This window comes from Gouania willdenowi, chromosome 6, assembly GCF_900634775.1.
Source record: "Gouania willdenowi chromosome 6, fGouWil2.1, whole genome shotgun sequence".
Taxonomy (NCBI): Eukaryota; Metazoa; Chordata; class Actinopteri; order Blenniiformes; family Gobiesocidae; genus Gouania; species Gouania willdenowi.
The window spans coordinates 29,233,941-29,306,029 of record NC_041049.1 but is presented as its reverse complement, the minus strand read 5'-3'; the positions used below and the strand labels follow the sequence as shown (position 1 = coordinate 29,306,029).

Below are 72,089 nucleotides of genomic sequence, written 5' to 3'. Positions count from 1 at the left end.
TCAGTCCTTTCAGTGTCCCACTTCTTCTTAGCGAACCTCTTCCTCTGTATTCACTCCTGCACTTCCTCATTCAACCACCAAGTCTCTTTATCCACCTTTTTACCATGACACATACTCAGCACTCTCCTACCCGTCTCCCTGATCACTTATAGAGGTGAAAGTAATGAATTACAAGCACTCACTTTACTGTAATAGAGTAGCTTTTATGGGTGTATATTTCTGAATCAGTAATTTTACTTGTACTTTAGTATGTTTTAAAATAACTAAGTAAAGTAATTTGTTTCCTTTCTACACCCAACCGTTACTGAGTAAATTTTTTTTTTTTTTAAATTGGTACCTTACACCACAGTACTGTATTGCTTTCAGGTCATCAGCTTATGAAGACACAATCATTCTTATATTTTTATTTATTTTTTATTTTTATTTATTCAGTTTATTTCCGACATGGCTACATTCACTTTTTTTTTTTTTACATTTTTTTTTTTTTTTTTTCATGCCAAAAAAGGAGACGAAAGAAGCAGTTTGCTTATCTGGGTCCCGTCCCCTGTTTTACCATCGCAAATTTACATGGGTTTACATGTCTCTCTGGTCAAACATTCTTGAGTTGTTCTGAACAGTCCTTTTTTGTGTATTCTCATCTGTAGTCAGTGTTGTCTTTTTTTTTAATTTTTATTCCTCCTCCTCTCTATCGTTGTTCGTGTTGGCCTTGTTCCCTGCCAGACGTTGTTAGCATTCCTCCAGTGCAAGAATAGTTCCTCTTTCGAAGGTGTTTGGAAGTTTTTTTCCCTTTTCGTCCATAGTGTCACCACTCGGGAATGTCTCTTTTGGACACACAAGTTTGCAGCTTGTTTTGTGTCTACATCAAGGTTAATCCAGCTGTTGTTAGTTCTATTGGCAGTGTTGTATTTTCAACTGTTAGATTTAACTTGTATAAACACATTATTATATCTTAGTTCATAAGCAAGGTAGTAATTTCATTGTACAGGAAAACGTGTTTCTAACTGCACATATGACAATAAATACTTTGAATTTAAATTTAATGTAATCCTTAAACACTCCACCACCTAGCAATTGAAATGAATAAATGACAGACCTTTTTTACTCTTGGTTTCCACATTTAATTCAGTCTCCGTAAAATAATCACAGTCTGAGTTTTGTTTCCAGTGTTTATATAGATCTGTAATGTTGTTGTTTAGGTGGATCCTTCGTATTTTCCCAAGTCTTCCATCGTTTTGATGAGGATTGGTTTTCCGTTCTCTTCTCCCAGTGATGTGATGTAAATTCTGCAGTTCCTTGTCTACGTCTTTAAATTCTTTCCTCCTTTTTTTATTTGGCGTGCCTTCCATGCGATGCTTGCATTTTTTTTTTTGTCAGGTTTTCATTAATGAAAACCTTCGTTTCCTTCAGCTTTCTTCCTTGCTTCAGTAGTTCTACTTTGAATTTCATATTCGTGAAGGTTATTTTTACAGCTCTGTTATCATTTTTCTTTGGCAGGAGATGGCAGGAGTTGATGTTGTCAGGGTTCAGGACAATGTCCTTCAACTCCAGGTAGTCAATGACCTGTTGTTCAATCGATTTTGTTTCTTCGTCACTCGCGTAACTCCTGGGTTTTATCTTTAGGCCTGTGATGATGACATCTTTCTCTCTTTCCTTTTGTTCCAGCTGTTCAACCCTGGCGTTCAACAATTTTATCTCTTCAGCATTTCTTTCATTCTTTTCTTTCAGTACCTTTGCTTCGCTTTGTAGGTTTTCCAGTGAGTTTTCCAGCAACTTTTCGAACAACTTTATCTCGGCAGATAGGTTTCGTAGACCCTCGTGTATCATCTCCTTGACCTCTTCCAAACCCGAATTGGGTTCTGAAGGGCCTCCCTGCAGTTTTTTCACCATTTTCCTTCAGTCTTGGGCCCAATTTTTCAGGCTGTTCAGCTGTAGCCAGCTGTAGCCAGCTGTAGCCAAGGTCGTGTTATCGGAGCGAATGAAAACACGTCTGCTCTCTCCAAAGACCAGAGATATATGTTCTTAGTTGTGTCATTTCTGATCAATGCCCAGTCACTTTCTTGGATTCAGGTTGTGGTTTCTACCTATTATGATGTTACCCACATGGAACATTTAACCTGGCACTGAATCAATCAATCAATCAATCTTCATTATATAGCGCAGATTACAAAAAAGGTCATGTCATAGTGCTATCAAAAGATAAAATTAATAATAAAAAGTTATGGGGTTAGTGGACAGAAGGACCAACAGAACAGGATAGAGAGATAAAACATCACAGTGTCTCAGACTAGTTGAGACGTGAACCACAGATCAGGAACTGATCATCAGCTTCACGACACCTGAAACAGAGCAGAGAGAGAACGGCGAGGAGAAGGCACTGACTGCAGAAAAACATGATACATTATTATCAAGTCAGCCTGCCTTGTCCTTGGGCCTCACTCCCAGTGGCCTAGTCAACACTTATTATAAAGGTGACAAATCTCTTCCCGTTTATTGGTAAGTTAACAGTGACTCCAAGGTCTGTAACTGCGACTGTTTACAGACGAGACCATGTCCGCTCTAGCGGTTTGGTTATGTTATGATTCAGTCAGAGTTCATAAATGTAGCTGCACTTCGAGCCTCAAAATATCTTTAAATTTTGAATTAAATTAATTGGTGTTATTTTATTTTTATACAGATGCCTTTGTGGAAAATAAATTATGTTCCAATTGTGCAAGATTTGATCTCTTCTTTTTTAAGTTTACACATGAGATGTTTACTGTACGCAAGAGAACTGTGGCAAGATTTATTACCAAAAATAAACGTGTTGGGTGAAAGTAACTAGTCACTTTTACTTTGAGTACTATTTTATTCAGCTACTTTTTACTTGTACTTGAGTATTTTATGTATGACTTACTTGTACTTGAGTACAATTTCAGTCAAGTAACAGTACTTCTACTTGAGTAGGATATATATTAGTACTCTTTACACATCTGATCACTTTAGCTGTAGTTGTCCAGTCATCTGGAAGTACTTACTCTGACTTTATCCCCTTCATCTTCCTCACCACCATAGTCATCCTACACACCACCATCCTATCCGCTGTCTGGCACTACTTTACAGTGTCTATACCAGATGTAGTCCACCTGTGCTCCTATTTCCAGTTGTACAGCTCACACTGTATTCCTACCTCTTCTGGAAGAAAGTGTTCACCGAAACCATTTACATCCTTTTTGCAAAGTCTACCATCATCTGTCCTTTTGCTCTCCTATCCCGGATACCAAATCTGCCCATCACCTCTGTTACGTGCACCAACATGTCCATTAAAATGTGCACCAATCACCAATCTCTTATCACTGGGGATACTCAGCGTCACTTCATCAAACTCACGCCAAAATTTCTAGCTCACATTGTACCTGTAGGGCATAATCACTAACAATATTAAACATCTCACCTTGAGCTTCTAGCTTCAAACTCATCACTGTTTGACACTCTTTTCACCTCCAGAACATTCCTAACAAACTCCTCCTTCAAGATAACTCCTGCTCCATTTCTCTCCCTATATCCATGCACAGCTTTAACCCTGCTCCTAGCCTTGCTATCTTTCCACCTGGTCTCCTGGACAAACAGAATATCTATACCTTTCTTTAATGCATCATGTCAACCAACTGAGTCCCTACTCTTTCTCCTAGGCTCCTGCCTTTCCTCTTCTCTCTCTGCCTATGAACACGCCTTCCTCCTCTCCTTCTTCATCCATCAGTAGTCCAATTTCCACCAGTCAACAGTACCGATTGCATCATTTGAGATATTTTCATGTTTAGTTTGGCATAAGTTTTACATCAGTTGCCCTTCCTGATACAACCTTCTGCATTTATCCAGGCTTGGGACCAGCAAAAGGAAGACACTGCCTTGGAGGCTGAATTTCAGTCAATCAGCGTTAACATATGTTGTGGTCATGTCAGGATAACTCTTACTATTTCTGTTTCCATAGAGAGTTTATAATAAAATGTAATTTCAATCTGAGGTTTAAGTGCTTAGTTAGGTATCATCCAGTTCCTTGGACTTCATGGTGTTATTCCTAAGAAAACAAGGAGCATTATGGTGGATTGATATTGACGTTGCACTTACCAGGAAAGGAGAAATGGGACTTTGAAATTGTGGTTGGGCACAGTATTTGGATGCCACTATCAGCCATCTTAGTTACAGTACTACAGATCCATGCATGCCTTCCAACTGAACAAGGAAGACACCTTAAAACAGGAAATTCTATGCTACCATAGCAACCATCAGATCATTTTAACCTCATCAAACCAGTTGGAGTTACCTGAACGAAACTGTTCCTTGAGTAATCCGGTCGCAAACATGTCGTAGATGCAAAATATCTCATTTGTGTGTTGTTGCTGAGCTTACTATTGCCATAGTGCTTGACTGTTCCTGAGCCAGTTTAAAGCCGTCTACCCCCCAACAGATCAGCTCTAGCAACCCCTGTGGCTCTGTACAGGAAAAGCAGGTACTGAAGATAAGACAAGATTGTCTTCAGCTTTGATTGAATATTAATTTTTGAACCTGATTGGTATGAATTGTTGATTTTTTTTTTTTTTTTTACCCAATCATAATCTTGAATTGGAATGTCTCAGAAGAAATATTCATTTGTTTTAGATTTTTCTATTGTTCACTTTCCTTAACTTCTTTTTTTTTACTTTACATAAAAATTATGATAGATGCAGTATATACAATTAATATTGGCAAAGCACATTTATAATGACAAAACACACTACTAGTATATGAAACAGATATGGATCATAGAAATGTCTTTATTTTGTTTTGTTCATTCATGTTTTTAATCCAGATTGCATTTAGGTATTTTACAGTTTTATCATGCAATGAACTGGGTTAGATGACACTGGGTTACCTCAGCTGTTTCCCTGAGTAAATGTTCCTCTCAGTGGGTTTCTTAAAGCAGTCATCAATGGTCCTCAGGTATGTGAACAGCTCAGAGTGTTGATCCTGTTTAATCCACTCTGATCCAGCTGCTCTGTCTGAGGCTTTCAGTCCACTTCTACTGAGAGTCATAAAGTCTCTATTTACTCACCCGTTCAAGCGAAGATCCATCCGTCCGTCCATCATTTTGGTGTGTTTTGGGAGAAAATTAGTTCATGTTTTAAACTTTTTTTCTCTTTGTGCAATTTTTTTTTTGTCATATGATTCATTTTGAAGCAAGAAAACTACAAACTTTGTAATTAAGACTTGATACATTTCATTTAGTGGTTGCAATGAAAATATATTCAGGACTAAGCACAAATGATTGGTATGACATGATTAATTTGCAGATAGTAACAGGAAATACTTAAATTCTCAATCTCACCCTTAGTTGATTTCTCAGCACAAGGATGGATATGTCTGCAAAATATTCTAAACTTCAGCAGCACAAACAGCAGTGGGTAGGAAAAAAATAGTTTCAAATAAACATATTTTAATCAATATCATACACACTTCACACAATAGTGTGTTTGTGTGTTTTTTCCAAAGAAATGTGATGCTTCCACAAAATTACTTCTCAAAAATGAAAAAAAAAAAAACAAACAAAAATCTATATTTAATAAATGAATTTCAAAAATAAGTTTTCTCATTGCACATTTTTGAAGTTCTACATCTTAGCCAGAAAAACACACACACCATGGTTTATTCTCTCATTGCACAATCTTTACTGTTTGCCATGTGCTTCTTTGCAGTAGAAGAGCTGCTGGAAGGTCAATGTTTTCAATTACAGATTGTATTACTGATAGCCACTATCAGATTTTTGAACATGACATCATTAGAGTTAGTAAAAAAGACTTAAGCTCCTGCAAACCGGAGCATTGTATTCACAAACAGAGTGGATTAGGGGATAAATGAGATGATGAACAACTTCCCCAAACTGCATCATGAGCATAATGCTTACAATCCCCATGATTTCACTCTGTAGATGAAGTGTTGTTCCATTCCTCAGGGGAAACTATCTATTATTATTATATGTTTTAAGCTTTAGACTGGTGAGCTATTTATCATGACTTTACATGTTTATTTAGAATACAGATATACCTTATTGACTGACTGGTATGCATATTTGTCTCCATGCTTCCCAGTTTTAGAATGTGCATAAGCTAAACGGAGGCTGGCTGCAGATTGTATTTACCAGCTACTTTCAAGCCAAGAAAAGCAAAGAAAAGTAATCTCAAAATGTCAAACTATTTATTGAAATCTTGACAAAATGTCTAAACAGTCAATGTTTCGATCTGCAGTAAGGTAACTCACACATTACAAACCCCACCCTTCAACTATAGCTGTGTGTGTCATGTGTAATAATTGATTTTTGTTAGATAAAGTTATTCATTACGACAGAGAGCAACCAGTTTTTTACCCTTGTTTAGCTGAGTAAATTACCGTCACAAATGAGAATCAGTGATTATGTAATGCTATGTGTCTGATCTGAGGGTAACATGATCAACATTCATGTCAACATTTGGAATAATTACAGATCTGAAAGAAAGAAACAAAGGGTTTGTGTTTTTTTTGTCTGTATTTTTCTGTTATTTGAGTCATTTTTCTATATTTTCTCTGTCCTTGTGTCTTTTTCTGTCATTTTACTTCTTTTTGGAGTCAATTATTGCATTTTTTGATAAATTTTAGGTTTTTTAAGTCATTTTTACTGTATTCTTAATGTCCTTTTGTCTAGTTTTGGGTCATTTTGTGTAATTTTGTTGTTTTGTTTATTTGTACTGTCATTTTGTACATATTTTCATTTTTTTTTTTGTTTTTGGAGTCATGTTGTGCATTTACTTTGGGGGTCCACACAAAAGTTGACTGTGTGCCTTATGTGGCCCCGGGGACACCAGTAGCCTGTGTCTGATGTTCACAGTTTTTTGCTGAGAGCAAACAACTCACAACAGCTGCAGCCATCAGATATTAACCCTCAGTTTCCCCTTTTTCAACAACAACAAGATGTCCACTTGCTGTCAGGGGCAGACACCTCTCACAGGGGAAATGATGAAGAGTGAATATCCAGCCTTCAGCGGTCAGTGCTACAAAATGTATCAGTGATTCTTCAAGTGAAAAGCAAAAACCCTGTAAGAATAATCTTAGTATGCATCTGGGGAAAGGGGTGTTTAATTTTGTTTGTGCACATTGATTTCTATATTTTATTGCCTTCAAATGACATTTTAATGGTTAACTGATCTTCCATTACCAATAATAGGGATAATGACGGACACGTTGATTATGACTAATGTAAGCTAAAGCACAGGACGGTTGAGTGATGTGTTCAGTTTTTAAAGATGTTTGGATGTCTTACAGGTTAACAGTGAACATGTGAAGATTTGCATGATTTGGTTTTTTTTTTTCCTTTGGGGTTTTTTGAGGGTAAATGTAGATTTCATCTCTGGATTTCTGTATTTTCACAGACTGTTTTCAGACCTATTTGGATTAATTCCACCACAAAGCCTTCTCTCTTTAATATGTTGCTCGACTGAATTTATTTCCTCTAAAATGTTCGTCTCTCTCTCTTTCTGTGCTCGGATTTCTTTCTGCGTGCTTTATGTTTCTTTCTCTGCCTCCCCTCCCTCTCACTGTCCTTCTTTCTCTTCTTCGGCTGCATTTTATTCTGTTTTCTTTCATTGTTTTTCCTTTCTTTCTCGCCTATAGGGACCCGGTTTTTCCCCTCCTGCTCTATTCAGGTTTTCTTTATTCTCTTTTCTGAATAGTTGTGGTACTTTAAAGGGAAGGGGAAGGTGACGGCGAGAGGAGGGAGGTTAGTTTCAGTCAAAGCTGCAGAACAAAACTTCCTCCCACACCACATGCAGTGTCTCCTGGAATGAGTTTGTCACTGACTTGAAGACAAACTCCCCCTCCTTTTTACAGTGAGCTGCTATTAGGCCATACACATGTTCTAACTGACTATTGTCCTCAGAGATATCAATAGGTCATGCTGGGAAGCGTCTCCTTGTCGTGTTGTGGTGATGCTGTGTTAGTTCTCTGCATGTGCGGTGTGGCGTCACATGATGCGGCGTTGAGGTAAACACCGAGCACATCTGTGTATTTCCAGATGAGGAGAGGCTTCATGAGAACATCTTCATCCCTGAGGGGATACGACAGGAGGCCGCCCCACGTCCAAGAGCACCAGCGGGACACAAGTCCAAGAATAAATTTAATGACCACAAACAAGGTCAGATTATCAGTATTTAAATCAGCGGGTGTGGAAAAGGAATAACAGAAATGCAGGTAATTCCCAGATATCATGAAAAAAAAATCTCTCCTACTTTATCATTTTAAAAGACTACAGCCTTCTGCACCTATGGTTTTCATCTCTCTCACACACACACACACACACACACACACACACACACACACACACAAAGAAGGCGATCTAATACTTGACTCAATGGCATTGAAAGTGTGCTGGATAAATTGGAAATGATTAAAAAAGCAGAATTGACAGGGAGAGCGATTAAAAAAAAACTTTCTCTCTATAAGTAAGAACCAAAAAGCAGCATGATGGAATGGCAGTCTTGAAGGGGAGAGAAAGGTGAAAGACAGATGAAAGTGAAGAGAGATAAAAGCTGGGAGTGAGGAGGGTGTGGGATAAAGCAGGAGGAAGGGAGGCAGAGATGAAAGCAAAATGAGAAAGATAAGAACAGACTGAGAGAGACAGAGGCAAACGGAGGAAGAGATAGATAGTGTACAGAGCAGAGAGAGAGGTAACCATGGAAACAGGAGGAAGGTACAAAAGAAGAGATAGACAAAGGGTTTGATTTAAAAGAATGAAACTTGGACGAAAGAAAAGTAATTCCGACTGAAATTTGTTAGCAGGAGCTGGAGGGATAATACAAAGGGAGCCTGCACGGTTTGTGTGTCCAGGCTGTCTGGATGTGCTCGCCCATCACCAGCACCAGCACCAGCACCAGCACACCATGCACTCCAGAGACCTCTGGTGTTAATAAGCTTCTAGGCTTTATTGTGGGCCTCACCTTGAGTAAATCTAGGGCCAATTCAGATTTCACTACAATGGTCAAAGTGTGTTCCCTTTAGGCCCCTCTGTCGCCTTCCAGCCAAGCTGCATGCTGTATTTTATCAGCATACTTTTCCATGAATCACATTGCAGGATGAGACTTCCGAGTGACTAAAATAGGATAAAGTACCTTAGTGAGATGCCTCTCCCACCTTTGTGCAATAAAGAAGTGCATTCCTGATAAGAAGATATGAGTTCTCCATGCTCCTCTGTTGTGTTTGCTGACTTATTGAATGAACTTGAGCTGGATGTTGAAGTCTGTGCCGACGATTCGTTCACACTGAATGGATGCTCACAGATTAAGATTCATATTTGTATATCTATATCGAGTTGCAGACAGATAGTGTTTTTTATTCTGTGGTTTTTGAGTCTCTGGTGGCTATTCCTCCTTCTCCCTTCCCCCTCTGTTTTTCTCTCCTGTCTTTTTCTTTCGTCCTCTGTCTCTGTTTCTCTCACTTGCCCTCCCTCCTTCCTCCTCCTCCCTCTTTCTCTTGATCTCTCTTTCCTCCTTCTCTTGCTCTCTTATGCCCCCCTCTTTCTCTCGCTTCCCTTTCTCTTTCCTTCCACAGCGCTGTGTCTCACTCCCTCGCCCCCCTCTCTGTTCCTTTTATATCCTCCTTGCTGAATGCTCTTCTCCTCTCCTCCCTCAACTCTGTCTTTTCTCCTTTATATTCAGTTTTTTTTTTTTCATTTTTTCAAGCTCTCCCCACACTCCTTTCTCCAATGTTGTCTCCAAGCAGAGCAATTTTATTGCTAATATTCTGTCTTTCCATTTCATACCTCCATTTCAAAACAGTGCAGACAATTTTCTGTGGATGGTTTGATGCTTCAGCCATCTCGGTGGCTTGTTTTGCTGTTTGGATTAAAACGATTTGTTCGGTGAATTTATGACTTGGTTTTGTTAAATTCGAGAGCAGAGAGAAGGGAAAAGAAAACAAAAGTATGTACATGAAAAACATCAATACTGCATCTGAAAGGCAGAATGTGCTGCAGATTGGTGATGAAAGTTGCATGTGAATCACCCACAGACAGTCTGAGCTCTGATTTAAAGTTGCTGTCTTTCACAGAATGAGGGATAAAAGACGGAAATCTTGCCCGTCAATATCCAGTCTCTTCTTCCTGACCTTCCACAACCAGGGTGTGGCTGCTTTTATATACTTTTTCCATTTGCATTGCTTAGATTTGAGCTGAATGATTGTCTGCTCTCTGCCTAGGAAAAAAAAGCCTTCTGTGGTTTTTTTCCCCTGTGAAAGCTTAATTACAGCAGCTAATCATGCTTGAGACTTACTATTATATCAGCATGCCGAGCTGAGGTGAGACGGATCCAGCACAGGAAACAACAGAAGGTGTGTGGGCTTTACTGTCTCTGACATTAACATCAGCCCAAAGTTAAAACCACAGACTCAACTCCTTCCCCTCTCCTCAGATCACAGAAAAACCGTCGCCTGAGCATCAAACCCGCACCATGTCCCAGTGTTCCTGACAGTAAGTGGATGCTGAATTATGGCCGTCATTCTGCACGGCATCTCTCGGTGTCAGAGCAAACCCTGTCACTGTGCTGCATGAAGAAACACCCTGACAACGAGCCGTGTGCTGCATCTACATAGACCAGACATTAGCAACTGGTGGGCCTAATTTTGTGTGGCCCCCAAAGAATGCATGAAAAATGTATCCAAAAAGAGACAGAATGAAAAACGTATACGTGACAACAAAACTCAATAATGACTCCAAACACACAAAATCACAACAAAAATACAAAGAGAAAAAATGACAAACGACAACAAAAATGCCCAAAATGACTCCAAAAACACATAAAATAACTACAAAAATACATATTAACAGAAAAATCAGATAATACAAATTATGATACAAAATAAATACACAAAATCACTCCAAAAATACACAGAAAACAACAAAAAAGCATGAAAATTAAAACAAGTCTATTGTTCTTTCCTGTATTAATGCTGAAATCGGTAATTATTCTAAATGCTGACATGAATGTTTACAATCTAACCCACAAATCAGATACAATCACATTAGTGGCCCCACTGGGAAACAATTTACCCATCTCTGACCAGATATGGACAAAGTACCGTACTCACCTTTATTGCTTGAGTGAAAGCATAGATACTCATAGTCATTGACTCCAATACAAGTAAAAGTAGCCCAGTCAAAACATTACTTAAGTGAAAGTACTAAAATATTTGCATAAAAAATTAAAAGAATTGAAGTCATAAAAATTGCACACATTATTATCATTTTAAGTGTAGTTAAGAAAACACTGATGCGCAAACTGTTACATGTTTATAGCACTGTAGTACAGCTGAATAACACATAGTGTTTCATTAACTACCAGAACAATTATGTTTGTGTTGATAAAACTAAATCAATAAACCAAATTACCAATATATACAGAATGATCAAAGGGCTGGTTGATAAGCTTAACATCGAACAAACCTTGGCAAGAAGTCTCGAACTAACTTAGCTGCATTCACTGACCAATTCAACTGATTTTTTTTATGCTATTTTATTATGACAAAAAACATATTATTATTACTTGTAGAAACATTTGAGCGTCAAAAGGTATATTTAACAAAACCTAAAGAGATAATGAAATGCAATGTTCAGAGCCTTTTTTGCTTACCTAACCAGATATTATAGCCAGCATTAAAGGGATCCTCCACTGTTTTTACAAATGTGGCCTAAAACTTTTGAAATGTCCTTTTTAGAAGATCTATGCCTAACAAAATGCATTTTTTTTGCACCATATTCACTTTATAAACTTTTAAAAATGGCACCTAGTTCACCGATTGAGACCCAGTGCGCCGCCATGTTGAAATGTCGTCATTGATGACGCCAACTGCCTCGTTACGGGCCATTGAATTCGATAGATAGGTTTCTGTTTCTCAAATTACCTATGATCCCCTGCACGTGTCGCCATCTTGTGTGTCACTGTAACCTTTACTGGTAACCCAAGTCACCAATTGTAGCCAATTTTAGCTGTGTGTCATGCCGCATACATGTGTTGTGTGGGGTTGCTCAAACAGAGCAAAGCCAGGGGAAAATAGACAAATAAAAGACAGTTTTATTACGTTCCTAAAATAACAACTAGTCAAGGAGAACAAACAGAACATCTGTCCACGGAACAGACAAACAAATGGCTAGCCATCATCAACAGGAAAGCTTTCTGACCTGACCCAGAAAAGCGACACTATAACGTCTGTAGCGATCATTTCCTCACAGGTAAGTGTATATATTATACATGCATCTCTTGTCGGCCCGCTGGCAGAGATAATAATAATAATAATAATAATAATAATGCAATGGATTTTTTATAGCACGTTATCATAGACACCTAAAGCGCTTTACAGAATTAAGGCATGATGTTATGACGTTTTCATGTATGTTTACGTTATCATTCAGGCTGCACGTCATTGGAAAGCTACGATTCTTGCGATTGAAGCCATATAAACCATTTAACGATCCAACAACCACAGCCAAAGTTAGCAATGCTTCTGTCAGATCAATCGAAAAGTACAGTAATACATCATCTTACCTTTGAAACCTCATATTGACCAGGTGAAAAACAATATTCCAGCAAATACGATCCTGTTAGCTTGTCAAAGGTCCATACACACCCGTCGCTATAGGCCTCCAAAGACTTGTATGCTTTCATTTCATCTAATGTGTAGGCACTTACACTGTTCACCAGATAGTTTACAAAACGGCTGGGAACGAATCTACGTCAGATACCCATTCTCCTTTCCCGATCTCGTACGGATCTTTGTTGTCGATTTCACTCAACTTCTGTAAATACCTCGCTTTGCAAGTTGCATTCAAACTATCTCTGTAGATTGGTTGTTCCTTTAGGCTATTTTGTATCTGGTTTTGACGTCATTTTGAAAGCTTTGGTGGACAAAAATGTATTGTGTCAACAATGAAAGGTCACACAAGATGGCGGACTACGGAACTGTGGGTGATTCATGCCGTCATTGGAAACCTATCTATAGGAGGTTCCAACTCTGCTGTTTCATAGACCGCATGAAGATGAGAAGAGCTCCATGCATGTAAATACAGGCAACCAAGATCGGCTGCTGTTCATTAATGCCGACCCAAGTTGAATCAGTCAGCTACAAAGAACCAGTGTTCTTGTCAGAAATGGTTGAAGGTATGGATTAATTGTTTAAGTCCAGATTTTTCACTATTCTTCTCTTCTTCATGCCGGTAAACAAGAGAGATTTGCTTTTATTTGGTTGGCTCTTGCATTGAAGAACTTAACTTATTATAGTAATATTCGTAGGTATTATTAATAATCTGAGCATTAACACAGGGTTTATGGTTTTTGTGTATTTTTGTTACTTTGTGTGTTTTTGGAGTATTTTTGTTGCTTTGTGTATTTTTGTTTTGTATATTTATTTTTTTGCCATTTGTGTGTTTTAGATTGAGAAATTTGGTGTATGATTTTTTTGCTTTGTTTTTTCTTGTATTTTTGTGTGTTTCCTTGGTTGGACTTATTAACGTTATGGTAGAACTGGGACAACCTGTATGAGGATCAATAGAAACGTTTTAGAATCAGATCTGAAGCAATGAAAAAGCCTGAGCTGATAGGAACAAGAGTTTACTATAGTAAAAAGTACAATATTTGTCTTTCAAATGTAGTGGAGTGAAAGTAAGAAGTATTCCTCAAAATATAATACTCAAGTAAAGTAGATACTCAAAAAAATACTACTTAAATTACTGTCCAACATCGTCTCTGACAGAGACTAGCTAACCAGCAGTGACTGTTCCGTGTTGCTGATTGCTTCATATACGTATTATTTTCATACCGACTAGTGTTGATTCCAACTGAAAACAAGCCCAGCTCATCAATGAGTCTATGACAGTTGTATATTTCATTGAGCTTTTCTTCTAGTGTCGAACAGACAGTTGATAATTGAATCTGTAGCACCTTTTCACCACCTTCTTCACAATCTCTCTATGTGACTTCCTGCTTCTTACGTGTTAGAAGAAAAAAAAATAAAGGGAAAAAGTTCTAACTTTGACCTAGATCACAAAGAGGAGATGACACGGTGCTGGCTGCTCTGCTGTCCCTCTGATAAACAGGCTGAGCCAGGCTGGCTTTGCAGGGAGACACTGCAAGGAATACAGTAATCAAACAGGCCCGAGAGTGTGTGCATGTGTGTCGTTTAAAGGAAGTGAAAGCACGTTGATGTCAGCAGTGCTCAGTGTGTACGTGGGGAGTGTGTGCGTGTGTACACTTGTCCCTGATCTCAAACATCAGATAAATGTTCATACGCAACTATAAACACACATTGGACATCCCAGTTAAGGGTTGAACACACACACACACACACACACACACACACACACACACACACACACACACACACACACACACACACACACACACACACACACACACACACACACACACACACACACACACACACACACACACACACAGGAGAAGTGAAATAGTTTTGAAGCTAATGATCACAGATCCAGCTCTTATAGAAGGTGGACAGGCTGGTGCTGAGGAGGAGTCAGGCCTGAGAGGAGTGAGAGCATCTCTTCCCCAAACTTTCTGTGTCATCTTGGTTTTCCTCATAGGCTACTTCTGTGTTGTTTTATGTACGTGTCCCTTGTTGTTTCTTCCATGTGCTTTCTTTGTCTTTCAGCCTCTTATCTCTTTGTTTCTCCCCTCACTCTCCAATGTTCTCTCTCTCTCTCTTTCTTTCTCGACTTCCTGCTATCTCTCTCCCTCACTCACCCTCACTCAATCTCTTTCTTTTTCTCTCCCTCCCTTCCCTCCCTCGCACTCACTCTCATTCCCTATCTCTACCCGCACCCCTCCCACCCCCACCCCTCGCTCCCCTTTCTCTATCTTTTTCATTCTCGCAGCACTCCCAGCTGCTGATGATTGATCAAGGTTTTCAAGGTTTGCCCTTTCCTGTTATTTGGAAGGAAATGTTTATGCACAGTCCACAGTCTTACAGTCACAATTGGCACATGTCCACACACTGTATGTTCCGTAGGAGATAGACTCTGCTGTTTGCAGGTAAAGGTAAGGTAAGCTCTGGTGGAGTTGAATACCTGTCTAATTATCAGGATCATCTTTAGCTCAGAGTGCTTGAGCAAACAACCTGTACTTAGCCCGCAGGTGCTCTGCACCACTGTTTCTCAACAGCACCTGAAAGAACTGTGGAACTTCAATAGTTAATGTCTTCCCTCGCTGTTTTTCCTTTTCCTCACTCTCTCCTTTCCTCTCTCTTTTGTGCCCACCCCCTCCTCTTTTCTCTTGCTGATGGACTCTTCTTTTTTATTTTCACACTCCACCATCCCCCTTTCTTCTTCTTCTCTCCTTTTCTCCTCCATCGCCCGCCCCACGCTCTCTCTTTTACTACATGTTCTTTCAACCCTCCCTCTATCTCTCTTCCCATCCCCTACCACCCCTACCCCTCTCTTTTATTCTCTCTTTCTTATGCCCCCACCACCACAGACACACTCCTCCAGCCCCAACCTCCACTTCTCCTTTTTCTTCTTCCTCCTTTTTGCTGCATTCTCTTCTTCCCCCCACCCATGCTCTTCCTCCTCTCCCTTTTTCTTTCTCTCTTTCAACCCCCCTCCCCATGCCAACCCCCTCCTTCTTTCCTTCCTTTACTCAGCTTCACTCGCCCTCCCTCACTTTTAACTGCTTTCTTTTGTTTTTCTTCTTCTTCTGAATTTCTCAGACAGTATCGTTCAGTCCATAGCTGATTAGTTTCTATCAAGAAATACTGGCAGTAAACTCAGACAACTTAAAAAATGTACCATTTCATACACTCTGTGTCCGTTCTCAAAACCAACAGTCGCACCTTCACCCGAAAAGTGTTATTGAATGTGTGTACGTGCCTCTTTGTGTGTTTGTACATAATTATTTATAACTCCAAACAAATGTGTGTATAATTGGTTGCATCGGAGAGGAAGTAATGGCTCAATGTCAATATTGTCTGTTTTTGAGAAGTAGCTCATAATGAAAAAAGAAACCGTAAAGTAGAAAGTGTGATCAGAAGACGATGGAGCTTGTGAGTGTGTGTGTGTGTGTTGTAAAAAGAAATGTGTGTTGAAGGGTCAGGCTGAATTGTATGTAGTGAGGAAGGAAGATAAGGTGTGTGTTGTGTGTGTGTGAAGAGAAAAAAGAAAGTGAGATGGGAAAGAGAGGGTGGGAGGAAGAGAAAGAAATGGGGTGATGCTGTGTGTGTGTGCGTGCGTGCGTGTGTGAGTGTAGTGGGGTGGTGGTGGTGGTGGGGGGCAGGCACAGTCAGTTGTGATAACAGCAACAGTAGGAGGAGGATGAGCCGTGGGACCGCCCCACTCTCCCACAGATATAAATAGGAGGTGGATTTTTTTACTCCACTCATTTCTCCTGAAGGATGAGATCCCTGAAACACCTTAAACATCACTCCAGGAACAATGTGGTGAGTTTGTAAGGAGAAGGAAAGCTGGTGGATACTTGTTTTGCAGTTTGTTTGTGTGATTTCAACAGTTTGGTCCATTGTTTTCTGCAAAGTCAGACTACTTTTGTAGTTCTGCAATGCAATGTTGTTTATATCTGCTGCATGTTCCCTGTCTGCTCCCAGTGTTTGTCCTTAGGTGTCTCTCACTGGCAACTTAAAATGTGAAAGTACAGACTCTTGCAATTACTCCCCCGTCTACTTGTCATTTGTCTTTTTCTCTTTCATTTTTGTCAGCCTTTCATTTTCCTGTGCTTTTTCTCCACAGCTCCCCCCTCCTTCTCTCTCTCACTCATTCACTCTGTCTTTCTGTCTCCCTTCAGCTTCAGCCCCCCCTCCCCTCCCCACACACCTCCTCCCTCTCCTTTTCCTTTCTCTCTTCCCTCCTTTCACATGCTCACTCAATCTCTCCTTCCCCTTCCCTTCCCTCCTTTATCTTTCAGCCCCTCCATCTCATTTCTCTCTGCCTCCCTCCCTCCCTCCCTCCCTCCACTCCTCCCCCGCCCACAGCTCTTTCTCCTTTTCTCCATACCTCCCTCCCTCCCTCTCTTTTCTTTCACTCAAACACACACACTTTCAAATACACACCCAGTCTTTTTGCCTTTCTTTCTTACAAGCACAGCCTGTCTCTGTCTGACTACTTTAAAAGCAGTAATTATAAATGACGTGGTTATCAGGGCATCTAGGTCTACTCCTTTATCCCATCTCTGTCACACACACACACACACACACACACACACACACACACACACACACACACACACACACACACACACACACACACACACACACACACACACACACACACACACACACACACACACACACACACACACACACACACACACACACACCTTCTATATCTCCCTTTTCTCTCAGCATTATGTCAGGAAAGGAAGTGGCTCTTTCTTGTATAAGGCAGAGTGAGGGCTTGAGTGCTGTCTGAAAGGAAACCAGGGTCAGAATGCTGAGAAACAACCTGAAACTAGTGCTGTGCAATTGTGACTTCTGCTTTCCCACAGAGGGCCAGTTAGTACATATTGCAAGTCCTTCCCTGTGGTTCTACAGTGCTGCTTCCAAAGACAGCGGCACGGACACTTTTGAACCAATATAATTATTATTGCAACTCGATGCATCACTCAGGAATACAAAAAAAAACTCCATCCAATTTCTGCTAGCATCCATCTTCTAGTTGAGGAAGTCCAGTATGGATGCACTATGAGTCAATGAATAAGGAGCTACGGGGCTGATAGCAAAAAGGATGAGGTGATTTTGGGTCAGCCAAGCTGTCCCAGGACCCCACAGGAAGTGTTGAGGACAGAGCACGGAAGCCAGCTTCCTGGTTGGACCAGCATTCCTTGTTATGTCTTATTCTGTGCTCTGTCAAAGGAAGGAAATGTGGAACTAACAAATAAAGAGCAGTCTGAGGGTGTCATCTGATCCAATAAAGTGAATATTTAAATTAAGTTGATTTCATGATTTTGGCCTGCAGGTTTTCCTTCTATATAAACCAGGATGTGGGAGTTTATCTTGATAATGCCTGACTAATGTTTTGTGGGTTTTCTTCAAGGAGGAAGAGAGCGGCTGCTTGGTGCGATCCTTTCCAAAGATGACTGACAGCCAAGTGGATGTGAGCACCCAGACAGAGCCGGTGGTGGTGCTGTCTCTGGCTCAGGCTGCTGTGCTTGGTCTCATCTCCCAAAATGAAATATTTGGTGCCACCATTGCTCCAAATGGCTTTTACACCGGGGAGCCCAGAGAGTGTCCCCCTCATCCACCTGAGTCAGCGGAGTACGAGTATGCGGATCAGCTTATCGGAGCTAATGGTGACTACTTGGCTGATCCGAGTGGGGAGCAGGAGCCACAGCCTCACAGCAGTGAAAGAAGACGACCTGGACCTCGTGGGAGGACAAAGAGGCCTCGGAGTGATGTGGAGTTAGAAGGTCATCCACATCCACAGCCTCAGGTCAAAGGGGAAAGATTGGAGCAGGATAGTCCTCCTTCCTGTACTCACATCAACAGTAGGATCAGCCCTGGCAAGCCAGAGGACTCAGTCCCACAACAAGCTCCTCTAAAAGAAGAGCAGCCCTGTGTAAACTGTATCTCACATGTGAAAAACACACCCAGGCCGCTAACGGATGAACAGTCAGAACAGGAACAAGAACACAGTGCTGCTAAAGAAAGTGACAGAAAAGAGGAAGAGTTAGTCGTCGCAGAAGAGGAAGAGGAGGCGCTAAACTTGAAAACCAGCAGAGCAAGCAGCAGTCCTCTGGAGAACCGATACTACGAGTCCAATGAGGTGGCCTTTGAGTCCACTGACATGGCCATTCCGTCAGAGTTTGAGGAGAATGGGCAGGCCATGCTTTGGTCAGACCCAGAGGGCCTTGCTCGGCGAATGCAGATAGACCGCCTGGATATTAATGTCCAGATCGATGAGTCCTACTGTGTAGACGTGGGAGAGGGCCTGAAACGCTGGAAGTGTCGCATGTGTGAGAAGTCATATACATCTAAATATAACCTGGTCACTCATATCTTGGGCCATAATGGAATTAAACCCCATGAATGTATACACTGCGGGAAGCTTTTTAAGCAGCCGAGCCACCTCCAGACTCACCTGCTCACCCATCAGGGAACAAGACCTCACAAGTGCACAGTGTGTGAGAAGGCCTTCACTCAGACGAGCCACCTGAAGAGGCACATGCTGCAGCATTCAGACGTAAAACCATACAGCTGTCGCTTTTGTGGCCGAGGCTTCGCCTACCCTAGTGAGCTGAGAACTCATGAGAACAAGCACGAGAATGGCCAGTGCCATGTCTGTACCCAATGCGGTCTCGAGTTCCCCACCTACTCACACCTGAAGCGCCACCTGAGTAGCCATCAGGGGCCGACCACGTACCAGTGCACGGAGTGCCACAAATCTTTTGCTTACCGCAGCCAGCTGCAGAACCATTTGATGAAGCACCAGAACGTCCGGCCTTATGTCTGCCCCGAGTGTGGCATGGAGTTTGTACAGATTCATCACCTTCGACAACACGCCCTCACGCACAAGGTACACAGCCATGAAAATCCTTCTGCTAGTTTACACATGCCACATAGAAGGTTAGCCTCAGATAAACTGAAATAGGAGATTTAAAAGTAACAAGAGTATCTTATCCTCTTCTGTATTTTAAGTCCTCATGTAAAAAATGGGTTTGGTGTTACGAAACCAGTCACTTTGTAAACATAGTCTTCAAAGGCTTGAAGTCCTTTTTGTGTGGTTCAACCCCCGTTGGCTCGTAATGTTTATTGTTGTTTGCAGAGCTCATTGTATTTCCATGAATAACACCATTCCATCTCCATTTCATGAATCCATTGGGGGCCTTCCTTTCATTCAGGACATGCATTGAATCAAATAAGCAACCAGGCTAATGAAAAATCTCAATTCTTAATACACATGGTGTGGCCAATTTAATCAACACAAATGGATCAAAACCAGCACAGTACATGAATATATTCACACTGGTGTGTGAGCTTGTATTAAAAGGCTTCCAGTGACACATTTTCACCCAAACCAGATATTTAGCCAAATTAATTAAAGGACCCAAACACTTTTTGTTCCTCTAGGGTATGAAAGAATTCAAGTGCGATGTCTGTGCCAGAGAGTTTACGCTTTCTGCCAACCTGAAGAGACACATGTTGATCCACGCCAGTGTAAGGCCCTTCCAGTGCCATGTGTGCTTCAAGACATTTGTGCAGAAGCAAACCCTCAAAACGCACATGATTGTCCACCTGCCAGTCAAGCCTTTCAAATGCAAGGTGGGGAAAAATTTCTGAGCAATTTTTTTTCTATTAATCAAGGAAAATGGCATTTTTGTGAGAATGTGGTTGTTTTTTTCTTAGGTGTGCGGAAAGTCCTTTAACAGAATGTACAACCTGCTTGGCCACATGCATCTCCACGCTGGTAGCAAGCCCTTCAAGTGTCCTTACTGCACCAGCAAGTTCAACCTGAAGGGCAACCTCAGTAGACACATGAAGGTCAAACACGGCATCGTAGACGGCACAATAGAAGGTCAAGGTTGGTAATTCTAAGTTGTCCTAGACTAAGCTCTGGGTTGGATTATAGACAAATATTTCAGGGCTAGTGATACCACAGCAGGGCCACAAACGTGATTTTATTCAATTCGATAATCAACATTCATGTCAGAATTTAGAATAATGACAAATCTGAGCATTCACGTAGGTTTGTGGTTGTTGCGTCTTTGAATGCATTTTGTGTGTTTTTGTTGCTTTGTGTGATTTTGCATATTTTTGGTGTGTTGTATATTTTTTTGCTATCATAATACCCTAATTTGTTAATTTTTTGTGTATGTGAGTATTTTTTGCTTTCCTTTTTTGTATTTTTGTGAATTTACCTAAGGGGCCACACAAAATTAAACTAAGGGCCACTTGTGGCCCCCGGCCCAACAGTTATCCATGTCTGCCTCAGTGTGACTGCTCCCAGTTTTAATGTCTGTCACTAATGCACTTCATCTTGTAGTGTGTGTTGTAATATTGTGGGGGAGTATTCTGCATTTCTGAGACTGATGCGGAGCAGAAGCAATCAGCGACTGCCATCAGTTTGAGAATACATTTTCATCATGTTTTCTCCACACTTCTTCAGAGCCTACCCAAGGGACAGAAACCCAGGAGGACTATGAAGAGGAGAGCTTTGAGTTCAGCGAGCGAGAAAACCGGGCGAACAACAACACAACGGACATTGGCAAACTTTCCCAAATGGAGTATTACAGCAGCTATGGGAAGGGCGTGGGACGCTTCAGCAATGCCTGAATTACAAAAGTGACCCTGAAACCAATACAAGTGTGAAGCCACTGTTGAAACTGGAGTTTTGTTTATTTCCGACTGTCAGACATCCTGTTTATGTTCATTGTCAGGGTTGCAAAGACGCTCAGCATACTGCACATTGATATGCACTAAAATCTGACCAGAGTACCAACTTTTTAAAGAAATCTAGTGAAATATTTTACCACTCAAAACTATAAATAATGTAAAAAAAACAAAACATGTTTAACAGAGGCATAACATGCATCAAAGATCTTTTGAATAGTTGGTGTGCTCTCTCATTCAGACAACATGCGTTTGTCAGTGTGCTGAGCTAAACCAATGACAAGGCTGTAAGAGGCCATTACTTTCATTACCAAAGCTCAACAAGTCTGAGGTGTTGATTCTCTAAGATTTATACTGTGATGAATATAAAGTGTGTGTAAAACTGTACAGAATGCATCAGTCCTCTTATCCGTTGGCTGGTACTGTGATCAGTGCATTGCACTAAAGGACCGCTGTGTCCGTTTTTTACATTTATGTGTCAACAAGCATCACCCTATTGATCTCCTGACTATGAATGTAACCGTTTCTGCGGAATGTTTCTTGATGTTGGTGATAAATGATACACATTAACCAATAGGATCCCATTACCAAAAAACTGGATCAAACCTCACAGAGGGCTCATTTGATAGTTTTGTTTGCCAAGTTTTCCTTGAGACGTTTACATTCAGCTTACCCTTTCACCAAATCTGTGGCTCATTTCAAAAGATGACTGCAACAAATGTAAACCTGGCAACCACAATGCAGTTTTCACTAGAAAATGGATGATTCACAGCAAATATTGTCCCCAAAAACTCAATGACAAAAATATGAAGTGCCCCCATGTGTCTGGCAGCACATGCCATCCATCATAGTGCTCACCAGTCTCAAATGATGAACGACAACCTCCTAACATGTGACAGGGCCGCACATCTTGTGGAAAAGAATTTGGAAATGTTCAATATATTCAGCTCACCTGCAAACAAGGTACCCACTTGCAATGTTGTCATTTATTTAAAATAAAAAGTCATTAAGGTGAGTTTTGTTTTGTCTTCAGTCTCTGACGTGACAATGAGGGTGGTGAAAGATTGTGTTCTTCCTGTAGTATACAGTCATTTGGATAGAAGTGTGTGTACATTGTTGTGAACCAGACAATACATTTATTTACCTTTAAAAGGTCTTGGCTTCTGTTCTTGGACCAAAAACAAGCCTGCAGACATTACTAGTGGGTCAAACAAAGTTTATTGACAGGTCTGTTTGACATAGCTCAGTCTTGCGCTAGGCATTCCACATTATTGAATACAGTACTTCACATTACAAAAATAAAATAAGAGGACAGAGAGTTAGGTGTGCTTCAGGTGGAGGGATGACGCTCAGCCATTTAATAACACTACACATCCTAGATCAGTACATTGTTTTCCTTCTGACAAAATGCAGCTGAACTGATTGACCTTTAAGTTAAAAATCAGATACAAAAACAGAAGAGTGACACTGCCACCTCTAGGTTAACTTCACTCTTTCAAGTCCTTCACTTTCCCAGGGCTTTATCCAGGTTTGTCTTGATGGCGTCGAGAAAGTCTGTGGTATTGACGTAGTGCTCGTTCAGCTTGACGCTGAGGGAAAAGATGGAGAGAGAAGATTAAGATTCCTTTATATAAAAGAGGAAAAAGTCCTTGCACTTCTACTGGACACTTCATTTTAAATAAAGTTTTTTTGTGCTTAAAACTTTTAAAACAATCCAACATGAATAACAAAACATAATATAATTCCTTGAATAAGAGAGCTGGGTGAAGATCTGTTAAAGTTACAAGAAAAACAAACACTGAGGATGAAGAACATCTTGACAAACAAGGCAACATACCTGGAAGACTAAAGAGTCCTGTCTTGACCACTTCATTATTGTTTGAACATCTTTCCCTGGTCTGATTGGATCTACCTGAAATATCTGTTCACCTTTTTTTTTTAAAAACTCATTCATAAAGTAAAAAAAAAAAAAAAAAAAAAACTTTATACCATTACAGATACAGCAGCAAGCAGTGACAGCAAAGATCTGAAAGAGTGTCTTTGACCTACCACACACAGTAAGAAAACCTAAAGAATGTCCAACAGGACCTGTAGAACCAGTGTCTACAGAGTAAAGATTGATGAATAATGAAGTAAAAAAACAACAATAATATAATTATTTTTAAAACATAGGTAACTGAATGGTTTGCACCATTGTAAATTGAAGATTATTTTTAAATGGAAAATGTGTTAAGGGCTGCAATGATTCTTTAAAGCTGATATCCAGAGTTTCTGAGAAACGTCTTGATGTCCCGCCCTCAACAGCCTCACTTCCTCCCACTGCCTCTGCCAATCTACCGGAAGCCACGCCTCTACTTTTCTGCATGCGCATCGCAGAACAAAACAAGGTCGCATAGGGTCACATTGATATAAGTCTATGGGTCCGGTAAGAGCCAAATCATATTTACATGTTTGCCGTTGTGCTGCATGTTCTGGTTTCTGTGCACAGTTCCACACTCACTTTGATTGACAGACACTGCTACAGGAAGTCGAAGCCTATTGGCTGGGCGATCATTTCCATTTGTATAGGGGTCTAAAGGCTAAAGGATGAAGGCGGGACTTATATACAACAATGACCATCGGCAGTAGGCCATAGTAAAAGACGAGTTAACAACTTTCTTTCGCATTTCAAGGTCCTCAAATACCTTCTTTTTTAAAAAAAATTTTTTTTCTTCAAACATGCCTGTCTGCATTTGTCGCATTAGGTTGACGCCACATGTATTGGTATCTTCTAAATATGCATGTTTTTCTTGTTCTAAACCCAGAGGTTTTGGCTGATGCGCAGTTCGGCTGGAAATTTAACAAAAATACTGCTACCTTAATTATGGGCGGAGCTCCTGGTGCAGTTAAGACACTCCCAGACTATATTATAAAACCTCCAAAAAAACAATCTATGCTATGCTAACTAACAATCACTATACCTATAAAACTTCACAACCATTCTCAGCCAATAGCAAAATTCCATTGTAATTGCTGGTTTTAACCCACAGAGGGCAGTCACTTGTACATTTTCAACTGAAAGAATCGATCAACACTACTTCATACCTAAACATTGTTTTTTAGCAGAAAAAAAAGTGGTGTGGAGTTTAGTTACTCTGTCAAAACTGAAACAAATTAGTTTGGTAATAATAAGTGATGGTCTCATTTTCTAATGTATATTTAGCTTTAATTAAGCAAAAGTATATTTTATCGGATTACTCAATTAACCACTGGAATACTCTGATACCAAAATATTTGCTAGCTGCAACCCTAAATGTGCTACCTGAATAGTAGATTGCTGAGATTGTTGACTCGACACTGCTTTGATTTGGTCTATCCTTTAACTCATCAGTAAACTGGACCAAATATATGGCTTTACAACCTTGCATTCAGTGGAGAAAGAGAGTGACGATTTAATATTGAAAATCATCTCTAGGCTTACCCAATTATTCAATGTAAAAATCTATAAATTAGGTAATGTGACAGTAAATTAACCGCTTTCTCCAAGATACCATTACAGAGTTCAAGCTTCAGAACAAGAAGCTGTAAGACGATGTGACACTAAACGTGGGCTTGATCGCAGAGACAAACTTACTTGGACAAGCCATGAATGCAGCCTGCGAGGTCCTTGGTCATAGTTCCACTCTCAACAGTCTCAACACACACTCTCTCCAGAGTTTGAGAGAACCTGCAGGAAAACAACGACTTTAATAACACATCTATGCAACTTCAGGTCCGTTTGTTTCATCAGCTCTTACTTTATGAGGTCAGGGTTGCCGTCAAGTTTGCCTCTGTGCTCGAGGCCTCTGGTCCAGGCAAAAATACTGGCAATTGGGTTGGTGCTGGTCGGCCTTCCCTGAGAGTGAAATAGCAGTGTTGGCATCTTCACTTTGTACAGTAGTGTTATGGATGTGCATACTTGTTATAGTCATTTTTCTCCACATGATGGCAGCAAATGTTTGACACTGACCTTCTGGTGTTCACGGTAGTGCCTGGTCACAGTGCCATGAGCTGCCTCAGCTTCAATTGTCTTTCCATCAGGACACACAAGAACCGATGTCATCAGACCCAGAGAGCCAAATCCTGAAAGCAGAGACACAATTCAATCTAAGTAACAGCCTGAAATCATGCTAAGGGCTGCAGAAAACAATTCTTTTAGTGTTGTTTTAAACAATTAATCATATAAGAGAAATCACACGTCTTTAAGCGCCTTCATTTATTTCCATAACTTAACAGATTTACATGTAATGAAAATCACTGAGCTTTTTATATTACACCAAACAAATAAACATGCAAAAATCTAACAACATGGCCTGTTCAGTGGGTATTACTTCAAGCTGATATACGGAGGATGAAAAGAGAATGAGAAAATTCAAAAGCAAACGTCTCCCACTGCCTCTGCCAATCTATCAGAAGCCATACCTCTACTTTTGTTGCACCGGGTTGCATTGATATAGGTCTATGGGTCATCGTTATTCTTTTGGCGATGAACATTTGAGGTAAGAGCCAAAATCATGTCTGAGCAGCGATTGATACCCGTTTGCTGTTGTGACACGCAGCCTTGTTGCCGTGCACTATTTACACACGGGCATTCACTATGATTGACAGTCTCGGCTACAGAAGTCGAAGCCTATTGGCTGGGTGATTTTCTATCTGTATAGGGGTCTATAGAGCGAAGGAGGGACTTATATACATTAACGTATATGAATGACCACTGGCAGTAGACCACAGTAAAAGACCAGTTAGGTATTTTCTCAGAAACTCCAGATATCAGCTTTAAATAAAGGCCTAAATAGGGCTGGACGATATGATCTAAAACTCATATCTCAATATCTTTTCTCTGATATCAAATAAAGTCTTACATGTAAAACAATTCAGGGTTAAAATTACTGATACAAAATGCCACACAGGCAGATTTATTAATAAACAGCAGCTCAATATGTGCCACTTTAGGCTTGTTCTCCTCTAAGGGACAGCACGTGTGAGCGAGTTCTGCATTATGGCATGTTTAGGGGTAGGTCTGGGTTAGGACACACTCAGAAATCCATTTAACTGTACATTTCATGCTGTTCTGAGAAGTAGTGAAAGCAGCAACTCCGAAAACAGATATTTTGATACAAACAATTTATCTATATCGCCAAAATAGAAAACTCGATGTATCTTGAATCTCGATATATCGCCAAGCCCACGGCCTAACCCAATGACAAATTGAAGTAAAACAAAAAAGATTTTCCACAAATTTAACAATAGGTACAATTTTAATTTCAATTAAAAAAGTCAAACTAAACAACTTAAACTTTACATTTTACCAATATCTGATAGGGGCGTGTCCCTCCACAAACTAATTCAATAACAAACAGCTTCCTAATCATTAAACAAAATAACATTATTTACCGTCTGTGTCTTATCAATATTTATGCAATGAAAATTCAACAAAAACCAGTAAACCAGATAAAATCCCAGTTGTTATGTTTCCATTTGCTAACTTTTGGTGGTGGTCAGCAAGTGCCATCGAGCACTAATTAGCCAGCGTTTTGTTGACTCATACATGGTTATATTTGAAACCATGGCAACAGTTAAATAGTAAAGGTAAGGGCAGCCATGCTTCATTTAAATTAGAGCACAGCACACCAAATGAGAGCCAGCAGCTCCAGGAACAATAATTAACACTGAATCAATCGGTTAAGTCTGTTTAATCACAGAATCGTTTCAGGCTTGATCTTGTTTAGAGTCCAGGTTTCTGCTTTGTTGATCAATAGCCAAACAGAGCTCACCCTGTGCGAGAATGTCCGACTGGACGTCTCCATCGTAGTTCTTGCAGGCCCACACAAAAGCGCCGGAGGACTTCAGCACTTGGGCGACCATGTCATCAATAAGCCTGTGTTCATACCAGATCTTCAGCTTGTCAAACTCTGGCTTGTAGTTCCTGCAGAATGAACAACATGTTTATTTTAGCTATACAACATCTCGTCTTTAGGTTCAGTTCTTCTTTAGTTAGTGTATACACACAAACAATAGCTGTAGAGGAGACTCACTTCTCAAAGATATCCTGGAAGATGTCCTTAAACCTGCCGTCATAAGCTTTAAGAATAGTGTTCTTGGTGCTCATGTAGAGAGGCCACTTCTTACCAATAGCGTACTGGAAGCAACTGTGTGCAAACCCTGTAATAGACTGACAGGAGCAGAAAAGCAAAGAGGCTTTTATCAGTTGTGAGGGGTTAGCCATGTGCCCTCTGTGAAAAGTTCAAAGTCATCAGCTGTGACCTCTGATGTTGTAAAACCAAACAGAGCAGCACTGATGAAGGTAAACTAAACAGTAGCAGAACAGGTTGCAAAGAATAGTTTAGTGCAGAGGCTGCTGTGTCAACCTCACAGACCATCTCAGGCTGAATGGATCATGGTTGGGATAGTTCACCCTACTTTACATCTTTTCATTCTCTATACAGTTCACAAAGTAGATAAAGTTTAGCATTAATGCATCAACCTCGCACTGTTTTTGTATTTCCTTTCATTGGAACAAATGCATGTATGTGTGGGAACAGCATAATGTACCAGTAGTTAATAATAAAAAACATACACTGGAGTCAGAACGCCTGTGGCACTGAAAAAATACAGTTCTTAACCTGCTCGTCCTGACTCTATGTAAACCTCAGTTACATGTGTCATGCTTAACCAATACATGACTTTGGCTACATTCAGACAGCAGGTCTTATGCACAATTCATATAATTTTTCAGCAAAATCAGGTTTTTTGGGGGGGGTGGGCTCTTTCATATTACACACTAAACACGACTTCTATCAGTTTAGAACAGGGATACTCAAATACAAACTTTAAAAGTTCCACACCGAAATTGTTTAATGAGTCAAAGGTCCATTTATTATATTTGGTCAAGCGTGAAGTCATAATAATGTTCAACTTAAAACAGAATGTAATGTTCATTCAAATTAATATTGCAATAAAAACAAAACATCTCTGACAAGGATATAATAAGAGGGATAAAGGAATACTCTATACATATTAGGGGTGTAGCAATTAATCGTAAGGCAGTTAAAAATCGATTCATACGTATCACGGTTCACATCGATGCTGTGAAAATTTAATCGCAGTACTTTTTTTAACCAGCAGAAGTGTTGAAGGCGGGCAGAATCTGCCACTACTTTCTTTCTGGCCACCTTATACACTTAAACATGTTCATAAATGATTCATTACCCCGTTGGCACTAAAAGAATATCTGTAATATCACTTGAATATCTGTAAAAGTCACATTTTTCTATTAGCTCTGTCTGCTAGCATAGCATCTCTTCTTCACTGCAAGATATCTGCATGCCAACCGACCACTGGGTTACCAGCGCCCTCTGCTGGTCCAAACAATTATCTGACGCAAATACAGTGCAATGATTGTCCAATTGTTAAGGCACAAAATACATTTTAAGTTGCACTTTTAAAAAGAAAAATAACTATTATGCAGCTTTGCATTGTTTACTATAGAACCAGAATTTAAATTAATAGGCTTCTTCTTTTGTATTATTCCTTTATTTATTTCATTCAAGATTTATTTTTAGTTAAATTGCATTGTTTTGAATAGTTTATCAAGGGATTCTTTTGACAATGAAAAATAAAATAAAAATAGTACAGTATTTTTCCAAAAAAATAAAGGAATATTTTTCAGTCAGTTATGTACATTCCCATTTTGTAAAATAAAGCGTGAGAGAATCGTATCGTGAACCCAGTATCGGGAATCAAATTGTATCGGGAGTTGAGTGAATCGTTACATCACTTATATATATATATATATATACACATTTTTTTTTTTTTTAAATGTAAATTATAAAAAAATAATATGTTTCACAAAAAGCCAGTCATTCATAGAATCTTTTGGTTAACAAATAGATCAAGATTTCAATATGTCTTATTAATAAACCGTTTAAATAAACAACAACGCTGTTAAATTTGAGAAATGGCATCTTGTGTGTGGAACTTCTTGTGATGATCAACCTGATAAATATTCATTCAATCAGAGCTCCAACTTATAGGAAAATATCAATTAACAAACCGCAAATGCAACGACTATCGGCTTAGTCATTCTATGGGTCGCCACAGCAGATCACCATTTATCTGGGTTTAGGACCAACACTGCAGGGGAAAACAGGCTAGGGCAGGTCCACACTGAACTTTACATAATCTCTCCTGAGGTGACACGTCTTCAACATGCAGCATGTTTGTTCTGCGTTTACAGTCAACTCAGATTTTCCATACATCATAATCTCCATGCATTCAACTCCATTAAAATGAGTGCAGTCTTCTCTAAATAAAGTCAAGGTCTCAACCACTGCACTATCCTAAAGTAAATAAGTAAAGTACCATTCATGCTGTAGCAGCATTGTTGGCATGGAGATTACAGTGTACTGAAAATCAGAGAGTAAATTGAACACATCACAGACAAGTGAAAACAAGAGACGCAAGAGACGGAGCGGAGACGAGGAACTGTCTCTGCAATTTCAGTGAGAGTTACAGCTGTTTAATGAAAGGAATCTATTCTACACAAGCTGCTATAAAGTGTATGGATGTGTATCTATTAAACATTACAGAGATGATAGCACATTTATACGACCTGACCAAAGCAAAACACACACGTAAAAAAGTAACAGGTTCACGGCCCGCAAATATTATGCAGCTCGGGGGTCGGATCCGGACCAGGGGCCGACTATTGAGTACCCATGGATTAGAGTATGACCTGAATGCGACCCTGACGTAAAACATGACCACGTAGTTACGCACTGTTTTCATTCCATTAGGCTTTACACAATCAGGACTTTTGGACCGATCACCAATCAGTGAGTTTAAAAAAAAAATATATATACAATCATATGAATTCAGGTTGTTTTTTAAGGTACCGACATGAATTCCTTCAGTAATACCTGATACAGATTCACGGAAAATCAAACGGTACCATGTTTTGGCACATAAACGCAGCTTTGTGACTGTGAGGAAGTGGAAGAGGACACTGATCCCTACAGTAGAATTTAAAATGATTTTTAATAATAAATAAAAACTAAAAGTGGGTGTGGAAAAAGAATATAATGAAACATTTTTGAACATGTACTACAAACGCTTTCCCACCTCGTCAGTGTTGTACATTCCCATTCCACATCCACCAGCAGGGAAATCGTACACCTCCCACTCCTTGCCGGCGCTGCCGTCAGCAGGTGTGAAGATCATTTTGAATTTGCCGGGCTGGTCCACGACAAAGTCTGTTGCTCTGTACTGTAGAAAGAAAGGAACAAGAATCTTCAACTTCTGTGCTTTAATGTTGCTGTAAATCTGGATTTCTCAGTGACTGACCTGGTCACCAAAGGCGTGTCTGCCAATGGTGATGGCCTGTGTCCATCCAGGAACAAGTCTTGGAATGTTCTGGCAGATGATCGGCTCACGGAAGACGGTGCCGCCCAGGATGTTCCTGATGGTTCCATTGGGGCTTTTCCACATCTTCTTCAGTCCAAACTCTTTGTGCATAAACAAAATAAAATCAGAACGCAGTGCCAGCTCAACATTCATGACCACCTAACGCATAACTAAAAATTTCATTCAGGGCATGGTCATCTGATGTTTTATTTAATGCTGAAATCAAATTTAAAAAACAGGTAAACAAACCCAAAGAGGAAATGTGAGAAACACTGTCTTGCCTGTTGCAGTCAGTGTTTTGTGAAAACCTATTCATCTTTTTCACTAGCCCTCATTTGTTTTCTTCTTTTGCCATATCCTTTTAAATGCTGACAGAATTATCCACCTTTATGCATCTATATCAGATTTAATACGTGCATTATTGTCTAACTGAAATCAGATATTAAGTACTACAGTTACTTAATTTCAGCTTCATCATTTTTGAATAATTAGATATTTTTTTTAATTTAAATTTTTTTTAAGTGCTTAGGTTTTAAAGCATTATTCCATATTAAATTAATTTAAAAGAAAAAAAAAAAACGTGTCTTGGGCTAAGTTGCAAAAAAATGGTTCAAAGGTAACCAAGTCCTTTGGACAAATTGAAAGAGAATATTGGAAATAGGGATGTAACAATTCACTCAACTCCCGATACGATTCGATTCACGATGCGATTCTCTCATGATTCATTTTACATAATGGGACTGTGCTTAAATGACTGAAAAATATTCCTTTATTTTTTTGGGGAAAATACTGTACTATTTTCCTTTTATTTTTCATTGTCAAAAGAATCACTTGATAAACTATTCAAACAATGCAATTTAACTAAAAATAAATTCTGAATGAAATAAATAAAGGAATAATACAAATGAAGAAGCCTATTCATTTAAATTCTGGTTCCATAGTAAACAATACAAAACTGCATAACAGTTATTTTTCTTTTTAAAAGTGCAACTGAAAATGTATTTTGTGCCTTAACAATTTGGACCTTAAAAAAAAAGAAAACAGTCTGCACTGTATTTGCGTCAGATATTTGTTGGAACCAACAGAGGGTGCTGGTAACCCAGTGGTCGGTTGGCATGCAGCTAAGTGCAGTGAAGAAGAGATGCTATGCTAGCAGACAGAGCTAATAGAAAAACGTGACTTTTACAGATATTCACCTAATATTACAGATATTCTTTTGGTGCTAAAGGGGTAAGGAATCATTTATGAATATGTTTAAGAGTAGAAGGCGGCCAGAAAGAAAGTATTAGCAGATTTCGCCCGCCACCATGACTTCTGGGTAGCGCCCTCTGCTGGTTAAAAAAAGTACTGTGATTCAATTTTCACAGCATCGATGTGAACCTTGATACCTATGAATCGATTTTTAACTGCCTTACGATTAATCGTTACATCCCTAATTGGAAATAATTGAATAATTAGAGCAGCAGATTTTAGATCCTACAGACCTTCCACTCTGGCTTCATCAGGTGTGATGGTGGCACATTTAACTGCCACATGGTATTTCTTAGTTGCCAGAGCAGAGTCGATGGTGACCTGGTCATCGGTCTGGTCACGGTATGGGAGACCCAGGTCGTAGTACTTCAGCTCAACATCCACATTGGACAGGATCAGCTGAAAGAGTGAAAAAGACAAAGCAGAAGTAAAATCTGATGCACACATACTCGTTACTTACAATGCATTATGGGATTGCAGCTGGATCAGTTATTATACAGGGTTAAATCTCCAGTTTCCCACTGCTTTGTTCTGACGTCAACAACATCTGCTCCCTGAGGGGCAGTCAGACAATGTCTGAATGAAACATCACTAAAGCCCCGCCCCCAACACTATGCCAACGTAATCCTAACGTGACGTAACCCGTCAACCTCCCCATGCTCTGAAACCATCTCACCTTCTCCTTAATGAACTCCCAGATAATCCTGGTCATCTCATCTCCGTCCATCTCCACCACCGGCTGTGCCACCTTGATGCGTTTGTCTGCATCTGTTACACACACACACACACATTTGAAGACATGACCTTTCTTGCAATATATTGACTATCGCAAAGTTGATGCATCGCGAGAGTATCGCTATCGTGGGCAAATTATCATGACAGTATCGTATCGTGAGGAACGATACCCTAAGATCTGTATCTTTTAGTCTGCATTCTCCAGCCTGAGCACAGGTGGTCTACTTCCTCCTCACTCATATGGAGTACATATCAATAAGGCTGAATGAATCACTCACACTGAAAGTAACTATAACTCATGCTCAGATCCACTCGCATGAAAGGTAAACATTTTTAACGTGTACTCCTCCTAAAATTAACTGTTGTGTGCTTTGGATGTATCGTTTGTGAGCTGAGATTTCTTTGGCTGACGTTGGGGTCAGGCTGCTGCTCAGACTGCTAAGGTTTCAGCAGCGGTGCTGGTGGGCAGATGGGAAAATCACAAACATTATTGCATTGTCTGGCACTTTTATTACCAGATTTTAGCATGACTAACATGGGGTTAAAAACATAAAATGGCAAAATTGGTGTCATGTGACCTTTAAAAGGTGTTTCTAAACATTAACACTAGAAACATATGTTTTATACTATGTTTCTAGTATTGCCTCAGTTTTGTTTAGTGGACTATTTTTTTATTTAAAACAATTTCTTATTTGCAAGTTTCCACTAGGGCTGGGTGATATGGACCAAAACTCATATCTCAATAATTTTCTTCTCAAAAAATCTTGATATAACTTTCATTGTTTACAAAAAAAAGTAAATTACAGAAAGAAAAAAAAAAAAAATCTAGAAATGTTTTGTCCTCTGACCACAAAGACAATTCAGGGTTCAATTTGCTGATGCAAAAAAGTACGCAGGCACGTTTATTAACAAACAGCTGCAAAATATGTTCTATGTTTGGCTTTTTCATCTCTAAGGGACAGCACGTGTGAGTGAGTTCTGCATATGGCTTGTTTAGGGGAAGGTCTGGGTCAGGACGAGAGCTGCACAACTGATCGAATTTTAATCGTGATCACGCTTTTGGCCTCCACAATTAATTAATAATGATAGACTGCGAATTTTACATTTAAAATGCAGCTCTGCTGCATATCTAATCACGATTTAGTCAAATAAAACCAAACGGATCGGGCCGGGTTCGGACACATATGTTTGTCATGTCAGCTAAGTGTGTGTGAGGAAGTGTGTCCTCATACACACTTCCTGTGTGACTCAGCAACAAGTTGACATGATAATACTTCGTTAACTTAATGTGGAAGTGAATAGGAGTTGAGAAAACTGGAGAGTTTTAAGGTTTTTTGAGATGGGGAAGATGCTCTTGTTGACACGCCCCCATGAGTTGATTGACATATTAAGTACCTAATTATTTAGTATTAATTAATTAATCCAGCGTACACTTAAGACAGAAAATGTTGACAGGCTACTGTTGCTCAAAACCTGCAGGCTTAAGCCTAATATTCTTAACTTTTCTTTAAACGCTGTAATTGGTTTCAGAAAGCTGCACTCTGAGTCTGTAACACCGTATTTATGGTTAGCCCATAGTAAAATTTTAATTTTGGGATAAATTTTGCATTATTCATCATTACTTTTTGTTTAAAACTTTTCTTTTACACTTTAAACTGTTCATATATTGTTTGTTAAAATGTAATTAAATAAAAATCCAGATGTTTTCCCTAACATGATGAATATTTGTGATTAAAATGTATCCAAATAATCGTGATTATCATTTTAGCCATAATCGTGAAGCCCGAGTTAGGACGCACTCAGAAGTCTAACTTTTTTTTTCAAGCTCTTCTGAGAATTAGTTAAAGCAGCGACACCTAAAAGAAGTATTTTAATATAAAATGAGCTATAAAATACAAATATACAGTATATCGATATAGGCAATATTGTCATCTTCCATATCGTCAAAATAGAAAACGCAATATATCATTCTTGAATAGGGATGTAACGATTCACTCTACTCAATACGATTCTCTCACGATTTATTTTACAAAATGAGACAAATAACTGAAAAAAGTTCATTTTTTTTCCTTCGAAAACAAAAATAAAAATATTGTACTATTTTCTCTTTCATTGTCAAAAGAATCCCTTGCTAAGCTATGCAAAACAATGCTATTTAATTAAAAATAAATCCTGAATAAAATAAAGAAATAGTACAAATGAAGAAGAAGCCTATTCATTTAAATTCTGGCTCTACAGTAAACTATGCAAAACTGCATTATAGTTCTTTTTCTTTTTAAAAGTGCAACTGAAAATGTATTTTGTGCCTTAACAATTGGACTTTAAAACAAATCCAATATCAAATTATAATATAAATAAACAAACTCTCTGTGCCCCTCTTACTTTGGATTTCACATTTTCTTTCTCTCTCACCTCTTCATTTTGTCGTGGGGAAACCAAAATGCTTCCACACTTCTGATTTAAAACACGGTGGTGCGTCCTGAATTTCAAATTCTAAATAAAATAGCGGCCTTTGCTGTAAACAAAAAAAAAAAAAAATAATTAAATTACATTTTTATTTTATAAAGTACTGCGATTCAATTTATCAAAGTATCGATGTGAACCGTGACACCTTTGAATCAATTACCTCATGATTAATATTGACATCCCTAATGTTGATTCTCAATATATTACCACGCCCTAGATTCCACCCAACCATAGATTAGTGTAAGTACTCAGTAATGGTATCTTCCCGGTGTGACAGTGCAGGCGGCGCAGGGGGCGGGGCTAAGGATCAGGTAACCCCTCAAACTATGCAGCCAAGTCACAGCTAACGCACAATCACTGTAAGTAAACATTAACAGAGGGACATAATGATGAAGACGTTTAATATCAAACATCCATGTGAGCTCGTGAACATGTTAGTGGTGATGGTTATGACAGCTGTTACAGCGTCCCATAATCCAAGCCTCTGCTCAAACATGACATGAGCCCTGCTGGCTGCAGATGCATGGTGATGCGCTGCTAAAAATACCCTCGTAAAGAAATGTTGGCTGTGACCTTTATTCTACAACTAAATTACCCAACAGCAGAACTCACATTCACATAAAACTTACTGCTGTGTAATAGATTTTAACCATTCTCCGTTTGATGTTTTTGCTCAATTCAGGTTGAGCAGGAGTGTCCAGGAGATTTGTCTTCTCGTCATTGTCCGTCATGTGACAAAGGAAACTATGAGAACCCTTTCGTCAAATGTTTATGTTAGGTTACAGTCTCCAAGACGAATGAAATCGGGTCAAAAGTTTTTACCCTTGCAATGCAACAACCTGATTGTTTAGTCAGGTAATATTTAACATTATTAATATGACCAATGGTGCATATAGTGTGGGATGAATCAATGTTTCATTGTCTACTGAATAGTAAAACTCAGATAATCTACTGTTGTTTAGTCATGTCAGACGATCACCTGTTTCTCTTTTGAATTATATAACAGTAAAATAACCTGAAGCTATCTAAATGTCATTCCTCCTGTCAGTGACTGCAAACAGCTACAAATGGTTTTCTAAAAGGAGAATATGAACAGTAGTTAATCAAACAATGGCATTCCTTTGCCCTCTGCTGTTCAAATAGGAAAATATCTGCTTCTACGTATTTTAATAAAGAATTAAAAACACGCGTTTGACATCATTTCAGACTCTTCTCACCTAAATCTGCATTAACAGGGCTTGCCTAACAGAATTCAGTAAGGGGGGGTGGAGGATAATGATGCAGCATGGAGCTGAGTGGGTTATGTAACTCCCCAGCATAGAAACAAACTGAAAAGAGAAGGACAAGCTAAAACGGTCATGTGAGCCAGCCCGGCTGCCACATCACTCACACATGCAGTGCTGATAGGTTCCTCCAACAGCAGCTCCAAACCATCTTGTGCAATAGTAAGAACATAAATCACAGCGAAAGAGGGCGATTGTGAGATCACATGATATCAGATGAAAAAGACTGAGTTCTGTGTATTAAAGTATCAGGTAAACAAAACTAATGCTATTATCAAAGTTCAGCGCCCAGTTGGAATAAGTAGTATATACTGTACTCTGTCAGTAGAACAACAGACATGCAGTTAATGTTTATAACTCTATTGCAGGGCACTATAATCTACAGTCAGACAATCAAAAATCACCTACAGACGAATCCCAGTGTGCCCTCTGGTTAACTTTCTATAAACACAGAACAGTAAGCTTTATAAGACTTCACCTTTAATCCTTTACTGGATAAGATAGCCACAAGGTACATAAATCGACTTCAGCTAAACTGCAGATGGGACTGTAAACCTTGGTTAAAAAGGTCATTTAATAAACTGCCGAAGCAAAACATGTTAGTAATAATAAATATAGTAGTAGTTAACAGTAACAAACTTCCTCAACTGGAGAAAATACTTTTTATAAAATCAAAGGACAACAATCATTTAAAAAAATTATCCTAAAATCCAATGCCAAACACTGGAAATAATGCCTATATTGTAGGGCTGGGCGGTATACAGGTTCATACCGGATACCAGTATATATTTTTGCTATGATATGAATTTTAATACACCGCCGTACCAGTGTATTTGATTACACAACTTTCAGAATGCTACACTGCACCGCGTTTCAGATCGGACCCTTTTCAACGTTGCACTTCTAAATAGAAAGGTAAACAGTAGCGCTCTGGTGTTAGTTGCGGTGTAAATCATACATGTAAATGGATCAAAAAGACAATTAAAAGCTCTGAAGGTGCATTTCAGCATGTGCCTGCATGCGCATTGGCCTCTGCTATAGGAGAATAACACTCAGACACAGAGTCACGGTTAGCTTAGCATGTTGGCAGTAATACACAAAAAAAAAGAGAGCAAAGGATCCTCAATTTGTAATTCATATAATGCAGAAATAAATCCTGGTGGAGCTGCAAACAAAACACTACCTTATTCACCATAAGAAACCACCACAACACTGAGTATGGAGCATTTAAAGCTAAGCTAGCAAACTTGTATTACTACTAGCGTGGAATTATTCTACAATATTCACTCATCATGACAGTACAATAGACCATCCTTAGTCAATCTACTGCAGTGATTCATCTCTTATCTTTATCCCGTATCCTTATATTTAATTTATCACTAATATCATTATTATTATTACAGCTGGCTTGCGTTTTTGTTTTGCGCAACCGAATACCAAGTCAAATTCCATGTGCTGTTTTTTTTAAAACTGTAACTGCAAAATAAACCGTTCCGACCCCAAGGTAAAAAAAAAGAAGAAAAAAAAAAAGACTGGAATTGAAGTTGTTTGATTATGATAATTTAAACTACTCCTTCAATTCCAGATCAGTGTGGGGTTTTTTTTAAATGGTTTATTGTGTGCAATTATATGTTGTTGTTTTGACCACTACAAGGTGTTGCTACTTCAATGTCATACTAGTTTAATGCCATTAAAAAAAAGACCGTGGCTGTGGATACGTTAAACGTGTCCATACACTGCCACTCTATGCATACGCAGCGCCCCTCATTGGCTAGTTTAGATCACGTGATAGGTGCACCACGTGACTTAAAGTTCCGTCAGTTGTATATTAGCTCATGTTTATTTTTAGCTACCCCGCTAACCCTTTTATTTTTGCCCTATCCTAAACCCTAAAATGTTTATTTTTGTCGGATATGTATTTTCAAAGGTAGAATTTGCCTTGTTAAATATGTTAAAATGAAAAACATACATGTCAAAAGTGGGATTCGAACCCACGTTAGCGGAAAGAAGAATTCTAGAGTGCAGCGTCTCAGACCACTCGGCCATCCTGACATGGCTATATTTAATGTATCTCTAGACACTTTCTTAAATATATATATATATATATTTCTTTTTTTAAATTTATTTCTATTCTAATGCCAACTTGTGAAGCCTCAGTGATGAACTGCTTTGAATGGTTTAATCCCTGGTAGATAGTAGTAGTGTGACGATATCTCGATACAGTGATATATCACAATATTTTTCCGCACGATCGATTATCGATATGCTTGAGCTAAGTATCTTTTTTTTTTTTTTTTAAAAGATTTTCTTGTTTTTCACTAAAATGTGCAGGTAGGTGTTCACATAAATTTGGTCACTGTTTGTTGAAGGAACCAATATATTGTTTACTGGAATATCAGAATCAGAATCAACTTTATTGGCCAGGGGTGTATGAATACACACGAAGAATTTCTTATGGTGACCTGTGCTCTCTCAGGTAGTGTAACGTTAAATAATAACAATCAACTAAAATAAAGAAAAAAATAAAGAAAGTAAAGAAAAATAAATAAATAAAAAAAAAAGAAGTATAAACATAAATATTGCACTATAATGGTGACAGTGGTAAGAAAGACCCTATTTTTTGTTTACAGAAAGCACTATTGGAGATACTTATTCATTTACATTGGTATGTTGACACTTATTTACAGAAATGTTGCACTAATAGTGTCACTGTTCATAGACACGTTTTCACTTTGTCTTTCAGAGATATTAAATAAAAAATGTATTTTTTCACTAAATCTTTTTTTTCTTGTTATGTCAGATTATCGTAGATTGATTTCTGACCAGTATATCGATAATATCAGTATTGTCATATTGTGAGATAATCGTTATCGTGAGCTGTGTATCCCGTATTGTATATCGTGAGGTACCCACCCCTGGTAGATAGTGGACATAATCAGCTCTACACAGCTCAGGTGACTGATTGATTAAATCCTGTGTCCTTCAGGTAACCCAAGCCAGTCCTTAGAAACCCTCTGTCCCTGATGTGTCTGCTGTCAATGTGCAAGAACTTTTCAACTTGTATGTTGTCAATGCAGCTAGTTTATCAGAAATCCAGCATCTTCGTCGCTTTATATTTGAAACGAGTAGAAAAAGTCAGTTAATGCAGATAATGAGAGATGTTTCTGTGTTCAGTCAGTACTGTTCCACTATGCAGACTACAGTACTCAGTATGTAGGACACAGAGACCGCGGCAGCCATTGCTCTCTATGGAGAACCCTCGTCTACAGTGGTTGACCTTGGGAAAACTTTGTGGATGTCATCGGACAGCCACATCGCAATGGCTGCTGAGGTAAAGCGGGTCAAATCAATTGGACTGAGACCCATCTGTAAAATGACCGCAGAACCGCTATGTTTCCTAATAAACCAGCTCACGAGGAATATCTAATATCTACTGTTCATATTTACAGAACTATTTGATTTATATCGCAGTCATCGTTAAACTGCGTTTTTCGTCGTGTCCAGCTGGAGCTCAAAGTTTCAGTGGAGGAAAAAGACAAAAGCGGCTCGGCACCGCAGTGTCCGCGGCCCTCGTCCTACCGTCCTCTAAAGGTCCAAACAACCGACACTTGGCCACTAATAAGTGGCTTCAAACACTGGGATGTGTTTAAATAACTAAAGCCTCTCAGAGCCCAAAGCCATTAAAGCTATTAACAGCATCCTTGTCTGTTAGCTGCTCAAAGCTCGTCCTGTTAGCGCGGGGACAGAGGTGTTACGTACCTGCTAGTGACCGTGCTCACTGATGGCCGACCTCATTTTCTCTCATTTTAACCATGCTAAAATAGTATTTAACGTCTAAATCACAATGTGGGTCTTAGTGTGCGTGAAATCCTCAATTTTCTATACTAAAAATCTCCATGAAATAAGCCACGTCTACTGTCAGACTCAGAAGTCTGTCACAGGCCGACCAGACTACCAACTGACCCATAACACCAGCTCTGAAAGAATGAATGAAAATAGCAGTCTCGCGCTAACATTTTTAATTATGACATCATTTACCTCCACATTAACACAGAGCGGTCAACCTAGCTAAAATTATAAGTTTTGTTTTTTGTTTGTTTTTTGGGTTTTTGTTGTTTTCACTCACAGTTTCTTTGTTGCAAAGTGTGGCTATTTGCAGCCGGAGCGAGCACTGCGGGGTTTCTGGAGAAAGCTGCGCCGGCAGACCTCGACAGAGAGCTCAGGACCTTCAGATAACCAGCCATGTCTCCCCGGCCCGGATTACTAGGCAGTTACTGCACTCGACCGATGTCAGAGCAAAGAGGGGGTTAACTGTTTGGAGGCTCTCTGCGATATAGGCAGCAGAAGCTTCAGCCGCAGTCCCGCCCTTATCCCCGCCCCGCCGGGACACGCTTGACTCTACGTCCATAGACTTCATTTACGTAGACGCCACATCGACTGCTGCAGCCCACTAGAGCGGTGGGTCTACAGGGCGGCCATCTTGGAACGGTGTCAATCGCTCCTACGGTGCATTACATCGATAGAGGAATGATGTGCTCGCACTATTAAAGTTGTCATAAATCACTCAAATTTCAAGCAATTTTCACGGGGTTTGTTTGTAATGAACGTCAGACATGATAGATAGATAGATAGATAGATAGATAGATAGATAGATAGATAGATAGATAGATAGATAGATAGGCTCAGGTTTTTATTGACAACATTGCTTAAGGCTATACATTGCATTTGACAATTATTAATATTGTATAATTGTACTACTATTGTATTACTGTTATTCTTATTCTTATAATTATCATTATATTATCACATTTTCGTATTATTATTATTATTATTATTATTATTATTATTATTATTATTATTATTTAATATTATAGTTACTGGTATTCTCGTATTATTATAATAATTATTATTATCATTTTTATTGCTATATTATTACATTATAGTCTTATTTAATATTGTTTATTATCAACATTATTGTTTTTATTATTGTATTGTAGTTACTGGATTCTTATATTATTTAGTTATTATTATTATTATTATCATTATTATTATTATTATTATTACCATTTTAAATTACTATTACATCCCTATCAGCATCATCTTCATTATTGTTGCAGCTAAAGAACTGAAATATTCAAGAACATAAACAATCCTCACAGAAAACTATCTATAAGACTATTTAGTATTTGACTCTGTCTCAGCCCTGTCCTGTCACAGTGTTCACTGAGGGCACAAACCTCTCAGTTACCATCGTCTCCTGTCTTTGGGAAACCTTAAACATGTGAGCAATGTAACCAGAGATAAAGAATTGTCTACAACAAATATAATTCCATCATTAATTAAGCCTATTATTATCTCTAATAGATGTTGTATTCTTTCTAACCCATTAATTACTGCAGTAAGTCTGTTTTTTTCTGTGTAACAGACTGTTGCTAGGAACGCTAGATTCATATCATTGATGGTTCTGTCTGTCCTGTCTGTGTTTATATCACTATATCTATAACAACCTGCTAACAATATATTATCCCTTACATGTCCGTGCACCGCTGCCTCCAACAGCACCGTTGCAAGATGGCGGCGCTGTAGACGCGTTCCCTCCACAGTCAATGCAGCGTCTATGTATATAATGTCTTTGTCTACGTCAGTCACACATTGCAGACTGTGGGAGGAGCTGCGGTCTAAACAGACGTTGGAGAGCACAGTCTCGTTAGGATCGATGTCCTCACAGAGGTCATCAGCAGCTCCTCAACCTCACTACAAGACATATGGAGGTAGATTTGTGTCTTTATTATAAAAAAATAAATAAAATGAAAAAAATCCCTTCAATTAAAAAATAAATAAAATCAAAGAAAAAATGTATTAAAATTCCAAAAAAAAAAAACATTGAGACCAAAATAATTGCATTTGAAAACTTTTTTCTTTGATTGAAAATGTTTTTTGAAGCCTTAAATTGAAAATATTTGTTTTTGATTGAAGTGAGAAAAAAAAATGATTGAAGTGATTCATTTTTTATTGAAAAGTTTTTTTTTTTTCTCGATTGAATAATAAAGACACAAATCTACCTACATAGAGACAACCCATACACCTTGATTCCTCACATTGCCGTGATCTACACACAATAACCAAATGCAGAGGCAATCAAGTCACTCAGATGTGTTTATGCTGTTAAAATGATGCAGAGCTATTGGTAGCACTAGTTTCTGAAGAAAAGCAGTTACAGAGCTAAAATAAGATAAAGCTTGATTCAGCCCACAGTGGAAGATTTCTTCTTTTTTTACAGCAGCAGGTAAAGTAAAATAAAATAGCACTGCATACATATACATTAATGAAACACGAGTAACAACAAGGGCAGAATAATGATAAAACAATACTATATTAATGTATCACAAAAAAGCAGCAAAATATGGACTTTTATCTACACTTTTTGCACAGACGAACACAAACATAATTATAGTAAGTAAGTAATTTATTTATTTATAAAGTGATTTTTGCAGATAAAATCACAAAGTGCTGTACAGAGCAGTGGAGAAATTAATACAACTACTGCATAGCAATGTTTGGGGCCAGGCAATTTTAGGCAATTCTGATCAAATGGTAAATGGATTTGATTAATTTTGAAAGTAGTTTTCAAAACACTAGTCGACAATTGAGAGCAATTTAAGGTTCAGTGTCTTGCCCAAGGACACTTCATCAGAATCAACACATAGACAGGTATAGCCGTGGGATAAAGCCCTCTACCTCTCGACCTTAGGATACAGTAGAGTGTAAATGAATGAGTGTGAATGAATTTTACATCAGCTGAACTCAATTTCTGGCACAAGACAATGCTCAATGTCACTGTGTTAATTAGCAAGAGACAACTCTACATTATGCGAGAAATACCTGGATGTATACCATATCTGAACATTTTTTCACGGTCAGGCGGAAGGCGGATTTTTGGAGGGGGCTGGGTCTTGGCGGCGTCTTTTAAGCCTCCTCATTGATTTTGTCAAGCGCTGTATATTGGCTTGAGGAATCACTTAAAATAACTCATATGGGTCAACCCTATGTCAAAAAGTCTGCAGTGTGCCTTTAAATCCAGCATGGCTGTGGAACCGAGGACTGGTTTAATGTTTGGGGTTGGGTCTCTTTACACAACAGTCTCCCTTGAGGCCAGAGATTTTTTGATTGGTGCTCGTATGAAAGCAGTTTTCTGATCTTGTCATTTCTGAGAAAACGCTTTTGGGCTACTTTCACACCAGGGTAGTCCCAGAACAGCTGATAATTCTATCACCTTGATTCGGCTCGGTTTGTGTTCACGGCACACTTTTTGTACACCACCCTGGCATCATCAAGTCATTTTTACACCATGATGCATAGCATTTTGTTTAATTTGACAAAAAACAAAACCAACCTTTTTAATTATAAACAACATCACAAAATGATGCGTGCAATTTGCATGGCACATTTTTAAATCAACTGTTAAAGCTGAAGTTTCATGTGCACTAAATAAGAACTGAGGTAAACACACACAGAGCTTTTGATTTGCAGGGTAGGCACAGGATACAAACATGAATTAAAGCCTCTGCAGAGGGCTCTCTAATTTTAGCTGGGGAAAGGTTACCATACTCGGAGACACACAGGGAACTAAGTGCGCAGCTTAATCACATGACAAGCTTGGCAGTGAGCCAGCAGAAAGACAGGCAGGTCACCTCTGACGGACTTCCGGGAAGTACTGAGGCTGCAAACTTACAGAAACTACAAAAGCTGTGGAAGAAACAACTGTAAGTGTCTCAATGACTGTGACACAACACGACTTCACTGCTGTCATGTTTGAACTCTTGGCATGTAAACACTTGCTGTTCACCTCCAGTAACTCAAGAAATCCCAACAGGAGACAAGGTGAAGGTTGGTCTCAGATGTCACCCATTACACAACAAGGTCACATCTGTTCCTTCTTTACACTCCTTTCACCCAGACATGACCTCTGGGCTTTGACAGAGCAACATTTTCAGTCGTTACTAAGGAACAGAGAAGCTACACGTTGCTTTGTGACAAAATCTCAATGGCAAAATCCAAACCATTTTTTTAACCCTCCTATTATCCTCAAATATCACTAGCACATTTTACCCTTGGAGTTAATCTAACCCCAGGGATATATACTGTACCTTCACAAGTTTTTGTGTCAGGCACTTTGTTTCTCTATTGAATACATAAATAACGCCTTAATAATGAAACCTTGACCTGTTCTCTCGTGCCACCACCAGGCCAAACTTTTAAATTATAATTCATTTATCTTGAATAGTTTTCAACCAAATCTCCTCAAATTTACTGACAACATTTATGACCAAAAGAGTAAGAACCCTATGGGTTGTGGTGATGATATGACCTTTAATGCAGCACCACCATCAGAAAAAATACCAGAAATATCAGTTCCACGTTGGCAGGTTTGGGTATGTAAGGTTAAACATGGATCACACGCAGACAAGTTTTACACAGCTAAAATAACTTGGGGTCAAATTGACCCCCAGATAAACACCATTGTGTGCAATATGTGTTCAGTACATTGAAAAAATATCATGATAATGTTATGCTTAATCAATTGAATGTTAAACATTGAATTGGGTCAAATTTACCCAAAGGATAATGGGAGGGTTAAGAAAATTGGACCAAGTCCAGTTTCATGTATTAAAAATATTGACAACAATATTGTGCCCTTATTGTGCAAAACAGCCTATGAAACCTTCTAAATGAAAACATTATGAGACGTGTATATATTATTAACAAACTTACAAATTATATAATGACTAATACATATTTTTTTAAAATTTGTAATATGCTGTTGGAGTAGTGAACAGATCTATTGGTTTTGGTTATTTGTCAAGTAAGGTGGTCTAGAATTTTACCTTTATTGGTTAAGTAATGCAGTTTGAGAAACTGCCCTGAAGGAACAGATTTGGCCCCCGAGCCTTGAGTTTGACACGTGGATTACACCATGAAGCAATTTAAACAACTCATAGTATGATTTTGTAAAACAAAGACTAGAGTTATTTATGAAGCTGTTATTGCGCTATCTAGTGGACTAATGCTGTAAAGTAGCCTGGGCCTGATGTAGCTGACTAAGAGGCCCCTTCTGGACAGTTTAAAGAATGGCTTTTCATGCCTTTGTTGGAATATTGTGTGGAATATGGATGAATAAATATAAGTATTGAATTGGGTTTCTACTGTGTTTTATGCTGGTCTGTTAGTTCTTGTTTAAGCCTGGCAGGGCCAACGAGAGTCTTTTTAGAAAAGTTTGACCATTGTAACAAAGTAACACTTAATATAATTGAATAGATTTTAATTATTAAACTTGGATCAAAAACTATTAATGTTATTATGTAAATTTCAGCAAAACTAACTGTTCAGTACAAAATAATGAAATTGGTTGGAATATTAATACTAAACGAATAATTTTGTGAATTTTGTGTAATTTTAAATCAGTTTTTCAGGGAAAACTGATTAATATTTACTAGGTATCTAAAGCATTTTTTTAATGTCCATCTATCCATCCATCCATTTTCTGACCCAGTTGTTTCTGTTTTCAGGGTTGTGGGGGAAATATTAATGTAATTTATACAGTTTCTATTTACTAATTATTCAGATGAAAATGATTCATATTTACTTACTAAATATGTTGATCATATTGATATATATTTGCTAATGTGAAATTGAAACTCCCTTTCTAAATACGTGGATAAGAATGATTTGTATTCAATAAAAGTTATTTTGCCCCCACCCCAGCCACTATCCAGCAGGACCGCACAGCCCCAGATGGTGCAAAGACGACAGCCCAGGCCCCGCCGCCCACCAAACACCGCAAGAAGGAGTCTGCAGATAGCAGGACAGACCCACCAGGCAATCGACAGTGCTCCCAACCACTGGAACAGGTTTAATCTGATTTAGCTTAGCAGAATATAAAAATGAACAGCATTTTTTCAATGAAAGAAACTGCTGTTCCAAATGTGTCCATTGGATGTTGCAATAGTAATTCTGTTAAGCAGGCAAACTGTTCATACCTGGACAAGTAAGTAATGCTGGTCCCAAGCAGGCGGAACTACCTTCTCTTTTGGCCTGTGCTATTATGTCTTCTACGATACCATCATTTCCCCAAAATGTTGCTGTCAAAAAAGAGAAAAGTGGATGCAGAATATTTCAATAAAAATGGTCATTCTATTCTTTCACGGAAGTGTTTGTTTTGTGTGTTCACTGCATGTTGCAGTGCTGAAATAATATAACCTCCATTGCCATGATGAGACTCTTCATGCCGACAAATACAACAAGTTTCAAGAACAACAGAGAAGAGAGAATGTGAATGAGTTGTTGGCGAGTCTGAAGAAACAGCATTCTGTATTTTCTCAGAGTCGAGACATCAGTGATGCTGCAGTGAAAGCCAGCTACCTTATTACTCATTAAATTGCAGTGGCTTCAAAACCATGGTGAATTTGTGAAAACTTGCATGTTGAAGGCTGTGGAGATTGTGTGTCCTGAAAAGCACCAGGCTTTTTTTTTTTGCAAACATCAGCCTTATGAGGAACACATTTGCACAGAGGATTTCTGATCTTTCAGTGGATTCGAACAGCCAATTGAAGCACAAAGTCAAGTCATTTATTGCATTTTCAGTTGCAGCTGATGAAAGCACTCAACTGGCCATATTCATCAATGGAATTGTCCACACTTTGATCGTCACCGAGGAGTTTGTGGAGTTGGTGTCAATGGCGGATACCACAACTGCAGCTGATATTTTCACCGCACTCGTCGGTGCACTGGACCGTGTCAAAGTGAACTGGTCCCGTGCTGTCAGCCTGGCTACACACGGTGCAACCTCAATGAGCGGAACAAAGACAGGTGTTGAGACAAAGTTCAGAGCTAAAGTGCAGACGGCAAATGGAGGACGTGATTTTTGGACTTTTCACTGCATTTTGCATCAGGAGGCTTTGTGCTGCAAGTCATTAAAGATGGATAATGTCATGAAGGTGGTCGTCCAAACTGTTAATTTCATCCGATCAAGAGGCCTGAATCAACGCCAATTTGACATCTTTCTGAGAGAGAGAGAGAGCACAACTATGGCCTGCTGTACCACACTGAGGTAAGATGGGTAAGCTGAGGTGCTGTGCTGAAGCGTTTCTTTTATTGAAATTGAACAGTTCATGGACAAAAAGGGAAAACCAGTGTTAGAACTTCAGTCAACAGAATTCATGCAGGACCTTGCATTTATGTTGGATGTTAGAGAACCCTTGAATAACTTGAACAAAATGCTACGAGGGTGCAACAAAGTTGTCACAGAATTATGAAAGCATATGTGTGTTTAAACTGAAGCTGTCATTGTGGGAGGAGCAACTGGCAGGTGGTGATGCAGCTCACTTTCCTTGTTTGAAAGATATGTGCGTGGATCAACATGCTGCAGACATGAAGCATCCAACTTGAAATACTAGACTTGCAGTGTGACTCAGATTTGAAGGCCAAATCTGCTGCAGCTGTAAAAATGTCGTGCATGTTTGGAACCACATATCTTTGTGAGCAAGTTTTCTCTGTAATGGGCATCAATTAAAAAAAAAAAAAAAAAGCTGAGCTCAAGACTCACACACAAGCACTTAAATAACATCCTGAAATTGGCTGCCACTCAGGATGTGACGCCTGATATTGATGAACTTGTGAAAGCTAAAAAATGCAAGGTTACTGGAGTAAAATAAGCACTGGGTAACCCTACTTAAAATGCAACACCCTAATATAGTTCTGTGAAAATGATTGTCTTCTGTGGAAATTTAAAGAAAGTGAACAATGTGCATTTACTGTAATGGTGTCAGTCGCTTCAGTTCATACGTTTGGTTTGTTAATATTGTTCATGCATTGCACAGCTTTAATTTTTCTATCAATAAATGGTGGAACTTACAAGGCAGGAAGTAACTCATCTGTCTTGAATAGATTCTACCTCAGTTTGTATGGTTTCTTGAGTTAGCACAGGATTAATATGTGAAAATGACAAATGAGGTATTTGATAGCTACAAGAGTTATTCTATTTATTTGTTTTTTATTTTGTATTTTGTTCAGTCCCAGATAGGATGTGAGAATAGATGGTTGTGTAAATACACTGAGATAAAGTCTTAGTTCCAAACACTGTTTTTGAAATTGCACCATTTTTTTTTAACTAACTTGAAGTGTTTTGTCAAAATTACTTTTCTTGATGTGGTTATTTTCAGAATTTTTTTGTACTATTTTGGACAAAAGTAAAACAAAGAAAAAGATCTGAAGTTGTCATTATTTTTTAAAGTTATTATGCCCTAATTTTACCGGTCCAGTTTATATGGGAATAGATTTTCCTCCATGCGGCCCCCGAGCTAAAATGAGTTTGACGCCCCTGCTCTACAGGTTCTTGAACAGAGGAGGCTGGTAGTCATAGGCACACTGGAAAAGAGTGAGACAAGATGTACTGTTAGGAAACTGTTAGCATACTCAACTCAGCCAATTCACCTGCTATAAGATGCCAGCCTAGAGGACACAGGCACTCCAGGCAGGTCTCCAAGGTCTGATTTATCTGCTCAGTTTGACCGCTAGACAGGGGATGGTATCCAGACAACAGGCTGACCAAGAAAGAGACCAATGCCTGTACAGTCAGGTTTAGCACCAACGACCCCAATGAAGTTTGGACGATTCCACCACAGTAAGTGTTATCAGTAACAACCATCAAACCAACTACAGGAAGGAGAGCGTTCTAGCCAGCTGGTGCAAAAACAACCACAACATTTTGCTCAACTTGAGAAGATGAAAGATCAGGTAATCTGCACAGCATGCCTTGCTGACCATCAACAGCTCCCCACAGTAAACACAATCACTGACGAGGGCTGATCAGCATCGACTCTGCTTTCTCCACAAACTGAGAAGCGCAATATCATGGGCATCCATCATAACAACCTTCTACCAGCACACTATCAAGAGCATCCAAATGCTATGTCTGTCAGGGACAGCAGCTGCACTGCCAACAAGAAGAAGACCCTGCAGTGGATACTGAATAACTAGCAGCGTCATTAGTGTCCTACTCTCCATCCTCACAAACATTGCTACAAACCCAACCCACCCATGTTTAGTTTTCTGTTATCTGGGAGAAGGTGCTGTGAATTCATTTTAGCCACACTAGGATTGGTTTCACATATGCAGAGCATGTAGAGGCCACAAAGATAGATTTCTGTGTTCCTGTGTGTCCTGGTAAGTTTGTTGAGTTTCAAGTTTCAACTGTCAGTCAGAGTCAAGGGGCCAGCTCTTCCAGACTGGGAAACGACTTCATCCATCAGGATGTTCTGACAGTGAACTCATCAGCACTCCCCCACTGATGGATGCACAAATTGCGTTCATTTTAATATCCATCGTCTTACATGTTGTACACTTAAATGCTTTTTTTTTTTTAAATATAATTTTTTATGGTATAGAAGCAATATAGAAGTTTCTATATTTATTTGTTGAGAGCACATGGAGCAGATTCTGTCAGACGAGATAGGACCAAAAATCATGAAAGTCCACTGTACCCCTTTTCACGCCCAGGGTCCTGGACCAGTTTGCCGCACAGCTGGTATGTCTCCAGATTTTGACCAGCAGTTTTTTTTGTTACCGCTCCTGTTTTTATTCAGTCTGTGGTTGTTTCAGATCGTAAAAAGCCTGTTCACGTTTTGTTTTGCATTGTTAAGGCCCAGGTGACTGACTATCACCTGTGTTGCAAGACAAACAATAGATTGGACACTATTACAAAATAATTGCACAGGTTCGTGAGGGCAGTAAAAAAAATATTTTCCATGTTTTATTATCTAGAACTACTGTGACGTGACTCGATGTCCGGAAGGGTTCTGATATACTCCAGCACGCAATGAGGGTGACTTTAAAAGGCTTTATTGCCACTTGCAACACAAACACTTGCTATGTCTGTTGTGTCCAGCGTGCTTCCTGCAGGCTGTCTGATCTCCTGTCCAACAGCTCCCCTGCAAGATGTATAGCTGGTGTGATTAATCACAATGCGCTACACCTGTGATTAGTCAGCAACAGTCCCTCCCATGAATCACATCCCACACAACCCTTCCCCACCATGCCAACCACGACCACAGCTACCAACAGCAGCCGTCACACATGGAAGTTGATGATAAAATAATGACGAGCACCAGTAAGTCATCCCACAAAACCAGGTTCCTTTAATCAGATATGTTTTAATGTTATGTAATCATAAGCTTTTGCCAGTCATGTGACTTTATACATTGTTTCTATTGGCCAGCGAGCTATTCTACAACATGAATACATGCGGAGTGGGTTAAACACCACCACAAAGAGGCAGGATCTGTTCTGAAATATGAAAAAAAATAAATAAATAAATATAATAAAGATGACAGGAAAAACATTGTCATTTTTTTTGCAGGGCTCACAGTTTTCCTGTGCTCATATCGCATGATGGCAGCCATGTTTTAATTGCAAATTGCTGAAAGTTATTTTCCTCAAAATAATCCACAAAATTCCTCAACTCAAATAGTAGTTGGTCAGAAAACCAATTGACCTTGCATGGACTGACATCTGTCATTTATTGCTTGGATATTGTGCCTTAAATACTTTCATTTACTCTTGCACATTATTGTTATCTGCCAGTCATTTGAGATCTAACTGGTCTGTGTTTGACCCGTGAACTAAAACGAGTTCTACACCCTCCTAAATTCAACAAAAAGCTAAAAGAAAGAAACAAGTTATCCATGTTATAGCTAATCCTGCTGATTGGTTCCAGCTGAGGAGGCAGCAGACAGAACACAGGACTACTCTCTGATTCCCTGATACCGTTTCTTTTAATGTAAAACTGTCGCTAAGGCCCACTACAAAGGTCTCTGAGACTGTTTTTAATGTATCCTTGGCACGCTCAGCATTATTTAGCAAAGAGCGATGATGACAATAGAGTATATTTAAGTTTTATACATAAGGCTGTCATTAAGTGTCGTTCACTGACACCTTTGGAGCTATTTTGGCATTTTTGGGTTAGGTGGTGGGATCTATAGGATTAGGTAGGGTGAGGGTTAGAGTTCAGCGTTAGGGTTAGGGTAAGGAACGACACTTAATGACATCCTTCATGAAGCCTTATTCATGCTAATGACAGGTATCATGTCATAATAATGACAGTGTAATGTCAGCCTTTATGTATTAAACTTTAAGTAAAGTGTTACCTATTTATCTCTACCTTCTGTTTAGCAGTGGGTGAATATACATGCCACATACCACAACAGTAGGGCTTATTGTTACAATAGCTTTATAACTGGAAAACACTCATAATGTGCTAAACAACAAAAAATCACCCCATTTATTTATTTATTTATTTTATATCAACTTTCAGCTATGTGCAGGTCACTGACTGACACTCTCTCTAAAAATAAATTAATAAGAAATAAAATAAAATAAAATAAATTAATGATGTAGAGATAAGTAACCTTTGACACAATATTTGGAACTATTGTATTAGTTTGTTACATTTTTTAATAAATTGATATGTTTTGTGATTAACTATGGACTAGTTGCAATTAATTCTGTTAAACGTGTAAAAATCAAACATTCATTTTCAGAAAGAAATCATTCCTGTTTCATGACTTGTTTCTTTTTATTTTATAATACAAATGCTATGTGTTATATTATCCACTAGATGACGCTGTCTTCAATGGATATTACTGATGTGAATTATAACCAGTAATTCATCAAGCCATAGTTTCTAAATATTCTTTCTTATCTGCTACTGTATGATCTCTCACTCCTTCAAATCTTCACATTTGTTCCATTTTGTGTTTTAAACTTTTTTTTTTTCATGCACCACCTGATTCAGTATTATTTTGACACCCATGGTTTCCATCAGTGGTGTTAATTTGCATCTGTTTGTTCACAATAATGACCCCAATACATGTTTTATGTTTTGGCCTTGCAAGTTTATTATTGATTGGTATTTGGTTTCACTCTAAAGGGGTGATTAAGATCACAAAAAATCCACACGAGATACTTACTCAGAAGATGTCACAAATTACTTTTTAAAAAAAACCAGCTTGACTCACAGGTGTTTGTTAAACTGGAGCAGTGTCATTTACCAGAAACTGACCAATGTGTGTTCACTTCTTGTCTCTCTCTCTCTCTTTATATATATATATGGGAGAATTTACTCAAACAAATGTTGAATGATAAAATTGCTGCTTGCAAGATTGTTTTTGACTTTATCACAAACAATGACAAACGGTCATGTGACTTGAATTTTGGAAAAGATTTCCATATTGCATTGTAGAGCTGTGAATCATGTAGAAGAATGTAAAGATGGTGTTTCTTATGATATGACGTCACTCTGCCCAACAAAACATGTCGGACGTATTTTTGTGTTTTCGCTGCAAGCCAGAAAATATACATCTACCATTGTTTTGGCCCAACTTTCAATCAGTGAATAAGGCGGTGTTTTCAGGGTCCCACTGCCGTCAGTAGCAATTATAACAACTTTTGGATGACATGAATCATTCTCCCTAGCAACTTTGAAGTGTTGCAAATAGCAACACCTTTTTCAAGCTCTCTGGTCAATCTTGTTTCCATATTTCATAGTTCATCATGTGAAGTTAATGTGTTGTTTGTTACATCTACAGTATGTGATTATAGCCCTATTTACGCAGGATTAGTTTTACCTAGGGACCACATGCTATTTGTAATAATTGCGTAGAATGTCTGTGATGTTAATCTTGTGCGAATCGCCCATGACAGTAATTTGAAAAGTAAAATTTCTCAGGCAAATTACCTACAATATTTTGCTGAACTCCGAGGTCCTGTGATAATACTAATTCAATGTGAATAGGCATCTCTGTGATTTGGATAGAAATGGGCAGGATCTGATGCGTGATTACGTGTTGTTTTGTATCCGGTGTCACTGTCTGAGTTTACCTCGTACTGAGATCAATTATGAGGGACACATGTTTATTCACTTTTGGCGAAGAATGAAGGCTGCATTGGAGTGTTTGGGAAACCTTTTGGGTCCTGGGCCAGCAAAACCTTATCGGCCAGTAACGTACGACAACAAAAGGAGAAGGTTGAAGAGAAGGAGCAATATCAGAAGCAAATGGTAGATCACATCCTGCTTTGCACTGTACGGTAAGAATCTTTTTTCCTGTCTGTAGCCTTTCATTTAATAAAGCTGGCTAGCGCTAGCAGTAACACAGCACCGACCTGTGGTCAAAAGCCTGCAAAGTGGTTTTAACATCAACTCACACACTGTTTCATGTTTTCAGATGTTTTCAGCAAAATTTCAGGCTTCGGTTACCCCATGCGAATGTGCCACATAAAAAGCAGACGTTGGGGGCTCATTTATTTATTACATGTGGTCCCCAGGTAAAACTAATAATCCCATGCGAATAGAGCTTATGATACAAAGAAAAAAGACCCCACACTTCCTTTTTAAAAATCTCTTTATGTCAAAGGCACTTTGTACAGAATTGCTACAAACAGTCAAAGTTCATCCTACTCAAAGCTACATCTCAGACAAGTGCATCACATTTTTCTGTTCCAGAGATAATCCATTAACGCTAATGCTAATTACATATGCACAAAGTGCACACAGGAGGCCTGCTGGCTACCAACGAACCCTGTATATTCCCTATATGTTACATTATGTTTGAGCTAGATCAGTGGAAAAGTACCATGTCATGGCGTTTACATTCAAAACTGAAACATATACAGCTCAGAAACAATAATCCTCAAGGTGGGGTGAAACACAGGGAGTAAAACTATATATTGCTCAGCTTCTGTATACATATTCATAGAAATGTGACAAATTACATGTTCTTCCACACCAAGGTGGCTGATGGTCTAACCTTCCCTTTCCTAATGCTCACTGAATAAATGCTATCCCTAACTAATGAGCAAGCTCCTCAAAATCTGAAAGCTGTTTCATCTGCTCCACTTGCATAGAGTGCCTTCGTATAAGTTTCTTCTTGGACTTCAGGCCACCTCTCTTTGGTGTGTTTGGTGCTACTGGAGCTATAGATCTAATACCTGTGGCCAGCGGTGAGCAGCACTTGTTACTTGCGCCAATATCTGGAATGGGAGGGTTTGGGTTGAAGTTGAGGGGAGGCAGATGGCCAGGCCTGGTGTGTGAAATGTGGTCAAGCAGCAGTGTGCCGGAGCCTCGCCTCTCCAGGAGGCCTGGTGCACGCCGGCGTGCAGTGCTGGGAGATGACGTGCTGGTGTTGCTGTCCAGAGATTCTCTGGAACTGGTCAGCAACGCCAAAGGAGAAGTGTTCAGTTTCCGTCGCTCCATGGGGACCTTAGGGGAATCCAACATGGCGGAGTCTGAGTAGAGCTGTGAGTCTGAGTCATAGTGATCATTTTCCAAACGCCTTCGATACATGGTGTCTCTGAGACTGGCTACACCACTGGTGCTGCTGGTTTCCTGCTCTGTGGGCACAGTGCTGCGCCGTGCCAGTGGTTGGTGCTGACTGTACGATGCTTTGGATGTTGGAGGGACTGATAAGGAAGCTGTCATTTTGCAGGGCTGTTCACCTACTAAAGGGAATAAACTGTCCTTCCCATCTACGCTGTTCTGACGGGATAAAGCTGACCTCTTATTCAGAGTGAGTCCATTTACCCCTGCCACTACTACCTCTTCATCAGAGCTGGACTTTTTGCTCTCCTCATGAGCGGCAGCAGCAGCTGCCGCAGCTAGGACTGAGGGAGCAATCAAGCCCCAGGGCTCTGATTGCAGCCGCTTGAGTTGAGGCAGACGTGCACGTTTGGGATTGGCAGGTCGGCGACTCGGAGATGTCGGCCCGTTAGCGAGCTTGGATGCCACGCTGGGGGTTTTCAGCTTGGTCTGGAAACTGAAGACTTTTTCTTGCTCTTGTTCAGAGATGGGACACGCACTAACCTCTATATCAGAGGGAGAGGTGCAGTATGTTGGGGAAGACCTCTCCACCAGCTCTGGAGATGGAGGGACATTTAGATACTGTTTGGTAGTTTTCATGCCACATGGTGACTTGTCTGTGGTGATTATAATCACCTCTTTGCCTTTGGCTTTGCAGGCATCCAAAAGTAGTTTGAGGGTCTCCTTGTCATCTGCATTAATAGCATAAACCAGAGCTGAGGCTCCACTTCTGTCATCCAGACTGGGATCGGCCCCGTTGCTCAGCAGGTGATCCACCACTTCATGCCCAGCCTTGTGGATGCATGCGTGCATCAGAGCTGTTCTTCCTAACTTGTCCTGGATGTTGGGATCCGCCTCGTTATCCAGCAGATACTTGACCAGCTTGGACTTGCTCACACTCTGCTGGTCAGTGTGAGTGGACATGCAGGCCACCATGAGCGGCGTCTCTCCCCGCTCGTTGCTCTCATTTATATATGCTCCTCCTTCCAAGAGGAGCCTGGTGAGTCTCAGGCGTTTGAGCCACACTGCTTTTAGAAGTGAGTTTCCATCAGTCCGCAGCTCCAGAATATCTGCCATTTCACAGCGACTCACAGACTGTCTTGGTTGGAACTTAAAGCTCAGAGCCCTTTGAACAAATAGTGGAAGCAAGTCAGCTTATAAAGCAAAATACCATTTTCAACACAGTTTTTTTTCCTTCTTCTTCTACTGTTTAGTGAAAATAACACAGCCAGCAGGTGGCAGTATGTGACAACATAAAGATATAATCAGATCTATTACAGCTCTCTGCTTTAAATAACATATTAATTAATAAATTAATGTAGTTTATACAACATACACTTTTTCTGTTTTTCTAAATGCCCCCCCTCCTCCCCACAGATAAATAAATAAATCAAAAATAAAAGAAATAAAATATAAATAGTCTTGTCCAAGTGAACTATGCACGTGGACACGCAGGTGGTGTATCACCATACTGGGAAATGTAACATTTACTCCAACACAGTAGCTTGTGCGTCATTCCTGTTATTTCCATAGAGCCTCTTTCATTCCCCCATGAGCGCGCAAAACGCGAGTTTGATTGATATTTCATAGCATAAAAGCAAAAAAATAGACTACAATTCTGCATGAGGGTGTAGTACTTTATGACTGGTGGTGGTGTTGGAGGACAGGCGCACAGTGCGCAGCAGGGTCGCTGTCTGTGGTCCTTATTTTGGATAAGTTACAGACACACATCAGCACAAACAGTGACGCTGATTGTGTCACAGCTGATCAACACCGCTTTTTAATCACGTTATCATTATGTCAAGTTGCTGGTGAATTTGAAACTATAGCCAGAGCAGTAGCTACTACTGATACTGTGAGAAATATCAGAGGGACATGTCCTTTCTATAAGCGAAAGGAATGAGCTGTAAGTTGAAATAATGAAATCATATTTGTAAGAATCCAACCCCAATAAAGAAAATGTGTAATCCGCTTACCTTTTGTGAAAAGGTTGTTTCCATAATGTGGCAAAGGAACCATTGAAAGCTGAAAGTTGGGGGCAGCTCCTCACAGGGATCTCCGTTTCTTTTGGTTACGTGCTCCCATCAATGCGTCCTTGTGCCGAACCTCTGTGGCACCATGGCGCACGAGCCGTGGTGCTTTTGTTAGGGAGGCACACTACATCAGTCCAATGGGGAGTATTGCTTTCACTGCGCACTCAAGGATCACAACCTGGAGATGCTGCGAGGGTAAAAATAGCTCCAACTTTCTTTCTCGCCTGTTGAATGAAACGTGTATGTTCTTTGACGTCAGAGTGGACCAAAAATAATCTGATGTAAACCTCTGCAGGACCCGACACACACACACACACACACACACACACACACACACACACACACACACACACACACACACACACACACACACACACACACACACACACACACACACACACACAGGTGGATTTTTTCACTCTATTAAAAATCTTAATTTGAAAGCAATTGTTCACTTTGTTCATGTTGTTGTCTTTGTGATGGTGATGTAGAGTAAATAACACTGGACATGTGCGCCAAAAATATGTATTTCATAGGGAAGACATCTTCTATATAGATCATTATCACATCATCTTAGAGGAAATTCCACTGCGTGGACTGGAGATGTTAAAGCAGATCTATTCTGGTTTATGTGCGCCAAAAAAATGTTAGGAGAAGGCACTAATTCATCTTTCACCTGTATGTATATATGCAATTAAAAAAAACCCAACTTACAGCAGCCATCACAGCTATATACAGCCTAATAGGGACATTTCTATTTTTAGGTTGCTATGAGACAGCACAGAAGCAGTTTCTAATGAGAACAGTGATGTTTCCAGCTCTGCTAAGAACAGGTAAATCAGACGCGTAACATTCCTCCAAGGACAGGAGGGGCTCTAATGGCATTTATGCAAATCATTATATAGGCTTTGGGTGTATTTCGGACTCATGCATGTACGTCATAACCTACAGCATTCAACCATTGGTCCTCCATTGGCTGCTCTGTTCCTTTGAGCCAAGAACTAATCACTTTATTACCTAACCAAACACTCAACGTCTCAGGACTCAAGATGTCAATGCTGGCAGTGATTTCTCACCTGTGATTGCCTTCTCAGACGTTGGGGACATGATGTTTATGAGGCACATGGAGGAGGCTGTTTCACACAACAACGTGTGCCTATATACCTCCACCCTCTATCTGGTATAGATGTGAATAAATTAGAAATGACAACTCATACATAATGATTATACTTTTTATAGAAATACTACTAAAATAAATCCATTGTTACTATATATGAATTAAGTGGAATTATGTCATTTCTTGTGTTCAGGGATAAGTGATGGACCAGGATGAGACTAACTCCAAAATAAACTGGTTTGGACACATTCATTAGCAAAGGAGCCACAGGGACATCAGCAGGACCCACAGAGTGTGATCTTTGCCCCGACAATGCTGTCATCAGCGATATATTTAAAGGATGAAATAAATAATTAAAGTAGAGAGAATAAGAACTGTCACCCCTGGGAGCACTTTCCATTTTCAGATATCTTCCATTGCAGCTGCTGCTCTTCCTCTCCTCCGTGCTAAATATAGCACTTTTTCCTCCGTTTGCATTGTGAGGTTTTTTACTCATCAGACCACATTTGCTCCAAGATTTTTCCTATAATTTGACAAAGGACACGAGAAAGTCACCAATTTCTAAGATGCGGTCTGATCACAATGGGTAGCGAGGAAAAGGGATCTGATGCTTGGCTTTAATCATACAACGTGTCAACGGTTGAAGATGAAGTAATGGATGTGAAAGGAACACAACAACCCGCAAAAGAATATTTTGGTAGCACACTATAAGGCAAGCCTATTAAACGCCTGCCTTTGCTGGCATGTCAGACAGGGTGACAACTCTGCAGAGATGGAAAAAGCTGTAACATTGTATTTTTAGTTCTCGCTAGTTATGCATGCTGCTTGTATTTGTTACTTTGCACACAAATATGATAATGGACTTAAAATATAATTGTAACAGTTGATTTTGTGTACAATTTCCTGCCCCAGTTCATGTTTTTTACCTTATTTTCAAACTTAATGTTGTATTTTCAAACAGTTCTGAAGCAGCTGATAATGTATTAAGATCATCTGTGATACTTTTCTGACTCTTATTGCTATACGCTGGAAATTAATGTGAAGATTTTTAGACTATATTAACAAGAAACATCAGCAAAATCTCAAAAATATACAGCAAATGTGACAAAAACTGCAAAATTTCACAAATAATCTTTAAGTAAAAATGTTGAAATAAGCTGTACGGCAGAGGTAGACAACTTTGTTTGATCGAAGGGCCACATGATCAACAGTCAGGTCAGCATATAGAATAATGGCCATTATACATGAAAGAACAAATCGGTTTTTTTTGTTTTTCTGTCATTCTTGTTGTTGTCTATGCTCATTGTGAGGCATTTGTGCATTTTTGTGGTTCTTTTGTGTATTTTCCCTGTAAAATATATGTTTTTTGGAGTCATATTGTGTATTTGTGCAGCAATTTTGCGTTTTTTGGAGTAATTCTTGTGTATTTCGATTGTCATTTTGCTTGTTTGTTATGACTGTGGGTATGCAGTCATTTTTTTTGTTTTTCTTGTGCTGTTGTAATTCTTTGTATTTCTATTTTTTTTTTTGTATTCTTGCTCTTGTGTTGTTGATTTTTCTGTCATTTTGTACATTTACTTTGGGGCCGCATAAAATTAGACCGAGGGCCGCATCTGGCCCCCGGGCCGCCAGTTGCTTATATCTGCTGTACTGTATCCCTCTTTAAAACCTCACAAAAAACGTCAAACGAAAACCAAACAGAATATATTTCCAAATTATATCAATACACATTGGTGGATTTATTATTGTTTCACATGCTGATCAAAAAGCAAGGTGGAATAAGCAAATACTGGTCTTTTCTTTGACAGCTGCATTTGCTTTTCGATACTCGGGAGGTTGATTTCTGTTTGTGGTGCTGTTCAGTTTCTTCCTCTGTGGTGTTTGTCTCTTTAAAGGCTGGCTTTGACATTCTCATGGCATTTGGTGTCTCTGCGATTGTATCAAGCAAATGTGTGGGCTGCAACAGCAATAAACTGGAACGAACTCTGGTGCAGCTTTGCACAGGACTACTCTCTGCAGATTCAGGGGGAAAAAGCCTCTGTGCAGCTAAAACATTACCCAAAACCTCTCACATGGACGACATGTTTTTTTCCCCGTTTTTTTTCTTCCCTCATCACGTACAACACCATTTTCAGAGACTTTGATCTTTTCATATTGAAAAGTGTGACTTTCTCAAGCTTTGATTCTCCAACTGGTCCCACTCTCCCTCTGCCTCCATCTTCTTCATCACTCCTTCTGTTCTTTCACATCTTGTGTCGAGAAACTGTCACCTGCTCTTCCACTGAACAGTAACTGAGCCCAGCATTATTCCAGGGTATTATACAGGAGGCAGTTTAAGCTGGGCAGTTATTGTGTATGTCAGCTGTATCCTAGGAGATTGGTGCATATCTAATAAAGAGTTTGTTTCTCATTTTGCAGAGTGGCCACTTTGATGTCAGCCATGGTGATTTTTGTGTTTTAACTCAACATCCTCCTAATGAAGCAGTGGGCTTCAAGCCTCAGAAACAAGTTGCTTACCAACTCTGTACCTCACTCATTTGGGAGTTCTTGTGCAGCTTTTTAATTGGCTACTGGTATATGCAGTGATAAGAGGTCAATACATACATATACACAGATGACTGAAATGTTGACGTCAATAAGAATTTAATCACCAACACCCAAATGAGGGATTGTGTTTAATGATCATGTATTCTCTTACCCTCTAAAGCAGTTCTGTGTAGCCCCGAAGCCTTTTCGTCATATCAGAAATAGCACCTCAATGTGTAATCAGATTCCCCTGAATCCTTCCTCGTTAACAGTAATGACTTTCCACTTATGTATTGTAACACATGGTTTTAAACCATTGTTTACACAAAATGTTCGTGCGTCCAGATTACATACAAAGTCAATGGATAGATACATCCCGGATGCGAAATCTTTCCTGTGTGGCGGTGCGGTCCGATTTACATGTCAAGTGCAAAGGCTGTGCGAGCACGCTCCCGATTTTACGCATATTTACATATTCGCAAGAGTTGAAAATATTCAACTCCTGCGACTGTTTCGCATGATGAAAGCAATTAGAGTCTTTTTTGATGATGACGTCTGGCCGTCAACACAAACACCAGTCTGTTCACCTATTCAACCATGGAGTAGAAGCTGTGTGTGACCACCTGGAGCGGACTAGGAAGGATTTGGCGTGGAGGAGAATCAGCGAGGAGGTGGTGGTAGCAGGTAAAAGTTCTCTCTGTAGTTTTCATCTTTGAAAGTCGGCACTGAGCTAGGATAGCATTAGCCGCTAATCACACCGGCTTTTTCCACTGGTGGTTTATGTTTATGAGAGGAGAAAGAGGAGCACAGCTCCTCACTTCAGCAGGCAGTGAAACTTACCGAGTTGGATGTGTCCCTGGTGGGCGGGGCTTTGCTTCAGATGTGCGTGGGAAGCGAATGGGGACATTTTTTGATCCTGCGGACCCTGCAGTACATTTTGTGTGGCAAATGCGTCCGCAGCATAAGTTCTGTTTCCTACAGGCAAACCATGTTAAAGCTGTTCTTAAGTCATTTTGCAACTTCTCTTGTCCCATTTTTGCCCCTTTTTGATTTTTTCATTTTTGGCGTTCTTTTGTCAATAAACATTAATTTTTCCTAATTTTTGTCCATTCTTAACACCTTTCATCTAAATAAGCTCCCTTTTGCCCAATAAATAACCCCTTTTTGTTCCACATCCTTTTTCACTATTGTTTGCCATATTTTCCTCATTTTAGCTACTGTACCTTTTGTCATTACATACCACCTGTTTCTGCTTTTTTGTAGTTTTTTTGCCACTCTTGACTGCTTTTGGCCCATTTAAGACACTTTTTATTCTTTTCTTGCCACTTTTTTGCCATCTGTTTCTAATTTTTTTGTCACTTTACTTACACTCATCGCTGTTAACTCTTTTTTTTACCTTCTTAGAACAGCAGTTTCATCAAATGGCTGGTAATTGAACTGATCACCATTCAATTAATCTTACCAATACGTTTTCAAAAATAAATCCCTCTGTAAAAAGTGAGGGGCATGAATTTTTTGTTTTTATAAAAGTGTGGGTGTAGCATCCCCCATGGGTGAGATGCTCCTGCCTTCAGGTCACACTAACTTTTTCAAATTTGCAACCGATTGAACAAAGTTGTTTCTGAATTAATTCAGTCATTTCTTTGTGGAAACGTTGTCATGTCATCGTAATCAAATGTCTCTTGCAATTAATTTAATTATGAATTATTTATGGAATGATTTAACACTGGCTTAAACTCTGGTATGGAGCAAAAGTTACTTCATACCAAGGGCATTTATTCATGTTGCTACGCATAATTTAAAGTTGACTATGGAAATATGATGATGTGAGCAAGGAGCATGTAAGAAATTAGCTTTTACAATGACTGAAGTGTTTTTACATACCTCTCGTAATCACTGGTCCATTTAGAAAAGTACTTTCAAATTCACTACAGACGCCTCAGTAACTGCTGAGGCAATTAGAGGCTAAATGAATGTTTTAGTGGGACATGTCACGCCTCTGTTGACACCACAAAAGCAAACGCTTTCCTCTCTAATGAAAAAAAAAAAAAGAGTACAAGCTCTTTCTGTTAACATAAAAACTGTGCTCGTTCAGTTCACAACATATATGTTGTCTACAAGTCCATTAGACGGGTAATTAAAGGTGGATTATTCATGTTGGTGTGGCCTGAAATAGATTGAATGTGAACACTGTTTCAGAGCTGAATCTGTGAGAGCGTCGGCACTGTCACATCATGTGGATGACAGGGAGTTAGTGAACATCACTCCGCTCGAGGTTCACACCCCTGAGACCGTGACGTCTTTGACACCATAAGACACTCTGACCAAAATACACCTCCTCTGCAGCACGAGGTGAAGAACGAGCATCTTCCATGTATGTTGTGGGTGACGTCAAATGTGTGTTGTCTCTCCTTGAGGACGTCTGCAGATGAGCACGATCAGACATGACAGGCTCTGCCATTGTGTAACAACAATAGATCTGAAACTTCATCAACATGGCTGCAAGGCAAAACCTGATCGTTTCATTAATACTCGGAGGTTATCGCCTGTTTTACGTATGTTATAATTCCCAGGCTGGTGAATAAAGTTTCTCAGGATTGCAGGCCACTGCTTCAGATGTGCGTGGGAAGCAAATGGGGACATTTTTTGATCCTGCGGACCCTGCAGTACATTTTGTGTGGCAGATGCGTCCGCAGCATAAGTTCTGTTTCCTACAGGCAAACCATGTTAAAGCTGTTCTTAAGTCATTTTGCAACTTCTCTTGTCCCATTTTTGCCCCTTTTTGATTTTTTCATTTTTGGCGTCCTTTTGTCAATAAACATTAATTTTTCCTAATTTTTGTCCATTCTTAACACCTTTCATCTAAATAAGCTCCCTTTTGCCCAATAAATAACCCCTTTTTGTTCCACATCCTTTTTCACTATTGTTTGCCATATTTTCCTCATTTTAGCTACTGTACCTTTTGTCATTACATACCACCTGTTTAAGCTTTTTTGTAGTTTTTTTGCCACTCTTGACTGCTTTTGGCCCATTTAAGACACTTTTTATTCTTTTCTTGACACGTTTTTGCCACTTTTGGACCATTTTTCAACGGACATTGTGAAACTACAAAAAATGAAATGACCAGACTACAATCCAATGGCTGCATCTTTCGGACATATTTGCATTCAAACAAAGGAAAGGCGACAGTCTCATGATGAAATATATAGTATACAGTATATACAATTAAGTTCCAATTGTGCAATAATTCCTCGCTTCCTTTTTAAGTTTATACATGAAATGTTTACTCTAGCAAGGGAACCGTACCAAGATTTGCCAAAAAAAAAAGTGGGGGGGTGAAAGTAACTAGTTACTTTTACTTTGAATACTATTTAATTGAGCTACTTTTTATATGTACTTGAGTATTTTATGTAGGATTTACTTGTACCTGTACTTGAATACAATTTCAATCAAGTAACAGTACTTCTACTGGAGTAGAATATACTGTGTCAGTACTCTTTACACCTCTGTTGTCAGTAGGTGGAAAAACTGTAGTGTCAGTCATTACTCATGGTAAAATAAATTTGTGAATGTTTCCAAGTACTGAGTACACGTACCCCTGGTTGGGAACCACTGGGCTTTCATATCTTATGGTGAACTCTATTGTCCCACCAACTATTCAATAACACAATGCCTCCTCCAGATAGTTCTGCAGCTAACCCAGGGGTCTGCAACCTGCGGCTCTGGAGCCTCATGTGACTCTTTGACTCTTTTGCAATGGCTCTTTGTAGCTTTTAATAATAATAATAATAATAATAATAATAATAATAATAATAATAATAATAATGAATTGTTATTTCTTACAGAGGGTGTTGATGATTAATCAACATCTACTGACCATCAAATTTCCTTGCACCTGTGGCTAACCTTAAGTTTTAAATCCCTTGTAAGATAACTAAACTAACAAAAAAAGAATTTTGGAAGAAAATAGATATCGTATTTGTGAGGGAAAGATGTATTTAATTGCCAACATGAAGCCTTAATATGCATGCTTTATGTGTTGCAAGAAATTAGCAATTAACATGTATTGACCAACATGATCATGTGCTATCAAATTCAAGTTATTTTTTGTAGCCCTTCAAATGCATTAACTCGTATTTGATATTATTTTAACAGTGTAGAATTGAATGCACTATTTTCTTCATTGAGAAGGTATTTTTTTTTTGGCTCCGGAAGGACTTTAATCCAGGCGAGATGAGGCAAAACGGCTCTATTGAGAGTAAAGGTTGCAGACTCCTAAACTAACCTCTGTTCCATTGTTAAAGCTGTTGGAGACAGTATTTTTTTTTAAAATATGACAAAGATCTAGTGTAGGTCTCATAGAATAGTAAATCGAAGATTATTTTTGCTTGAAAAAAAGATGTAAAAGGTTGTCACTTGGAAGTTTGTTTTCACCTTTGCTGTAAACACAAATCACAGTAAGAATGAAGTAAAACATTTGGGTGCTTACAGTGGACATGATCAAAGTGAACTCTCCATCTGCAATTTCAACCTTACACGTTTTTGGAGCAAATGATCTTGGAATTTTTTTTTTTTTTTAATCTACGAGGCCCAGACTATGCCTTTATCTGATCAAAGATGATCATCTCTATCACTGATTTTGTATCAAAGTTAATAATGCACTTTAGTCCCTTCTTTGTTCAAGACATCTATGACGGCATCTAATTATTTCTACTCTTGTACAGCTGTAATCACTGCTCTTTGATAACTTGTAGTTATGAAAGTTGTCAGAAGAGGACACAGAACAAATAATACATTCTTGTCATGGCAAGTAATATACGTCATTAAAAATGTCTAATTATGATCTTAGAGTCTGGTAAAAAAAAAAAAAAAGAAAATGTCTATTTGTACAGTTGCTGTATGGACAACCCCCAGTGCTATTGGTACGTTTACCAAAGTATACATTGACGTGCCGTCAGGGTAGGCAAGGTAGGCAGTGCCTAGCCAAGGGTGAATTGATATTTTGATTATTTGTTTTAATTATAACATAATTACAAATTATTTATTTTTCCATTTCCAATAGCCTACAGTGTAAGTTTGAAAGTGTCCGCATTTTGTGCGTTTCATAGCCCAAATTACTAAACAGCGCTATTTCCTGGAACAGCTGCACAGTCTCACTCCGCTGTTTTTATGTGTTTTTCGCATGCGCAGTCAGGTCCCCAAGATGACAACCATTTACGTCCAAAGGCAGCTTAGAGAGCTGCCTTTGGACGTAACCACGCTATGCTAAATGCTATACGTAAGTTCACAGTACATTAGTGAATTGATGCCATGTGACCGCTGCTGCTGCATTCTTTAGCTAGTGGGCGGGATAACACTACAGGCAGGATGACAGCGCTAGAGACGATAGAGAATTTTTTTTTCTGAGGAAAAACGACAGCTTTTAAAAGATGGGAGACCAACACCTGAGCTACCAGAGCTTCAGCAAAGGTAAGGTCAGAAAATGTTTCATACTTTCTACAGTGAATGGTACAAAAGGAAGGATTGGCTTTGTGGATGTGCTTCACTGAGGCTGTTCCGAGTTGTTGTTGTTGTCTTTTTCTCCTTGTTTCTGTGTTTCCAACACAAACAACGGATGTGCTGCCGTGTCATGAGATATATCTTGTTGGGAGAGTATGGAGGCTATAATAAAAAATTGTTTAGGTTTTGTTAATGGTGTTCATGATGTTGATTTTGTTAGATGGCTAAATACTTGTTCATGTGGATCTTGTTGGGTTTTGTCTTTCTTATTATGATTTTTTTATTATGATAAGTGCATTGAGATGACTTTGTTGTAAATTGCTTCATACAAATAAAATTGATTTGAATTGAATTAACACTTGCCAGCAGAAACATATGAAATTGTCATTGGTTGTCTTGATTTGCAACGTGCCTACCCTAGTGGTCACGGCATATGACTGAAACTACACGTACGAAGCGTCTTAGGGTTTGGTTTAGTCTTAGTCACGTGACCTAAACTGGTCAAATAGGGGTGCTGCGTATGGTTAGAATGTCGGTATATTGATACTGCCTAAAAACAAATATAGGCAATGTAAAAAACAAATAATGTCCACCTTATGATGTAGGCTAACTGAGTTCTATACTGAATGCAGCATGTTCCTTCAGTAGTTAGCCTGGTGATAAGCCACACCCACTTCCTTACTTTTTTATAAGAAAGTGGGTATGTTAATGCCTCGTTTCTGCTCATTTCTTCTGGTTTCTTTTGAACCGAGGAAGAACGTCATATCTCCTGCATTAAGCAGTGTCAAAACAAACATGGCACCCACCATGGAGCAGCATTTTGGAGCTGCTCTCTGCTTTGTTTGAAAACACCTGGATATGTTGTTGAAGCCACAATAAGAAAATCTTTTAAAACTGTGAGTCTGTACCATACTACACGCCATTTTCCTCTGCCGGTTTAGTTAAGTGAACCATCTTAGCTTGTCGCGCTATGATCGTCCCACCCCCAGAACTCAAATGCCTGGTGAGTGCTTCCAGACTAATCGCCGCTTTAAACATTGACTACAGGAATGGAAACACGTCTGTGCTGTAATAAAGTGAAACTGACTGATCAGAGTGCTGTGCTTTTATTGTCCAATCAGTTAATTTTGTATAATCTCACAATTTCACTTATTAACAGTGTTGGCAGCTTCAAGCCTGCATTCCTTCCTTCCTGCTTTTTCTCCTGCAACAGTGTTACTTTAGACCTGGATAGTAGATATTCATTATTCCTATTTAGTCCTAGTTTTATGCAATCGTGCATGCATAGGTGTTGATAACCAGCTTCGTAGTACAGCTGCTCTTATATTGTGAATGTTTGGTTAGGTGAAGCCCACAAACAGAGATATATCCTGCATTATTCCAGCTTTGTACAGGCCAATCATCATGCTTGGTATTCATTTTCTGATTGATTTAAATTTTCAATAATTTATCATAATTTATAACTTTCATTTATTATTTTTATTACAACTCTTTTTTCTGTTGGACAAAATACTAATGTTACTTTGACAGTATACAAGATTGCTACTAAATAAAAAACTGTATTTCATTTTCAGGTATGGGATTATATAGTGGTTTTATTGTTATAATTAATATTGATGACATATGAAAGGTGGTTAAAGCTGTTTTTAGAAGAGAAAATCCATCCTCATTCTGGTTCAGGAGGCCCATCACTGATGTTCCCCTGGGTCAAGAGCTCTTCTACCTGGCTGCGCAGATAGAGATAAAAACCAGTTATCTTTGCCTCACAGCACTCCACCTCCCAGAGGGAGATCACCTCTCGGAGTAGACTCAGTGAAACCAGAACATTAGTTCCCTCTGTGGACGTCTGACTTTCATTTACACTCAGTCAAAGAGGAAGAAGTGCATTACGTAATACTCTGATTTTTGGTGACTGCGTTGATATTCTCATTCTCTATTTTGTCGAGATCTGTAATCAAGGAAGGCAGTGCAGGTGGCAATGAAAACAGTAAAACATAACAAGAAAGTTTTTTAATTCGATGTCTTTTAATTTTTATTGTTATTTGTATCTTCTATCAATTAATTAGAAATGTTGTATTGCTTTACTACTGACTGTGAAACAAATGGATTCTGGGAGATGATAGGTTTAATAACTTGTGGCTCCAGCCCACTAAGTGGCCATAATGTGTCTGTAAATGTCAACGTTTACTGATCAAAAAGGAAAAGAAACATACAACAAATGTAAAAATTATTTAATCTTTAAAGCATATTTTTTCATAAAAGAAAAAAGATCAAAGTTGAAATGTCACTGGAAGAAGGCTTTTGGAAGCATCAGCACTAGCTACTTGGTCAGATGTAGCTTAGCTACATATATTAAGCACAACATACTTCACCTGAATATATTTTTCATGCAAACAACCCTTGGGCAACTGGCGGCCCAAGGACTGCACACAGCCTTTGGTCTAATTTTGTGAGGCCACCAAAGTAGATGAAGAAAATGACTTAAAATTACATTAAAGGGAAAAATACACAAAAAGACAACAAAAATATATAAGATGACATAAGAGTATAACACACTACAGAACAACAACAATACACATAATGGCAACAAAAACACAGAAAATGACTCTTAAAACATAGGGAAATACACAGAACAACCACAAAAATACACATAATGACCTCAAAAACACAAATGTATTCCAGAATTACACAAAATGAAAGAAACATACATAATTACAAAAATACAATAAATGACACATTGGCCTCTGCGATAAATTACATTTGGCGATATATCAAGTTTTCTATTTTAAGCGACAGATAAAATGACACTTTCGCCAAAAACAATAACATGTTATTTAAAAGATTATTTTGCTAAAACACATAAAACGACAACAAAAACACACAAAAGGGCTCCAAAATAACAGAAAATGACTCTAAAGCCCTATTTGCACGGGATTAGTTTTAACTAGGGACCACATGCAACTGGATGTTTGTGATGTTAATCCTGTGTGAATCGGCCATGTCAGTATTAAGTAAAATAGAAATTCCCCCACCAATTACCTACTACATTTTGCTGAACTCTGAGGTCCTGTGATAATACTAATTCAATGCGAATAGGCATATCTGTGATTTGGACAGAAATGGGCGGGATCTAAATCCCTGTTCCCTTGGTTCTTTGGGTATTCCGTTTTAAAACCAAATCAAAAAAACAAATAAACAATGATTGATCTGATGCGTTATTACGCATTGTTTTATTTCTGGAACGCATGTTTATTTCTTCTTAGCACCCGCCATGTTGAAAACAATGTGAATGAATGTTACGCAATACGCAGCCCTTTGACATCATATATGGGAGATGTCCGTAAATTTCAGCAAAATCTCAGGCTTCGGCTATCCCTTGCGAATGTGCCACATAAAAAACAGTTGTTGGGGGGTCATTTATATATTACATGGGGTCCCCAGATAATACTTAACCCCGTTCGAATGGGCCTTAAAACACACAAAATTACAAAAAAAATACCAAGCACAAAACAACAACAAAAACCCATAACTCCACAAATACAATGACTCCAAAAACACTTCTGCAAAATGCCAACTCAAATCTACAGTAAATGAAACATTGTGTTGTTTCCTGTGTTAATGCTCCTACTGGTCCCCATTCTAAATACTGATATGAATATTGACAAGGTGAACGTCAGATCAGACAATCTGATTTCTGTGACCCACTGTGTTCACATTTGCCCATCTGGTATAGACTTCCAAAATAAGTAAGAAACCATCAATATAAATTGGCAAGGATCTCATATCATTTTGCAAAATGGTACAGTTTGATACGGTTAAGGGACTTAACAGGGTTTTTTTTTCAGTGATCAGGGCTTTGTTTTGGTTCATGTTTTAACAACCAGTTAACAGGAAGGCACAGAGTCACTGCTCATCCCTGGGGGGCTAGGGGAACAAAGTGTTAACCTCAATCTCTGTTGGTCTTAGGAAGAAATTCAAGTTTACTTCAAGACAATTAGAACATCTCTTCTCTTGTCTTACTTTTATCATGTGTCTTTTCTCATTTGACAATATTTTGGCATACAAACAAGTGTAAATCTATGACACAATGTGGTAAATCATGCTTATCTTCTCTGTGTTGTGCCCCCTCCTAATGAGAAACAAACACATGAATAGATCTAGAAACACAAATCTCGTAAGTCTTTTAATGTTAGAATCAAACAACACTGTATTGTCCTCTGACATAATCTACAGCGTAGTCTGTGTTCAGTCAGGCTCAATAAACTGTTGATGGAGAGTCCGTCTGATCAAAAGATTGGAGATGCATTTCATTGTCATTCAGTGTGTGGGTCCTGCACAGTGTGTGGTAGCTGAAAGAGAAGAGGGAGTTGTGTTTTCACAGGAAATGATGTGGCACCAAAAGCTTTACTGAACAAAAATCAGAACATGTCATTTTCAGTTGAAAATAAAATTGTATAAATAGCTTTGTTCCTGAGTCAGCAATTTATCATCCTTTGTCTTGTCCTTTTCAGTGTAATTATATCGGGTGTAGATTAAAGTGATAGAAGGACACGATCCCAATGCTGGTTTAACTAAACAACATGTCGACATACAGACTGTCAGGTACACACCAGCAGGTCAGACATGGGGCCACATGCAACACTCGGTTCAATTTTGTGCGTCCCCCAAAGAAAATTTACAAAATAACTTGAAAACACACGAAATGACAAACATTCAAAATACACAAACGGCAAAATGAGAGTGAAAATATAACAGCAACAAAAATAACTTACAGAAAAAAAATACACAAAAATCACTCCATAAACAAATTGACAACTTAAAACCACACAAAATGACTCATAACACACAAAACAGCAAAATGTTACAGGATAGCAGAGCAACAGACAAATAGCATTCCTGTGCTCATGCTCAGATTGGTCATTATTTCTAAATGCTGACAGGAATGTCAATAATGTGACTTTTAGCTTTGATACAATCATATGTTTGTGGCCCAGCTGTGATAAAGGTTGCCCATCTCTGCATTAAGTTCTCTATACAATAAAATAGACAACCAGATATGAAATATACTGTACATACACCCCAAAAGGGAACAAGGCACAATTGTCTACAAGAGGACCAATGCAAACCCATGAACTGCTGGTTGTTTATACCAGTACAGTCCCACTCCCAAGCTGGTTGAAATTGACTTACATTACTGCCTTTCAGTGATGTGCCGTCAAGGTAGGCAGTATTTTGATTATTTGTTTTAATTGTATTATAATTATAAATTATTTATTTTTCATTTCCAATAGCCTACAGTACCTATAAGTTTGAAAGTGTCCGCATTTTGTGCGTTTCATAGCCCAAATTACTAAACAGCACTATTTCCTGGAACAGCTGCACAGTCTCACTCCGCTGTAAGGCAGAGGGAGGCCACGCCCCCTCCCAAAGGCACATTGCTCCTCTGCCTTCGTTCCCATAGCGTGTTTTTACGTGTTTGCGCATGCGCAGTCAGGTCCCCAAGATGACAACCATTTACGTCCAAAGGCAGCGTAGAGAGCTGCCTTTGGACGTAACCGAGCTGTGCTAAATGCTATACCTAAGTTCACAGTGCATTAGTGAATAGATGCCATGTGACCACTGCTGCTACGTTCTCTAGCTAGTGGGCGGGATAACACTACAGGCAGGACGACAGCGCTAGAGATGATAGAGAAACTTTTTTCTGAGGAAAAACGACAGCTTTTAAAAGATGGGAGACCAACACCTGAGCTACCAGAGCTTCAGCAAAGGTAAGGTCAGAACATGTTTCATACTTTCTACAGTGAATGGTACAAAAGGAAGGATTGGCTTTGTGGATGTTCCTCACTGAGGCTGTTCTGAGTTGTTGTTGTCATTTTCTCTGTGTTTCCAACACAAACAACGGATGCGCTGCCGTGTCATGAGATATACTGTATCTTGTTGGGAGAGTATGGAGGCTGCTATTGAATAATTGTTTATGT

General features: G+C 39.1%; 3 protein-coding genes across 3 annotated transcripts; 1 reads left to right on the top strand and 2 right to left on the bottom strand.

Annotated features, from left to right (window-relative positions):
• Positions 1–16,342: 16,342 nt before the first annotated feature.
• Positions 16,343–22,422, top strand: znf710a (zinc finger protein 710a). The gene is made up of 5 exons (XM_028448227.1): positions 16,343–16,476; positions 18,083–19,561; positions 20,116–20,307; positions 20,392–20,566; positions 21,152–22,422. Exons 1-5 carry the CDS (start codon positions 16,432–16,434, stop codon positions 21,316–21,318), a joined length of 2,058 nt encoding a protein of 685 aa, XP_028304028.1. The 5' UTR covers positions 16,343–16,431; the 3' UTR covers positions 21,319–22,422.
• A 152-nt stretch (positions 22,423–22,574) lies between these two features.
• idh2 (isocitrate dehydrogenase (NADP(+)) 2) lies at positions 22,575–40,854 on the bottom strand. Its single transcript, XM_028449684.1, has 11 exons — positions 40,657–40,854; positions 32,723–32,814; positions 32,280–32,445; positions 30,736–30,896; positions 30,514–30,657; positions 27,429–27,565; positions 27,168–27,319; positions 25,364–25,476; positions 25,152–25,249; positions 24,989–25,081; positions 22,575–22,964 (listed from the first exon to the last, which is right to left on the bottom strand). The coding sequence occupies exons 1-11, from the start codon at positions 40,772–40,774 to the stop codon at positions 22,880–22,882; spliced, it is 1,359 nt and encodes a 452-aa protein (XP_028305485.1). The 5' UTR covers positions 40,775–40,854; the 3' UTR covers positions 22,575–22,879.
• A 13,252-nt stretch (positions 40,855–54,106) lies between these two features.
• ankrd34c (ankyrin repeat domain 34C) lies at positions 54,107–57,232 on the bottom strand. Its single transcript, XM_028450247.1, has 2 exons — positions 56,913–57,232; positions 54,107–56,062 (listed from the first exon to the last, which is right to left on the bottom strand). The coding sequence occupies exon 2, from the start codon at positions 56,011–56,013 to the stop codon at positions 54,430–54,432; it is 1,584 nt and encodes a 527-aa protein (XP_028306048.1). The 5' UTR covers positions 56,014–56,062; positions 56,913–57,232; the 3' UTR covers positions 54,107–54,429.
• Between the last annotated feature and the right edge of the window lie 14,857 nt (positions 57,233–72,089).

Coding starts and splice junctions, on each gene's coding strand:
- idh2 (XM_028449684.1), bottom strand. CDS start 40,774: ATGGCTGGTTATCTGAAGGTCCTGAGCTCTCTGTCGAGGTCTGCCGGC. Junction 32,815..40,656: donor CACTTTGCAACAAAGAAACT/GTGAGTGAAAAC, acceptor TGTGTGTAACAG/ATGCAGACAAACGCATCAAG. Junction 25,250..25,363: donor ACTACCGTGAACACCAGAAG/GTCAGTGTCAAA, acceptor TTTCACTCTCAG/GGAAGGCCGACCAGCACCAA.
- znf710a (XM_028448227.1), top strand. CDS start 16,432: ATGAGATCCCTGAAACACCTTAAACATCACTCCAGGAACAATGTG. Junction 16,477..18,082: donor ATCACTCCAGGAACAATGTG/GTGAGTTTGTAA, acceptor GTTTTCTTCAAG/GAGGAAGAGAGCGGCTGCTT. Junction 20,308..20,391: donor TCAAGCCTTTCAAATGCAAG/GTGGGGAAAAAT, acceptor TTTTTTTCTTAG/GTGTGCGGAAAGTCCTTTAA.
- ankrd34c (XM_028450247.1), bottom strand. CDS start 56,013: ATGGCAGATATTCTGGAGCTGCGGACTGATGGAAACTCACTTCTAAAA.